General features: G+C 42.9%; 6 protein-coding genes across 9 annotated transcripts in view; 4 read left to right on the top strand and 2 right to left on the bottom strand.

Annotated features, from left to right (window-relative positions):
• Positions 1–262: 262 nt before the first annotated feature.
• galt (galactose-1-phosphate uridylyltransferase) lies at positions 263–16,467 on the bottom strand. The gene is made up of 11 exons (XM_064309133.1): positions 16,264–16,467; positions 13,869–14,038; positions 12,623–12,698; positions 11,678–11,726; positions 10,943–11,072; positions 9,176–9,232; positions 8,598–8,720; positions 7,219–7,351; positions 6,405–6,488; positions 3,354–3,508; positions 263–950 (listed from the first exon to the last, which is right to left on the bottom strand). Exons 1-11 carry the CDS (start codon positions 16,310–16,312, stop codon positions 837–839), a joined length of 1,140 nt encoding a protein of 379 aa, XP_064165203.1. The 5' UTR covers positions 16,313–16,467; the 3' UTR covers positions 263–836.
• An 80-nt stretch (positions 16,468–16,547) lies between these two features.
• sigmar1 (sigma non-opioid intracellular receptor 1) lies at positions 16,548–19,968 on the top strand. Its single transcript, XM_064309134.1, has 4 exons — positions 16,548–16,937; positions 18,496–18,696; positions 19,137–19,229; positions 19,590–19,968. The coding sequence occupies exons 1-4, from the start codon at positions 16,793–16,795 to the stop codon at positions 19,817–19,819; spliced, it is 669 nt and encodes a 222-aa protein (XP_064165204.1). The 5' UTR covers positions 16,548–16,792; the 3' UTR covers positions 19,820–19,968.
• Positions 19,969–20,433: 465 nt separating this feature from the next.
• Positions 20,434–29,300, top strand: snx24 (sorting nexin 24). Its single transcript, XM_064309136.1, has 7 exons — positions 20,434–22,615; positions 23,526–23,609; positions 23,807–23,911; positions 24,315–24,409; positions 24,558–24,587; positions 25,504–25,568; positions 26,129–29,300. The coding sequence occupies exons 1-7, from the start codon at positions 22,547–22,549 to the stop codon at positions 26,197–26,199; spliced, it is 519 nt and encodes a 172-aa protein (XP_064165206.1). The 5' UTR covers positions 20,434–22,546; the 3' UTR covers positions 26,200–29,300.
• A 4,392-nt stretch (positions 29,301–33,692) lies between these two features.
• Positions 33,693–42,315, top strand: nadk2 (NAD kinase 2, mitochondrial). 2 transcript variants are annotated; one of them, XM_064307112.1, is made up of 13 exons: positions 33,693–33,803; positions 34,682–34,880; positions 36,207–36,295; positions 36,411–36,499; positions 36,856–36,937; positions 37,450–37,533; positions 38,057–38,193; positions 38,837–38,930; positions 39,025–39,120; positions 39,241–39,296; positions 39,419–39,472; positions 40,131–40,254; positions 40,989–42,315. In XM_064307112.1, the coding sequence occupies exons 1-13, from the start codon at positions 33,799–33,801 to the stop codon at positions 41,125–41,127; spliced, it is 1,248 nt and encodes a 415-aa protein (XP_064163182.1). In that variant the 5' UTR covers positions 33,693–33,798; the 3' UTR covers positions 41,128–42,315. The 2 variants fall into 2 exon arrangements, with proteins under 2 accessions (XP_064163182.1, XP_064163183.1); XM_064307113.1 differs by lacking the exon at positions 33,693–33,803.
• A 976-nt stretch (positions 42,316–43,291) lies between these two features.
• skp2 (S-phase kinase-associated protein 2, E3 ubiquitin protein ligase) lies at positions 43,292–49,886 on the bottom strand. 3 transcript variants are annotated; one of them, XM_064307116.1, is made up of 10 exons: positions 49,677–49,886; positions 48,370–48,577; positions 47,547–47,658; positions 46,889–47,032; positions 46,666–46,800; positions 46,406–46,504; positions 45,904–46,031; positions 45,757–45,808; positions 45,234–45,341; positions 43,292–44,783 (listed from the first exon to the last, which is right to left on the bottom strand). In XM_064307116.1, the coding sequence occupies exons 2-10, from the start codon at positions 48,566–48,568 to the stop codon at positions 44,582–44,584; spliced, it is 1,179 nt and encodes a 392-aa protein (XP_064163186.1). In that variant the 5' UTR covers positions 48,569–48,577; positions 49,677–49,886; the 3' UTR covers positions 43,292–44,581. The 3 variants fall into 3 exon arrangements, with proteins under 3 accessions (XP_064163186.1, XP_064163184.1, XP_064163185.1); XM_064307114.1 differs by having other exon boundaries at positions 48,370–48,614; positions 49,677–49,885; XM_064307115.1 differs by having other exon boundaries at positions 48,370–48,604; positions 49,677–49,885.
• Positions 49,887–51,728: 1,842 nt separating this feature from the next.
• Positions 51,729–60,948, top strand: part of kcmf1 (potassium channel modulatory factor 1) — a 12,479-nt gene continuing 3,259 nt past the window's right edge. The window contains exons 1-5 of the mRNA XM_064307821.1: positions 51,729–51,942; positions 56,816–56,983; positions 58,111–58,250; positions 59,742–59,843; positions 60,702–60,879. Of these exons, the coding sequence (XP_064163891.1) occupies positions 51,927–51,942; positions 56,816–56,983; positions 58,111–58,250; positions 59,742–59,843; positions 60,702–60,879 (604 nt within the window). The 5' untranslated portion in view covers positions 51,729–51,926. The remainder of the gene's footprint in view (positions 51,943–56,815; positions 56,984–58,110; positions 58,251–59,741; positions 59,844–60,701; positions 60,880–60,948) is intronic.

The raw sequence follows: 60,948 nt of genomic DNA, 5'->3' as shown, positions 1-60,948 counted from the left end.
CACATGACAGATAAACAACTGAATGAAAGTACTAGGCCGATCTGTTAGCGTTAAACAGCGTCCCTATGGTGAGGAGCAGAAATGTGATTATTCAAGTGTCGAGACAGTGTAGCTTGACAGCCAAGTATAAATGACAAATTTTAAATTTCCAACACATAGTGTCGGTAAGCAAAGACTGGTTCCAATGGAAAGCGTAAGGAGAGGGACGCCAAGCATGTAACTGCCCAGGCAGTCATTAGGCTACAGAGAGAGAAACAGTTCCTTTGTTTAGCATTGTCGATTTTATTGTACTAATATTTAAATGGGGTGCAACAGCATTGTCATTTTGATTTTGCCTGTGCGAAAATACCGCATAAATTCGAAGGTTCGGCCATTTTGTTTCTTTTGCTGATGATCGAGGCATGCCAGCTCACAGCATTTTGTCCTTCCAAAATGAGTCTCGCGCAGTGACCCGTGACACATTTCAGAAATTTATTTTCCCTCTCGACCCCACTTGCAACATCTTCTCCCCCCAGCGGCAGTGAAAATGCCCTGGATATGTCTCCCCGGGGGGAAACTTAGTAATTACACACTTCATTTACATGGATGTCAAATGGGCCTCACCCAGGAAGGTACCCCGGTACCACAGAAGAACTTTGCCTTTCAGATGTATGTCCGTGTAAAGCCCATCGCTCACAACAAATCGACAGGCGAATGGGAGAACGCACGACGTTCTTCGTTAAGTCTTTATCTTTACCGTCCGTGGGATAATCGTGTTGGTCGGCTGTTATCTTGCCGGAGCGACCCCCTGAGGGAAGCTCGCGTCTTATCTCCGCCGTCCATCGGGTAATCCCGGCTCACTCCCCCTTTCCTCCGGCCGTCCCTCCTCCTCCTCCTCCTCCTCCTCCTCCTCCTCTTCTCTCCCCGGCCTTGTAGTGGTCCTCCGGCAGGCTCCTTAATCTCCCCGCCGCCTGTGAAGCAGCAGAGCGAGGTCTTTGTGTAAACGCGACGGAACGCGGCTCCCAGCCGCCATTACGCGGACGAGAGGGCGGCCGCCCCCGCCGTGAAATCGCTCGAAACGCGTCACGCGCAGCGGGGCGGATTAATCAAACGCTAAAAAAAAAAATTGGGGATTCGGAGCGGGGCTTACGCGTCGAGAACCTCCGGGTGCGGGTCGAAGGAGCGCGCGTGTGCAATCTACGCGGCCCGGCGGAACCGACAGGCAGTCAAACAGCCGAGTTTCCTGGCCGCACAAACGGAGGGAAAGTTCACTTCAGGTAATGCGAATATCCCGAGAAAAAAAAAAAAATGAGGCCACCGGTTCATTATTGTCGTGTTCAAGCGTAGTGTGAACCACATTGCCTACAGCGCTTGGTGTAAATTGCAAAACTCTCTCGCACAAGTTATTTTTGCATTAGCTTAAATTAATGAAACTTTGGAGTCGCTGTACTTTGAGCATGTACCTATTTCCTTCCTAACTTCTGTCCTATCTTCGGGAAGATGGCTGTAAAATCCTGTAAAATAATTTATTGAAAACTGATTAAATCTGGCACTCTGTGGGGGATTTGATGGGATCTGGATCGCGGGTGCTTTGACCCCTGAATGCTTTGATAGAGATTTTCCAAACTCAAGTCCATTTAGGGTAACCCTCAGTTTTGAGTCCTCTGGTGGAAAAAAAGTTTTCAGATTTTACACTTTAAAAAGCAGGCAGGTAATGGCAAATGAACTGTGGCTCGGATTCCCCTCAACCTTACTTTAATAGGAGGGGAAACAAGCACAAGTTAAATTACACCTGAAAGACAACGCAGTGACACAGAAATGCTACACGAAATGGCTACCCTGCGCTCACGCAGCGAGAATGAAAATGAGCTGGAATCAAAAGGGTCAAGAGGGTGAAATGCCTGCTGGAAAAACAACATCGAAAGCAAAACAAAACGGGGGAAAAAAAACGCAGAATGTGAAATTAGCATGCTGTTAAGCAGCAGCAAGAACTTAAGGGCTTAACTACAGAGGACAGCCGCGCTTAAGTTGATGAAATCTATCAAAGGACGTTTCCCTATTTAATTAAATAATGACAATCGCTTAATAAGTGCGAGCTATATGAAATATGTAAGTGCTCTCGTACGACTGGCCTGGCTCTCTTAACTTTGGTTTTTATTAGACTGCCGCAGCCACCCGTATCTAGTGGTGATTTTAATAGCGCGGCGCTGAACATCATATCACGCCGCCCCTCTGACGACCTAACAGATGCCCGTGAAATTCCGACCCGCGAGCGTGCGACAGAGCGCGTGCAGCGTAAATCCGCCTCCCCGAAAACCATCTGGCGCGAACCGTTCGTCCGCAACGTGCCCCGTCCGGAAGCAGAGCGTTAACAGGGGCAGAGTCACTCGAGTTCTTCAGTCTCTTCAAACTCCGTTCGGCAGGGGATCCAAATCAAACGCAGCAGTAAGGAAATCTCTTACAACATCCCGGGGATTCCCCGCGTTCGTCTCGACCGCTTGCCTCGACCGTAAATGTAACTCGTAAACGCGACCGCATAGCGGGGGTCACCTGCTCGTTCACTGGTTTGGGGGATCAGAAGAGGGGGTCTCTCGTCGCATGGAAATGTTAAGGAACCCTGGCACGCGTTAAAATCGTCAGCGTGAAAGAAACCGCACCAAGAACAAAAAAAATGTACCTGGTTCTTAATGCATGCCATAATTACAGGCTTTCAGATCTGTCCAGCATTTTTACACATGACCCTGGGACCGTGATGCTGGGATAATATTTGCATATTTAAAGGATGAGACGCCGATATGCGCTCAATATTTTTATGCTTTTTCGCTCACTTTCCGCATCAGAAAAACTGAATTTCGCCAGCATGTCGCCTATCATTTCACACGAGAGTTGGCACTGCAATATAAGCTTTAAAAGCACAGAATATATTCCTTAGCTGCTTCCTGAACGAAGAATGTTTTATTCTGTCTCACAGTATACTTTTCTGACACTGACCATAACAGTTTGTATATAGTGCTGGGGAAACTGAAGGATGCATATACTCCAAGGTCAGAGTAGGCAGTTTTATGCACTGTATTTTTAAGACGCACCATAGAAACCGTTCTGGCATAGAAAACCACCCATTTAATCAACCGCTATCGAACTGAACAATTGTGTTCACTGCATCGAGGGCATTCCTTTGTTTGTATGATGGTATGTTTTGTCGCGAGTAGCCAATTTTCATCTGAAATTGAACTTCTCGATGACGGTCATGCGCAGAAGACGCTCACTCGACGTTCGCTTCTTTTGAATTTCGACACAGAGAGGTAAAACAGGAAGACAGCAGTGTTTAAAATCTCTGAATACGCGTCTCGCTTCCTGTCAGAGTCCGAATTTACCTGCTCTGGCGTGAGGTCCCTCTGCTCCAGCGCCAGCATCTCGTACCCCACCATGAACTTGCGCACGGTGGCCGAGCGCAGCAGCGGGGGGTAGTAGTGCGCGTGGAGCTGCCAGTGCCCCATGTCCTCCTTCAGGAAGGCTCCAGTGGGCGCCCCTGTAGAAAGAACAGCACAGACTGCTGAGCATGCCCACATCCATGCCATATTCATCCTTGCTGTATCCTTTTTCTCCTAGCATGCTAGCGCTAGTTTACTTTAAAGCACACTGCCACAAGCCACTCCCTCTTTTCAGTCTACTGAGACCTTCCAATATACACCCTGCTGATTGGCCCACACCGGTCAGCAGTATGACTCAGCTTACCCATTAGCCTCAGGATGCCCAGTCACAGTCTGCAGGTTACTGGTTCAGAGAGGATTTGAATGTATCTGAATGCTTTCCTCAGTGCCAGGAAAGGTGCACACCGACCAAAGTTACTGCTCATGAACATGAGAAATTCTGAACTTCTGTCACTGGGAAGGCTACATTACCTACCTTACAGGCATTTAGCAGATGCTGTAATCCAAAGTGACCTACACTTGTTTTTAAAATTTTTTTTACAAAGTATGCATTTATACAGCTTGACTGAAGAAATGCAGATTAGCTCCCATACCCAAAGGCACAACAGCAGTGTCCTAGGCAGGGAACCTAACCTGTGACCATTAGATTACAAGCCCAATTCCCTAAGCATGGTATTACCCTACCGACCTACACGGGGACGCTACGATCTGTCGCGGTTCACCTCACTGGACACCTGGCCACTGATACCAGTCACGGTAATCACCGGTCAGTCACATACCGAATCCAAATGGACCCGGTTTCCCTGCAAGGCTACATCAGAAACCACAGCGGAGAAGGGAACATCGCACATTCGCTATTGTCACCATAGCCTTGTCTGGATTTGAATCGTATCTATGACGTGTAAGTGAACTAAAGTGCAGCGCAAGCCTAAACGTAGTTTGCAAGGATAAAGTTCATGGATCTGTTTCACAGACTGTGGGCTGCAGTAACGTTCACGTTTCGGTAGGCCTCACGGTTGCGGTCGAGCCGCGGTTGTTTGCTGCGTCTGGCAGTGCAGGTCCATATTCCGCCAATGGTTCGGTTAATTTGCATTTCCTCTGAAGACTGCAGGGAAATATAATTTGTATTATTCCCAATTTGTTTATAGCTCCAGATAAATCTCCATTTACCAGTTTTTTCTTTATCTCATTGCCAATGCTACTGACTGTCTCCTGTGTTTCAACATAAAAATGCAGCAGCAACACATTAAAAAAAAAATCGAGCAAGAGACGCGTATGCTCCCGAACATCGAAATCAATTTTCTCTGGAAATGAGTTTTGATGGATTTGCAGAGCGTGTTTCCGAAGGCCCATTACCAGCATCGCATATAATTGAAAAGCTACACGTGTCCGCGTATTTGCCAAAGACGGAGAACGAAAGCATCAACTAAAAGGACACTCGAAGCAGCCGGACGCAAACATCGATGCTACAAATCAACATTCCTCACATGAGAAATGAAGCAGAAACGGGGGGCTCAATCAGCAGGAGTGCCATACAGGAAGTACCAGCAGAGAAAAAAAATCCATCAGGTTCGACAAAAAAACCCTTTGTAATTGTTCCACAGCAGCCAGGTCCTGTCCACTTAGGGAGACTGCACAAACACAGAGAGGCCCTGCTAACCCAGACCCTCAGAAATGCGTCCGTGCAAATGTTTGACCTCAGCAACATTCACGCTCAAACTAACGAGCCTGTTCATCTCCATTGAAGTGGGCACACGGGGCAATTCTGTACAAACTTTGAAAATGCATTTGACGCGTAAGCTTGTGTAAGAGCATGAGCTGGCCGCGCTGTTTGGAACTGTGTTCCTGTTTGCCGCTTCCTACAAAACCACCCGGCACATTTTGCAAACGCTGCCAATGGTGATTTTCTTATCACATGAGCTCAGCCATTCAAATGACTATACTGTCATATAATATATCAGTTAGGGATGGACTAATAATTACATTAATGAAATCTCCATTTCTAGCACTCCCGGGAATCCCAAGGTGAATTTCTTTGCAAATATGTTGTCTTAATCCTTTCAATTTTCAGGCCAAGGATGTCCACAGATCATGAAATGTTAGAGATGAAACAAAATGTTAATTCAAATGAATTGAGAATATTAATGACCAAATATGCTGAGATTAAGCGTTTCAAATATCTAGACAGCAAGTTATGTGCAAAAATACAATATGCTAAAACTGTTTTTCATGGCAACAGACAGGTGCCAACACAAACCGCATGGTAAGCCAGGGAAATAAGACAAAATGTGGAAATATCTCATAACAGCCTAGTGTAACACTGCATATGAACATTTATTCCTAAGAGGGAGACTGTAAATGACACCTATTATAAAGAGGGCATTGCCTCTCTATCCGCCTCAGACTTCTCAAACTTCAAAGAAGCCTGTGCCACTAGTAAGATGAAGGATACTGCATCTTGATGAAGCAGAACAGATTCATCATTTAAATATCCACACTCAATATGCTAGCTATGCTAATGCACTCAAATTCAGTTAAAGTGTGAGGGAAAATTGGAATGCACAGTAGATACTAAATAGAAAAAACCAAGTGCCTACAACCATGTTGAAAATTTGGTTATGTTCTGTCGACATTACGAGTGTCCATGTGGCCAAAACCTGTATTCCTGAATCAGATGGCTCTCTATGGCCAAACTGTGGAAACTGGGACATTTTAAATAGCGTTTTGACAAATTGGCAACATGCAGAAACTCTTACTGCCTTTAAAAGCTTTTAAAAACTTCTGCATGCTTCAATGTCACAAAGCCATTGACCAAAATGTGATTTTTGAACAGCGTCCATGAAGACTTTATTCACCCAAGTATCACTTTGGCATTGCCTTACATGCAATTCTGTCCATTCAGGCTGGTAACATAACTCTTTTTTTTACACAGTGTGGCCCGAGCAAACAGTCCCCCCAGCAAACCCCTCAGCCCAAAACCCGCGCTTCTCTTACCATGCCAGCCCATGGAGTAGGAAAAGGATATCTCAAAGAGGTTGTCATATTTGGTCAGGAGCCTTTTCATTATGGATGCCAGTCCTACAAAAGACAGAAAAAGCATCCAAACCATGCACAACTGAATTGAATGTTGAACTACTGCATGCAGCCTGTCTGTCTTTCAAAGATACATTATCATTCAAGAAACTCCACTGCCTGTTTTACCCCAATAAAAGAGAATAAATATTTTATCTTGCTATATAGTACTGAACCTAGAGAACTGACAAATTGAATGAATTCATCATTTAATCATTAAACAGACAGACACGTGCTGTTCTGTTTGTGATTTCCTCACCAACAGTACAGCAATCCAAATTCACAGAGATTTCTGTGGGTCACGTTGGATGAAGGGAAAGACTGGCACAGATACAAAAGCAGTCTGGAATTGCAAAGATTACATTTCGGGGGAGCAGACAATCATAGGTGCCGAGGTTGGTCTTTTCATCCGTGTTTTTTTTTTTTTTTGGAGGGGGCAATTTCTGTGAGAGTGTGGGACGGGGGCCTGGGGATTGATGGGGTGACTCAATGACAGGAATCGACGCAGGACACCCGACATTAAAAGGTCAGAGAGGGGGAAATAACTTCAAACAGCCCTGCAAAAACAATGTTATAACAGCTGGTTCCAGGCTGCATTCCGTTATCAGGACGCTCTATAATCAACGTGCATAAGCATCAGCAGGGCAAGTGTTTTGAGGGTTTAGCTGTTCGTAGAGAGGGACTCTGGCGGACGGTGGATCTTCGCCGGCCTGCCCGGCTTCAAACGCGGCCTTACCCTCTCTTTCGCTCGCGGTGAGGTCCGACAGGCGAAGCACGTGCCTTCGGGGAAGCAGCAGGGTCTGGAAAGGCCAGGTGGCCCAGTACGGGACCACGACTATCCAGTCGTCGTTCTCCACCACCACGCGCTCCTGGGGGAAGACAACCGAAACGTCCCGAGGCTTCACACGGAAGAACGACTCGTTCCTGAGCTAAGACCCAGCTGTTTCGCTGCGACGGACGTCAGTCAAATAAAAAATAAAAACCCGCCTCCTGTCTGCAACAACGCCCCCCAGAATAAGTTTCTAAATTCAGCCGTAGAAAAGAAAGATAGCGAAGATTTGGGTGTAACGTCTTAAATGTCACTCCAGTATTAAGCCCAGTATTAGGACTTGCTTGTTTAAAATGGTTTAGCCATGCATTCAGAATGCAGCAGTTTCAAGTGCTCTGCAGTGGTTTTCCAATGTAAAGAAGAAATTTGTGTTTAAGAAGGTCAGGGGATTTTGAGCATTTAACCCCACCGTGCATTAACTGCCAACCAGACGTACTCAAACGAGACAAGACCGGAGCCCTAATAGAATTCCAAGGACGACACTGCGCAGAGGAGCTGGGTAATGGCCGCTAACCTGGCGAATGACGGATGAAGAAACGCATTTAGCTGACAGGCGCTAGTCACCCCGGGCTCAGAAGAGACGGAGGGGGATCATGTGACGCGGCCCAGACCCCCCCGCCCCCCGTTGTGCCACGAGATCGGGTACGGTAGAGCACACACCGTTCTATGACACCAGCTCCTACGGTCTTCACTGGACAGTGCCAGTCCATTCGGTAATCTGATCAAGGTGCTAATAAAAAGATAAATCTGATAGTGCGGAGTGCAATTTATGCCCCCATAAACACCTGCTTCCATCAGCACTTCCTCTCAGCTTTCTGTAAATGGGTTAGACGTCTGGTCTGTCGCAAGTCCCGTGTCAATGCGTTTCCTTGGTTTTGCGGTAACTCTGTATTAAAGACTAGTCTTTTAAGTTCAACGCAAGTGTCTGTCCATGGGTGAGTGAGACACTTGTGCTGTACTTTATAAACTATATTAAACTCAATAAATCAAAAATCATGGTCATTTTCTGAGGAAATGGTCTGCCGGACTACTTAAATCAGGCCGCATAGATTCCATTTTGAAAAAAGCCCGTGCAGGTACGAATGAGATGAGCACCACCTACACAGTGCATATATGATCTGCTACATTAGTAATGAGGACAAACCTAGGAAACTCAGACACCTAACTCAAAAGAAGGCCATGAGCTCGAATGAATCAATACGGAATATAAATTCACTCACATTCAGCAGGTTGAATCACACGGATAAATTTGAAGTCACACAGAGGAGCGCAGTCTGTCACCGTACCCGTCTCTCGGCCTCCATCTTGGCGTACTGCACCAGCATGACCTCCCCGTGCTCCCTGAGGTGCTCCCTCTGGAAGCGGTCCGCGAGGCTCGGCTCGTTTGGGAGGAAGCTGCTGGCCCAAACCTGCGAGAGCAGCAGAACAGGATCCGAGAAGCGCATTACTGCGTTTGCACTGTAGCCAGTAGATTCAGATATTTCTCTGGGTTTTTAGGCCAGGAAAGGACCACCGTACAATGGAAGCAAAATATTATGGCTTGTCACAAATGTGAGTAAAATAAATCTACTGTATCAGTGTTGATTTAACACTGATTTTACAAAGCATCATTATCGACTAAATAGGAAAAAACAATTTCTTGTGGATTATTACTTATGAAAGTATAGAATTTTGTTGATCTCAGACAGAGGTGCAGTCCAGGTAGTCCCAGGCTGGTTCAAAACTGCATTAATTCTACAGCCCACCTCCAACAAGCTGCACGGCATTCGTTTTACAAACCGATTACGATGTAAAATGCAGCCAGAGCTTTCCAGAAAGAGCAGGGCCGGGGGTGTGTGTGGGGAGGGGGGGGCTAGTGCCGTACCTGACAGTGCGGGTGAGGGTTCGAACATCCCATCATGGCTCCTTTATTCTCAAATATCTAAAAGGCAGATGAGAACCCAGCGTCATTTCTAAAGCAGGACAGGGCATATTAACTGTGCCTACGGGGCTGCCCGTGCGCGAGCACGTCTTCCTTTGGAAAGCAACTGTGTGGCTCCCATATCCGAGTGTGTGCAGATTTCAGTGCCAAAATGAACAGAAATACACATTTCTTTTCTTACATAAAAAGTAATTTCAAGATAAACAGGACTGTTTGTTTGTTTGTAGCTAGCTTTCAGCTCTTACACCCAACTTTAATAGGACTGCAGTGTAGCACAATGTTCAGAGAACTTGGCTTGTTTCTCAAAGGCCATAGGTTCATTTCTGCAGTGGGGTGCCGCCACTGTACCCTTGACTAAGCTACTCAACCTGAATCGCTTCTGAAAAATATACAGCTGTATAAACTTATTACACGTTTTAAAAATAATAATCTGTGTAAATCCATCGAGACAAGAGCATCTGCTGAATGCCTAAATATAATATAGGGCAACGTAAAGCACTGTGTTACAGAACGTTAAAAATACAGTATTTTTCTGAAATTATGGTCTCCTAATATCCTAGTAAAAATCCTATGCAAGAGTAAATATTGTGTACTCAAATAAAATTCTGGTAATAATCAAGTTTAAGGATATCATTAGGATTCTGGAAAGCCCAGATGGTATTTTTTTGTCGAACGAGAAGACTGAGGTTTTTCAGTGTCTTCTTACATAAAAACACTTTTTGATTAAACACAATCCATTCTGAAAGAGGAAGAAAACTGAAGACCTGACTTGACAGACTAATGCAAGAGGCTGGTCACCAGAATGATGAAGAACATAATCCAGACTGATAGATCAATCAAAGGAGTCCCTCTAAGAGATCCATACATGCATTCAGAATGGAAGTGAACTCATTTAATTTCATGCACCTGACAAGTGAACCTCAAGAAAATGCTGAGATTCTCTAATACTCCCGATACCGACTTTGACTTCTGTTCTCACTTTTTCCATCCTTTTTTAAGATACATGGCAATGGATACCAATGCAAGATTTATATGGTACTTAAATATCAATCTGTGGAGGTAGATTTAAAGTATTAAAACACTTGAAGAAATGTGCTATTTAATTTATGTGTTCAAATCAAATGTTTAATTTAAACTGCACATCAAGTTGGGTTCAGTTACTAGGACGTGTTTCACAACGAGATGAGTTGAAATACTAAAGTTGAGTGCCACTGGTGGTGAACAAAACTGTGTCTAATAAATTATGCAATAATGCTGCGGTGTAGGAATGAGGTATTCTCTGCCAACCCATGGCAGATGATATACCCGCCATCCAAATTTGTTCTTCCAGTTTCAGCTTTGTGTGATAAAGGCCAATATCATGAAAAATTTCTTCCAAAATCTCGCTGTCCAGCCAAACTATTCATTATCTGTCATTATCTTGAGGGCGTGCTCAACAATTAAATCACAGGTATAAATAAACTCATCTTAAAAAGTGTTTCTTTGGCGGGGAAAGCTTCATTTGTTGTACCTATTCATCCAAATGCAATGGAAAGAGAGAGACATCTACTGGACAATCAACAGAATGCATCTTTGGATCACTGTTAAAAACCCGTACCACCTGTTACAAGATACCTGTTACTTCTGAAGAAGCTGTGCACTCAGAAGTGAAGTATCTTCTCATTTGTTCATGAGAAAAATGTGCCTTTCTGTGGCTTTCTCTGTGATTACCTGCACCCACGGGTAGTCAGCACCCAGCTCCTCGATGAGCTCCGCCCACTTGTCAATCACTTTTCTGATATCGCAGAGCTCCATCAAGGGGAGGGTGATGTCAGACCAGGGATGGAAACACATCACCTTGCTGAAACACAATCGGGGGAACGTGACACACGTCAGAACCGTAAGTGAACCAGGTGAAGGTTTGATTGTAAAACCCGAATAAGAACAGAGAGGAGAAACACATCGGAACTCCCTTGTAAAGAATCCAAAACTTACTACGTTTTGGATTTGCTGTATCCTTCTTATTGAGGATAAAGTATGGGCCCAACTTCCAAGAGTTCACTGCTGCAAAACACAGCCTCTAAAAGGGGCAATCTATTTTCATAATATATTCTTCAGAACTTCCAAGGTATCTGATGCCTTCTACAGTGTGACGCCAGGTTGACCACAGATGAACCCCTGAAAATATCTAGGTTTACCAATGCCTATAGCACTTATAATTTTAGTCCTGTTCAGCCGGACGACTAAAATAAGCGATTGTGGTGACGAACGGGGATTAAATGTATAACCCACATGTCCACTTTCTTCCTTATTTGTAAAGCATGAAAAAAGCACAGTCTAATGCAACCAGAATATTGCCTCTTTAGAATCATTCCCAAATCACTTCCCAGCTCTGCTGAGAAATCTAATCGCCGTCTGCATTCTGGGCGACAAGCCTGGCGTAAAATTTAAACGGTTTGCACTTACCAAACGCCTCTGGCAGCTTTTGTCTGAAAAAGAGGGTGATCCTGGACACCTTAAAAACAGAGAATGTCGTTGGATAACTGAAGCGACACAGCTTGGAGCAAACATGTCGAGACTTGGCCTTCAAATCCATCATTAGGGAAATCAGAGGAGATTCGTTTATCACGCTGACGACAGGGGCCCTAGGGGAGCTTGGCACATCATTCTCATTTCTTGTATGCCCAATTACATTCATAGGCAACAAGCATGAACACGCTAATCTTCACTCGTGTGCCTTATTCCATTACGTTACATTATATTACGGTACAATCCCTTGGCAGACGCTCCCTTAATGCAGAGAGATGTACAGTACAGCAGTAGAGAACATCACGGCTAGCCGCAGGAACACAGAAATGTGGTATCACCCAGGGGCCCATTCATAATCATTAAGCGTCACGTTAGCCAAACAAGCAAGAATTTACCTTGCAACAAAATAAAGCACCACAAGACAGACAACCTAACTTTACACAGCTTTACCTTTAACATTATCCAAAAGAAAATACAAAGAAAGAAAGAAAGAAAGAAAGAAAGAAAGAACATGTTTAGTACGCAGTATGCAGTAGACAGCGCATACTTTGAGGACACAGTTGTTAGGAGGCTGATTTAGACACAGCCTATGTCCCAACGATATTTTGAAGATATAATGGAGCTGCCATTTAGCTGCCTGATACGCTAGCACCAAAGTTTTGCACTAATCTAAAAGTTTGGCAAAAGTTTGAGCAGAAACTTTCAGTGTTTTTTTTTTCTGTGAGGGAGGCAAATGCTGCATCAAACAATAGCAGCGTGTCAAACAGAGGTCCTGACTCATTCATATTTACATAAAATAAGAAGAATTTCTGTAACACTCCCATTCTTTTAACATTTTCAGCTTTTTCCCTCAGGGAAGATGGCTTCTGACCCAAGACTCACCAGGATCTGGGGCATCTGGCTGGAGAGCGGGGAAGTCATTATCAAACAGGAAGGTGCTGTCATAGTCAGGGTTCACCTGTGACAAAACAGATATGAACGTGAAAAACAGGAGATGAACGTGATACCCAAGAGATGAACATGCAGATGGAGGGGTTGAGAGGGTGTGACATGAAAACAGAAAGGCCCAATGTCAGAAACAATTAAACATGCCAAACGTACTTGACTTAACAGAGCTATATCAAGTTATAGGATTAGTGAGTCATTTTATTTGGCAATGCTTCATTTTTTTACTAGTGCCAGCAGGATATACCATTTAAGAAAGAGTCTTGTTTTCAGAAAATTATTTGTGCGCATCATTTCTGTTGAAATTTTCAGGTACAATTTTTTTAGGTGAGGACAAACTCTACAGTGGCAAACAACATGAAGAATTAGTCTAAGTTAAGCACAAAAATATATTTTTTAGATATTATATTCCTACTTAATGTCCGTTCTTAGTATTGCAGTCCATAAAGAAATAACTGAGTTTGTCTGTTTATAGTCATACTATTGCAATTCTTCAGAATACCAATTTTATTTAAAAATTCACATCACTGAACATAGGGCAGAATTCATTAAGCACATCTAATCACTGTTCAACTCTAGATTCTGCCACAAAATTAGCAACTCACATAATTTTATTCACTACGGAAAAAATGTGTAAAATTGGGCAAGTGCAGCCATAATTCAGTCTGAGAAGGAAAGTTTTTTTTTACTTTGTCAGCTGAGTAAATGTTTGAAACCCAGTGTCAACCTCAGAGTACTACTCAAGCTGAGGGTCTAGAGAGACATATCTGGGTAATTTAACAAGAAGTAGGCGACAGCTGAACTGCATCTTTAATGAATCGCTGATTTCAATATTCTGCATTATTCATTCCCACCTGCATTCTGACCCTACAACCGAGCCATCCGATTAAGACGATTTTTCACGGTCGGCTAGATTTCTCAGTTGCTTTGATATCCGTCAGTAAAATTCACTTGATTTTAATGTGCCTGAATCACATTGCTAATTGGCAGCAATCACAGTTCTCTCGAGGAGAATACTAATCTTCTCTGCCCTCATACATCACATGAGGCATATAAAAATAACTGGGTACTTTTTCCCCCATTAAGCGTGTTTTCTTGAGTTCCCGATGATTAACTAGGACTCGTCTTATTTCTCGTACAAAATTAAAGAATGAAACGACGCATGCAAAAGCGGAAGCCTCACCTCCCCGTTGGCCCTCCGGTTACCGGGGCAGAGCGGATTGGTGGGGTCGTGTCGCGGCACATCGTCCTCGGATTGTTTCTCCACTTGCCCTTTCCAGGGCCTCTTCATGCGATGGGCGGACACGAGGACCCAGGAGCCGCGCAGCGGGTTGTAGCGCAAATGCTGGTGCTCTGAATGAAGGACACAAACTCATTAGCGGTGAGCGATAAGGCCATAAAAAATAATTATTACATCATCATTTTTCCTGAAGTTTTGGGATATACAACGCATATCGCAATATTGTGAGCTAGTGTGAGTATGAAACAAAATAATCCTGATAACATGATTAATAAACAAATGTTTTTTTTTTGCAAGTTTTGAAATCAATGGATTTGATTTCCATTTTTCAATTGGTCTAAATGTATTGATGAGTCCTCAGTTTGAAAAAGTAACATTATCGCATTTATTCATAATCAGGAAACGTTGAGGCACATCTCAACAGCGAAGGTATTGGCAACAATATTGATTATTTCTATTAAATTATTAATTGTATATTATATTCCTTTTTTAGTCATTGTAATTTAAACCGTAGCAATCCATGTGTAACTCTTCACATAAAAAAATCTTACAACTCCAGTCCTAAAGCAAACTGTTTATCTAATACTGAGTTAAACAAATATGAAAACACAATTCATATGCTACAAGTTTGAAAAATTTAACAGTTCCCAGGTTCGAAGGACAAATCATTCATTGCACATGATCACCATTAATACAATATACAAAAAATCCAGGTCCAATCTGTCCCAAATAACACTAGTATGTGTAGAAAAATAGGAGCAGTGACTGGGATAAAAGTTTCAGCCACGTTTGGTGTAAAAAGAGGACAAATTATTGCATACAAAATGTGTTTATGTATTCAGCAACCTTCAACTGGGTTACTCTTATAACTGTAACTGAAATGTGTATTTTCCTTTTGTAATATGTAGTGATAATAATACTAATGCCTTTATTACTCAATGAGGCTATTTTGTCTGCTGTTTCTAATAGCCTTACTATGTGCAAATACAGCACTGATCCTATATGAACATAGATAGTAACTTTAGTAATATTTAGATGGTAACTTTTTATACTGACTCTTTTTAAAACCCTTAACATAATGTTTATGTAATGAAATGATCACACGTGTCATTTGTAATTAAACTACATATAATTTAAGTGTAAGCCTACCTGTCAACCCCCAAGACATATGCCCATATTTTATACCATCCCAACCAGTATACATTAAAATCAGTATGAGTTCATCACAGAAAAATTGAGTTACAGCACATGTAGCCTTTAAAGATAGAGTGTGCTTCATAATGTTTGGGACAACAACATCAGTGGCGGCCATACACGCCCAAGCCATAACACCCCCACCACCACGTTTCACGGATGAGGGGTGCTTTGGATCTTGATAATTTCCTTTTGGCCTACACACTTTGCTCTTGCCATCACTCTAATACAAGTGAACCTCGGCCTCATCTTTCCAAAAGACCTTTTTTCCAGAACTTCCAGAACTAAGGAAGTAACTGAACACCTGACTAATCAGAATCTCCAGTGAAGCCATTTGTCCCAAACATTATGGTTCCCTGAAAGGGGGATGTGGAAGAAGCTGTAATTTCTATTTCTAAAATGTACATTAAAAAACATTTACTAAAAGGTGAGAATCTTCTATTTAACAACACATATATGTTTTGATTCCAAATCTAAAAGTGTGGAGTACGGAGCCAAATCAAGAAAAATATGTTGTACTCCCAAAACGTCATGGAGGGCAGTGGACTTTTACTCCAGTGAATTAGGATTCTCGTTTCCTCATCTAATCTCCTCCCCTTCCTTGTGGTGTGTTTAGTCACGAGAATTACACGAACTCAGGGAGGTTGTTTGAATGATATTTGTGATCTCTACGAACCAGACATCACTAGTATTATCAACACTGACAGAGTAGTCAATTTCCCTTTTAGAAAAGCAGCAAATTCACGTTTCAAAACGATACTACTACTGAATTCACTACTTTCATTGAATAGCTGTAATCATGTGAATGAACATAATTCGTCAGAGCAAACATTTCCAATTTATACAAGCCTGCAAACTGACAACCCATGCCAAAGGTTGTATGTGGTGCAACAGTTACTTAACTGCAAACACGACCTAAACACGATTACATGGCTAACAGATTGAGAATTGCATTTAGTAGTTGGTCTGATCGCTATACTTGATCTCGAGTTAATGTATCTACTATTTTTATTGCATGCTCTACTGGACCAACGTTACGTTAACGTTAGAAAATCTTAAGAGCAGAAGCAAGCTATAAACACGGTTCTCTAGTTTGCTGGCTTAACTAAACAGAGATAGAACACATGACAGTGACCAAACAAACCTCCTGGATCAAAAATGTTTTGGTTTTGAATATCCGATGCAGTTGCCATCTACACGCTAAGCAATTCCTGACTACTGTGTCACGTTCACGTCACTTGCGTTGAGGGTTAATGGAGATCCGAATCTGTGTACAACCAATCACCGGTCCAGCTTGGAGAATATTGGAGAATCTGCACAGACCTCGCGTATACTTCCTGAAATCTGCTTGACCTGAATGCAGCCTCGATGTCGAGCAAACCTTTGCCACTGCGCAGTGCTACGCGTCGGGCAATCTTTTCCTTAGCGCTGCGCAGGCGTTGCACAGCTCTGCTTGCCTTGAGCCCAAAACGCATTCATTCTCAAGGGTCCTATTTACGTTATTGAACTTGGGCAGGCTGGGGAGTCATTCAGTCATAGGTCAAATTCAATGAAATGCGCTTCTGTGTTTAACGAAAGCCCAGAAGATTTGACTCATATTCAATACGTAAGAAGGGGTGTTTTTGCCCCATGTGGATTTTTCAGGTTTGGCTGCCGTATGTGATTTAGCAGTAATGTCTTTTACGAAGACAATTTTGAAACTCGTGGTTGCCGCGGGAGTCGTCGTATTACTAGTGCAGTACTTGCAGTACTGGATGTCAAATAAGCAGTATGTTTTTAGCAAGGAAGGTGTCGCCAAGATCGCTAAACAATATGCAGGCAAGTAGCCTACTGCTTTGTTTCCACGGTGTCGTTATTTATGGAAACGTGCTAAGGGAAACAATGTTCACAATGTGGCTAACCGATTAGTAAAGCTAACCAGGCTCAATATCCAGATAAATGGCCAACAAACTACTTTCATTTTGCCGTTGTTGCCAAATATGTATCGATACTTCCTAGCCTATATAACGTTAACAATTATGCCGATCTAACAAGTTTATGCAGTTGGCTATCCATACAATGACGCGAGTTGAGATTAGACTGTGGTAGACAAGCCATATACTGCATTTGAACTTGCTGTCTAATTGGGGGAAAGTCCACCTAAGTTATTTCACAACGTTTCTGTTGCGAGTTACGTTCGTTGTAACCATTTTTGGACTTCATATTGCAGATTTGGCATAGACCGCATAATGCCGAATATCTAGAAAAGGCAGGACAAAATTCCATTCTAGAATGTAGGAAACATGTGGTGATATAGCTCTGTGATTGTTAGAAGTTTCGGTCGTATTGTTGGCTGTAACGACTAAATGTGAGTTTTAATTTAGTTAAAAGGGTAATTGGTAGGTAATATATAACAGTGATTTAAAAAACGATAAAATACGTTAAGATCTACAATGCATAGTAACTGTATACAGCCGTGGTAACCAACCCTGTTCCTGGATATCAGGGTTGGTTATATATCTACAGTCCTGTAGGTTTTCATTACAACCCTAACAAAGCTCACCTCATTGAACAGCTAGAGATCTCGTTGAGCTGGTAATTCTTAGGGTCTGGTGTGCCAAATCAGGGTTGAAATGAAAACCTACATGATGGTAAATCTCCAGGAACAGGGTTTGTTTCCACAGGTGTAGAGCATATCCAGGGCCAGTTCAAATGGGACAAGCAGATGTGTCCTGTTACAGTTATACATTGTAATTTGTGCAGTAAGTTCTTATTTGTTCCAACATTAGAGGCTTGAAATGAAAAGAATACCACATCAGTCCACTTAAATCACTGCTTGTTTTTCTATTGATTTATTTAGTTTCCTAAGCTTAATGGGTGGTATTTTGGACATTTTAATCAACAGAGGGAGGATATTAGCTTTGTGAATGTAACAAGGATGTTTTTTTCTGTTACTTTTACTTTTGGATATAATGTGTCTTTTTTTTGTGGATGTTGCAGGTTAAATAGAATGTTGGGTGTGTTTGTTGCAGCTTTGCAACAATCTAGTCATTTTAAATGTATGTCATCAGTCAAGAATATCATGACACTTTCATCTGAATCAAGTTTATATATTTATCTTTAATATTGCTGTTGCAAAAACTATATTTTACATTTAACACAAACATTTTCACGGATTGACAAATACTGGGCTAGATTGGTGATTTATTTTGGGCACTTGACGTTTGTCTTCAAAACTTGGCTTAATAGAGACAACAGTGTGTTGCAGCCTAATAGAGGCCTTACTGTCTTCCCGGCTCCTCTTACTGGCATTCCAGGTTGCATTGCAAGGCCACGGGGAGTGCATTCCTGCCGTAACAGTTGTTCTGTGCTCTGTGTCCTGTTTTCGCCACGCAAGGCCAGGATCACGATTTGGCCTTTGCCAAGGTGGTAGTGGAGCTGCGTAAGACGTACCCCGGGCACATCCTGCCCGACGAGGACCTGCAGTGGGTGTTCGTCAACGCCGGGGGGTGGATGGGCTCCATGTGCCTGCTGCACGCCTCACTGACGGAGTACGTCCTGCTCTTCGGCACGGCCGTGGACACCGGCGGGCACTCCGGTGGGACCTCTCTTCGATTGCAAACTGATTTTTTTTACAGAAATTTAAAAATGTAGAAGAGCATGAATTTTAAAGTAATTTCAGGTTCAAAGTGATGCACATTCTTTTCAAGATGGTGACAAAACAAGAAAGTTAAATTGTTTTTTTTTTTTTTTTTTTAAAGAAAACTATCCTTCTTCTGTTAGCCAGCACTGTGAAAAAACAAAATGGCATTTATGGTGTCAGCATTTGCCAAGATTAATATGATCGTATATAATCCATACAGCCATGCATCTCTTCATCATTTAGAGAAAAGGTGAAAACAAAACATAATAAGACATGTGGCATTAGTGAATTGGCAACTTTAGATACATTTCCTCTGGTGACACTAGCCAGTGAGAATATGCTTTATTGTAGCTGTATGTTTGCGTTTTGAATGACCATTCATTCTTCTTCACCAGGTCGGTATTGGGCTGAAATATCAGACACCATAATCTCTGGGACGTTTCGGCAGTGGAAAGAGGGCACAACGAAAAGTGAAATATTTTACCCAGGTTGGATTCTACACCTCTCGAGTCCCGTGATAAAAGCGCAGAGGCATTTCTGTATCAGCGCTCCCTATGGGGTTTTCCCATTGGTCCAGAAAATCTCCAGGCTTCTGTGGTTCCGCCTCTTAACTTCCTTACAGTTTGGTCAGGTTTTCAAACTGACCTCCATCGAATGACTGTGATGCCCAATTAATGCCTTCCCTAAAATATACCATTCTGCTAGTCAACCGTTTTTCTCCAAAGAATCAAATTTTCTGTATTTTAAGTGCTTCTACAAGCAGTGTGTGTTTCGGTGAGAACGAAGCGTGGTGTGTCGAAGTTACCCATGTGGGTAAGGTGTCCTGTCCCGCATTTTCGTCCACACAGGCGACACGATAGTGCACGGCGCGGGCGAGGCCACGTCGGTGCAGTGGAGCGCGGGGACGTGGATGGTGGAGTACGGGCGGGGCTTCATCCCGTCGACGCTGGGCTTCGCCCTCGCGGACACCGTCTTCAGCACGCAGGACTTCCTCACGCTCTTCTACACGGTGCGCGTCTACCTGAAGGGCATGGCGCTCGAGGCCTACTCCCTCCTCGCCGAAGCCGGGGTCCTTTGAGTCCGGCCCGGATTCGTCTGCAGCCCGTCCCCGTTTTCTTTTTTTTTTCTTTCTTCTCTGTGTTTGTGAAATGATCGTGTGGTTGGTTGACCGACAAGCTAATAAAAAAAAAAACTTGTTTCCGGTTTGTTTACAGAGGAACTAAAACTAACCAGATTTATGAAGTGTCTTTTGCTGTATTGATCTCCTTTTTCCATTACTCAAAGTAGTTTTTTATTTTTAACACCTATGCAAATTTTTCCAAAACTTAAATGAACTAAATGCATTATTAACTGCAACTTCCTGTGAAACTTTGTGGTGAAACTTATCTCCCGTAGTGCATTTCTTCTGCCCACAACAATGCAAAAGCCACATATAGCAGTCGGAGAACGTGAGGCAGTGAGAAAAGAAAATATTCGATTGCCTTTCATCTTGTGTGAAATATAATATACACCCAGGTTACTGAATAAAGTGGCCACTGTCTAGTACCGGGTGGGACCCACTTTTTTCCTCCGGAACAGCCTGAATTCTTTGCAGCATGGATTCAACAAGATGCTGGAAACATTCCTTAGGGATTTTGCCTGTACGGACTAGATTTTTCAGCCAGACAGTCATGTTGCTAACCCCCTGGTCCATCCCATCCCAAAAGTGCTCTATTGGATTGAGATCTCGGGATTGTGCAGGCCATTGGAGCTCACTGACCTGTTCATGGAACCAGCTTAAGATGATGCGTACTTTGTAACATGGTGCATTACCCTGCTGGAAGTATCCATTTGAAAAAGGATAGGCTGGCTATAAAGGGATGCACATGGTCAGCAACAATGCTTAGTTATGCTGTGACATTCAAATAATGCACGGTTGGGTTTTAAGAGCCCTAATTTGTGCCAAGAAAACATTTCCCACATCATTACAACACCACCACCGGCCTGCACTGTTGACGCAAGGCAGGACCAATCCGTGGATGCTTGCCGTTTACGCCAAATTATGACCACCATCTGAATGTCACAGCAGCTACCTAGATTCATTAGACCAGGCATAATTTTTCAAATCTTCATTCGTCCCGTTTCGGTGAGGACATGCCCACTGTAGCCTTAACTTCCTGTTTTTAGCTGACAGGAGTGGAGCCTGTCATGGTCTGCTGCTGTGGCCCATCCACTTCAAGGTTTGACAGGTTATGTGTTCAGAAATGCCCATCTGCATAGGAGTGTTGTAAACAGCTGTTGTTTGAGCATTTGTGGTCTTTCTGTTGGCTTTAACATAGAGCCACAAGCTCTGCTGGTCTTTGTTTTCACCTTAAAATCAGCACCCAATTCAGACCACAATAACCAAGTTAGCTAACTGTGTCACCAACTGCTGTAATTGATGAATTAATTGCAGTGTAACAGTGAAAACCAGCAGGGCCTGTATCTCTCCATGAGCAGGGTTGCAGACCCCTGCACAAGATGGGATTTTAATGTCTGACTTGACTGCAATAGAAGGTCTTACAGTGTCAAACTCAGGTCCTGGAAGGCTATAGTATCTGCAGGCTTTTGTGATTGTAAAAGCTTGCAAAATCATTCAATGGATAATATGTTTTGGTTGTGCTTTTACATATCCCTAAACGCATATAATGCAGGATATTTGAGGTTTGCTGTGATCCTGTGTTTGCAATCAAAGAAGTATCCTCCTCTGGCTTCAACCCCATCCACTCACCCCAAGTACCCCACCTATGGTAGCTAGCCAGATTGCTAGAGGTAATGTTAGTACTGTGAAATGAGCAACCGTGAGCTACAATAAGAAGGCTGTTTTGATTATTTCTTCATTAATTCTATTATGTTGTATAGTTAAATTAATTCTATTGTGTTGAACATAATACTGTTTTTATCATTGAGACTTTTATTTAGAAAATTTCAGTCCCAAAAGTCCTTATTGTCACTAGCTTCACACTGCAGTCAACATTACTTGCAGGTCCAACAGAAAACAAGGTAATTCCACTTTGCCTTTCATCCCCTTTGGCGAACTTGGCTGATGCCAGGAAAAGCAATTCAGTGGTTAAATCTAGTTCTGGAATCAAGCCTGGTGGCTAGTTTTTGTTGCTTCGCTGTATCTGATCCCAGACCACTGGCTCTAACCCTAACTCTAGCCACACCCACCCCTCTCCACACAGAAAATGTCCCCAACAATTTTAGAATAACAAATACAGGTAAAGGTGCACAAATTCGGCAGACGTGATTAACGACGGAGACTGCCAGTGCATAATACATATGCCTTAGCATGGTTATTTTATAATATTTTCAATGTAAAAATCCTGCGTAGTATGCATTTTGATTGGAATGAAATGCATGCAGGCTCTTACTTTGACATTTTCAGCCCAGGCGGTTCCCAGAAGTGGTTTTTTTTTTTTTGTGGGACGTTCTTGAATTCCCCCTCAAGCCTCCAGTTATGTGCATAGCCTATGTAATATGTACGTCATGTGAATTCGAATATTTATTCACACAGACTATACATCGTGGGGACGTTCTGAAAAAAATGAGTGACTCTGCGCAGCGCCTGCTCTAGACGTCAGACCTTTCTGCGTTGCCAGGGTTGACGAGAATGTACATGTTCTGAGAAGCTGTCACGTGACGAATGTGGCCAAACAACTCGTTCTGTTAGCTGATTTTCGTCTCTCGAGCATGAGATGTGAAAAATATGCAACTGCTTTATAGTTAGTCACAACTGAAATTAGCACGTTTTGATATTCTCTTGTTCCGAGTTAGTGTTCACAAAATGCATCCTGTCATGGTGTGTATTCCCTCTTTCCGATCTGAGGACAGTGCGATGGAGAAGGGATACACGGTAAGAGGAAATGCTGAAATCTGGGTATAACATGCTTTCACAGTTTATTCACGACTAACTAGATGAAAGTTCTTCTGTCCTATTTTGGACCATGTTGCAAAGCGTCTTTGTACATAGAACATGTAGCCTACAATAAATATTTCTAGGGCAGTATGAATTCAAGTTTGTGTTTATCACAACATTTTCCTTGATGCGATCGATTTCTATATACGAGAGTTCTCGATTATTAAAACTGCATCGGTACAGCAGCAGTACATTCGAAAGTGTGTTTTGCGCGCCTAATTATTTCAGGTGAGACTTCAGTGCACAAGATCAGATGCGATCTTCTCCGATCACCTTAGGCCAATGACAAGAAATCAAAGACTTTCATATAGGCTGATTGTTCGCAAAAATGTAACTACAACAGTGATCTTAACAGCAGTTAGGCTATAAGCAATCAGATTAATATGGATATAGCATGTTAATTAAAACTGACTGGTTTCATTATAACAAAACAGCAATATATGCAATATATTTTGGAACAGTCAGGCTTTCCGTGTAATGAAAGATATGTAATCAAGGAACGTAGATGGAGGCTGCTCTTGAGTGAAAAGTTACTAAATATGCTACTTGTATAATACTCACCTGTTTTTTAGGCCTTAGCATGCTTTGAATGTAGATATTCACACTTTAGTGAGCATTTGTAATGAGCTTTTGTTGATAAATTACTTAGCTTTTACACTATGAACAAATTACTGTTTCATTTTTTTTTATTTATCTTTTATTCCCAGTTCTGTTATCAGATAGAGAAGAGTGACTCCCATGCCTCTTTCTATAATAATTTCAGACTTTCAGTTTCAGAATTTCAGAAGTTTGGTGTCAGTTATGTTATTATTATTATTTTATTTTTTTCATTTCTTGTCTTCACCAGGTGTTTAAGATTGATGTTTTGATGAGTGGCCGACAGCACACGGTGGAGAAGCGCTACAGCCAATTTCACACACTGCACAAGATGGTATTTTTTAGATTTATTTATTTATTTGTTTCTTTTGCATTTATTTTGCATGTATTATTTGCAAAGAAACAAGTATTGGGATAAACGTCTAATGTCTTTGCACTTTTTCCTCTTTGCTGATATGCTCATAAATATTATATTTTGGTTAACGTAATTTAAATAGTCATTTTCTAGGTCATTTTTATTTTGTCTTTCAGCTGAAGAAGATCATCAAGCCACCTGAAATTCCGTCCAAACATGTCCGCAACTGGGTTCCCAGGGTCCTGGAGCAGAGGAGGCAGGGGCTGGAACTGTATCTGCAGGTACATTTACTTTGAACTTGAACAGGCCAGGCAAGAATTCATATTGTTTTATTCAGACATAGGAGAGAATGTGGTATGAAGGAGTGATCATGAACAATGTTGGTCGCCAAATCAGCTGCCAAAGTCAATTACAGACTTGGATGAACTTGCAGATGGTTGTCTAGGAATGCTCACGTAATGCGTTGGCCAGGGTTCCTGGTTTATCATTATTGGAATATTCGAAAGTTACATTGACGTTGTACACATTGTAAAATGCAATATGTCTAAAGCATTACATTTAGTTTGTGTTAATTTTCTAGAAAATTAAACAGCTAGATATGCAAATTAACTACGTTCTTCCTCCTAAACTCACTGATATGCAGCTTGCCCTTTCAAAATCAATGCCTTCTGTTTCATTTTACAGACCATAATCATGGAGAATGAAGTTCTGCCGAAGGTGTTTTTGGATTTTCTTAACATTCGCCACTTTCCGTCCTTGCCAAAAACTGAAAGTTGTGGGTAAGTCAACACAATAGTCTCATACTCAAAAGTATATTGTTCCAAAGGATAATATCAGTTTCTGGCATAATTTCAGTTAGTGGCAAAGTGCATTACATATTTTACACTTTGTAGTTTGATTGTATGTCACTCTTCTTCCTCTTTAAAGATCATTTGAAACAGAATCCGAGGAATCAAGGTATGTCATTTCTTTTTATTATTCATGATTTGAACAGTTTTATCTGTGCCTAATAATAAATATGCCATGGTAGTACCTTACAACCAGGACAGGCTGAAACATACTCTAACAAAATTTGTTATGATTCTGTCTGTGCATGTCACAGCTCAATAAAATACGGGTGCTTCTATGCAAGCACAACTGAAAATTAGTGTAACACTATGTGGTGTTGCACTACGTTTAATCATTTGGTTGATTTAGTTAAGTAATTAGATTATATAATTATATATAAGTATTAGGTTATATAAGTATATCTGTAAACTAGGGAAATCAGAGCCAGAAGGGTACAGCACTTGATATTCAGCATTTTGAGAGCATGGGCAGGTGGATTTGGAGGTGAACTGTTGAAGGGGCTGAGGCAGAATATCTGAAAAACTTGCATGTATCATCACTTGAAACCAAAACGGAAATTCTCACATCTGTAATTTGTGCATGAGGTAATGCTGACACTTGTAGTGAGACTTGTGGTGTCTGGTAAACGTACAGTGTGCAGTACATTTGGTGCACTTATATTGTCTTTATGTGGTACATACTGTAGTGTTTCACAAGCACGTAGGAGACCACAAATGCATTACCGCAAACACTGATAAGGCAATGAATGTGTAGATAAACAAGCTCAGGAGGTAAGAGCGGTTGTCTGGCAGTCAGAGGGTTGCCGGTTCGATCCCCGCCCTGGGCATGTCGAAGTGTCTCTGAGCGAGACACCTAACCCCTAACTGCTCTGGTGAATGAGAGGCATCAGTTGTAAAGCGCTTTGGATAAAAGCGCTATATAAATGCAGTCCATTTACCATTTACCATAAAGATAACTGGGATTCTGTAATAATTAACAAATTAAGTTGTTATTTGTCTAATTTACCTGCTTTTGACATTTCCAGTAAACTGTCCCATCAGCCTGTGCTGCTGTATCTGAGGGACCCATACGTGCTCCCGGCCACTGACGGTAATCAAGTCTTGTCTCCTGATGACCCTCTATAAAAGGTCATACCCTGCTTACGGGTCTACAGAGTTTCACATTCAAGACCGGAGTTTCTTCTATGGTCACCTCATGGTGCTCGTTCATAGTTCACTTTTATCTGAAACATTTCTTGAATATTTAATATTATTTGTGGGCATGCCGGAGCCATTTGTCTTTTGCTGACTATTAAACTTATTAAATTACTGAACTGAGAGATGCTCGACTACTCTCTGTATGAACTGATCTTCACTTAATATGATGGGGCAGGCAGACACAAGGCACGTATTCACAGATGTCGAGGGTTGAACCTGAGAAAGATAACTGGGGATGTCCAGATGGAGAATGGAAAAGGTCCACTAAATACATTCAGAGACTTGCCTCCAGCTTCATACACTGTTTGTGTGGAAGGAGCTTGAGGCACTTTGACAGCTGTGTGGACAGCTATGTTTTTCCTACCTATTTGCTTGGAAAATAGATGAATGGTAGGTCACAAACTCATATCTTTCTAAATAATCTTGAATTAATAGCATTGTTTTTCTCTCTAGATGCATGTCCAAACGTGGTCATAGAAGGTGTGATTCATGGAATATTCTGCCCAGACCTTCAACCAAGATAGACCTCAACCAAGATGTCAGCTGTGGAGACCACCTCAGACTTCTGAATGCAAGAACACTCTTCTCTGCAAAAAATGTATGTGTAAATCTTTTTCCTATTCATACATACTGTATGTATGTATATAGGAATAGGGAAAAAAAAGTGCATTTTTGTATGAATAATGTGAAAATAGAGGTTTAATCTGAGACCAAACTTCATAACGAACTACAAAGACCAGCTGACTCTATGTGTGCTGACCTCTACACTGGGCTGCACGTACAAAGGACATTTTGGTTGTTAACAGTAGGAAAAGAAAGGGACCGCTGACAGGGCACATGTTGAAATGACACTAAGCAGATCCATTTTAGTCAAAGGGACGTTTGTGGTAAGTTTGTTTCTCTAAAACTGTAATGCCGTTTGACACACCCTTCCTATTATACCTACTCTGATTGGCCCAGAATCGCAAGAGCTTCTCATTGGAGGGGGAGAATATAACTACAGCACCTGTCTTATTTCCAACCTTTAGCGGCTAGCCAAGATGTCAGATTAGCTATGTCAGTTTAATTTAACCAGAACTGTAGGATTATGTAGGCATTCAGTTATTGTTGTTGTTATTGAATTCTGCTGGCTAACATTTTAAGCGCTTTCTTTTTTCATTTTTCATTTTTTTAAGCTACGCTAAATGCAAATGCTGACGCTGCAAAGTCCTTCTAGTGGCTCGCAATTTATATGCAAGTGAACAAAATTGAAATATAGACTACGCTAACTAGTTTGCTATGTAGCTGATAAGTAGCTGATAAGAGTCCAATAATCTGTCCGTTAACTAGGAGTATTCTACAGTAAGCGGCTTCTGAAATCCAAAAACACTGACCTAACAAAAAAACTGAATAACCACCCCTAAGTATGTTCGTGTTTCATGTATACATACACTATACTATTCAAATTACATACTTTCTCAATATAAGTTCACTGATAGAATTCCAGTTGGTGGAGAACATTGAAGTGATGGAACTGGACTGAGGTGTGGTTTGACACTCAAGAGTGAGCTGACAATGAGTGCAATCTTTAAAAACCTTATCTGTTTCTGTGCGCTGATTGACCTGATTAGCTCTCAGAAGAGTTTGTTGAATTTGGCTGAGTTTTCCTACCAGTTTTACCCTTAAATGCACTTGTTTTACTGTCCCCTCCCCCCACATTTCTTCTTTTTTTTTTTTGTAAAAAATTGTAATTAATTGTGAATCGATGTGTTACATCATAGTGAACCAGAGTCCCTGCTGTGCCTGTCAATCAGAACCTTGTGAAGTTGGTATTTTAGCTTTTGAAATATTACTTACTGGGCTTTTGATATGATTATGAAGGCATACTATTTAAAACTTTGCCTTTTCACTGTTATCTTGATCCGTTAATGCCATGAAAAGTTTTCTTTTGCAGTTGCTTGTGAACTGGAGCAATGTCGCATATTTTTTAAAGTTGATGCCGCCGTTATATACCAGTCTTCATTTACTGTGTAAATAGATAAGAAGCTCAATGCATGTTTATTGATATTGACAAAATAATGGCTCGTCTCCGGATCGCGGTCCGTTTTTCTCGGGACACAACTTCTGTTTCATTAATGACAAAACGAATCCCTCGTTTTGTGTCCGTACCGATCAGGGTGGGCCGTGAGAACGCTGTCAGACTGAACGTGTTTAATGTGGTGTACGCGTCTCACTCTTCTGTTTCAGTTCTCGTTTGTCTTTCCTGCTTGTTCCCTGTGGCTGTGCTCTGCATCACAAAAGAGGTTCCCTAACAAGAAAATAAAAATATTCAATTAATCAGCCAGGAGAATGAAAACTTAAGGCTAGTTTATAAACTGTTTGAACTTTTTATTTTTTTTGTGTGTTTTGTCCATGACTTCAGATGGGAAAAGCCCTGCTAATAGCAACTTACAATTTTGAATTTATGAACTGTGCTTCTGCATCTGAATTTTTGTGAACTAGATGGAAAGGTCTAGACAACGGACGCGCACGTTTCAGGAAGCGTGCCTGTGGTTTTGTGCCGATTCTGCAGCAGGGCCGTCTGCGCTCAGCAGGAACAGACAGCAGCAGGTCAAACGGGAAAATCTGCACTGACAAGCAGCCATGATACAAACGTGATGCTGCACAGGAGTAGCCACAGCTGGAGGGAAAAAGCTAACTACACTATATTACTAATGGGAGCAGGCAATCTAATAAACCTTCCATTGACACCTTGGTAGGGAGCTTTGGATTGGCTTTGAAGGAACCATTTAAAGAAATAATGTTGTGTAAATTTGAATTACTCAAATAGATCTCTGTGTAAAAGCTGTTAATGGTAAACTGGCCACATTTATTTTTGACTGGGCTGTGTTTCACACCTCCAAATAGAGTAGCCTTGTGTAGGCTGGTTTTCAAATTGGAAATCATGTAATTCCGTTTTCATTGTAAATTTGTGAATTTTGTTTCATTTGTGATTGGTTGCGTTGCTAAAATTTGCTGTCATGTTTTTTTTTTCCCCCTGCACATAATGGTCATTTCTCAACACAGTTGTTCAAGTTCCTTCTGCCAAGCCCATTATTTACAGCACAAATTCAAATAATATGGGAAGAAGTATATGAAGGTAGGATACGAGAGAGACAGTTTGGGCTATGTTGAGAATTTACCCCTCCAGCCATCAGTCCCTTGGCGAGAGCTTTCATTTTGATCATGTGCCATGACATCATCAGGCTGTTGATCCTGGACTTGGGCATTGAGGGACTGAGGAGTGGTTAAAACTACAATATGTGTATTGGCCTCTTGGGGTTGGATGACGGACCTTAATCACAGCAATTTGGTAGCCTAATAAAGACGCAATGTTTTTGCAGTCATTGAAGTATGAATAATGCACTAAAAATACGTTAGAATTGGCCACTTGTGCAGCTAATTATATTTTATTATCTGTAATACGTGTGTTCCTAAAACCATTGAACAATATTGAATTGTAAACTGTTTAAGTTAATAACAGACATTTTACTTCACGCTGCTGATATATATTTTTTTTTTGAATTATTTGAAAATAAATGTGGATGCATGTTTTCATAAGCACTGTAACTCGATCTAATTAAAGTATGACTACAATACTGTGGAAGCTGGTTGACAATGTTTTCTTTATTCAATACATATAGAAATGCATTCTGTAGACCTGATTGTGATTCCTGTTATAGCCACACCCTCCTTCTCCTCCTCCTCCTTAGGATTGGTCAGTCTCCACTGTCCATTAAGTTCCCCATGATCTACTATAACATGCAGTGTGTATCTTTTTTGTTCCTCCACCATCTTTGACACGGACGGGGCCTATAACTTTGGCAACCAGTGGCGGCATCAAACTATGGGCAGATGTATGCAGCGCCTGCAGCACTGAAACCTGTGCAAACAGGACAACAGCGTCCAATCAGCACACTCGAGAGAACGAGCTGACGAGTTGAGGAGGACAGTGGGCTTTGACATATCAGAGACACCCTTTCTGGACAAATAAAAGACATTCTTTCATTTAGCGAATGGAGATGATTTTTTGTGCTTCCTAGACAGCCAGTCTGTTTTTTTGCACTTTGAGGGTAACATACTACCTGCTAAGGCGACCTTGGGATATATGAGTTACAATGTGAGGACTTGCATACGAAAGCCATTAAGGTGTTGTAACTGTTAGGGGTTTGGACATGATGGCTGCAGCTTGCAGGACGAGAATGAGATGTCCCAGGTGTGGAAGGTGGCATGGGTATGAGGAATGCAGTAAGAAAGTTCAACCAAAGTGCTGTACTACAGCTGTGGAGGTGCTCACAGTGTAGCCTATGGTGGGCTAAAGACAATTTTAAAACGAGTAGAAGTAAAAAATTCCGGTAGAGAGAGATATCGTGCTGAGGTAGTAAAGGTGGTTCAGACTCAGGGAAACACAGGTGTCAGGGAGAGAAGGGAAGAAGCACCTTAGCAGAAGGCTGCAGGACAGGTAGGAGGTGACATGATACTTGTAGACAAGAGGAAACTGTTGCCATTTATAGCAGAGGGGGATCAATGGTTGTTATGGCAAGTAGTCCAAAACAGGAAAAAGCAAGCTAATGTTGCTTGTGGCAGAAAGGTGCCTGGACATGAAAGGGCTTTCATAGGAAGAGGAAAATGAACACTTCAAGTCCAGGCAGGAGCAGTGTATTACTGGTGCTTAGTTAATGGCTGTAATACTGCAATGGAATGCACAAAGCCTGTTGGCTAATGGGCAGGAGTTCAAGCGATTAATTGTGAATGTGCCAGACAAATCCGGAGACTTGGTTGAAACCGACTATGTATTATATCATACAGAGAAATGTAATGGTTAGAAAGTCCAGGGATGAAGTGAGGGGGAGGGTGTGCTACCTTCATAAAACAAGGATTTGCAGAATGCTAGGCAAAGGTACAGAACAGGAATATGTGGCGGTGGAAGTGTGGGTTGAGAGGAGGGGTGCTAGTGGTAATCTGGAGATTTTAATTCCTATGACTCCCTTGGATGGGGGGGGGGGGGGGGCAGTCAGATGGAAGTGGCCAAGTGATGTAAAATGTAATGGAGGTTAAAGAGCGAGTTAGCCTGAATGATGGAAGAAAGACAACGATATATTTAGCCACAGGGAATGATTCTACATTGGCCCTCTCTGGTATCTACAGTAATTTTATTTGTTTCCAAATGGGTAGTATGTGAAGTCGACAGTGGGAAGGGCCCATTACCCTAGTGCGTACAACAGGTTGGAAGAAGGAGTAGGTGTCGGTGGAAGCAGTAGGGAGGGATTAAGTTCCAGGAGTTGAGTGAGCGGATGATGAACAGAAAGAGCAATGGAGAGGATGTGATTAGTGTGAATAACTGGATAAGTACAGCATTAGTGGGGGCAGCCACTGAGCTAAAACCTCGGGGAGGAGGTGGAAAGCAGTCCCTTGGTGGACGGAGGACTGCGGAGGTGCTGTGAGGAACAGGAGCAGAGGATTCACAGTGCTGAAAAGGACCGGTTACTTTCAACACTTGATTCAGACTCTATCCATCAGGCAAAAGGACCATGTTGGCGGTGTTTCTGTAATACTGTTGGATCTGATAAGCATGGGGTATGATTGAGAGGATGAGGGAGTGAAGGGAGTGGAATTAGCCAGTGTTGAATGGGGTGGATGTGGTGGTTAAGCGTCTTTGAGACTGTGAAAAGCGCTATATAAAATAATAATAATAATAATAATTATTATTATTATTATTGGATGAGGTAGAGATGATAGCCAAAGTATTTACCCTAGTACAAAGTTCCAATAATTTATCAGAGGATGGCGGAGAAGGAGAGAGGTCATGAAAGAAGAGCGTCCTGGGGTGTTTTACTGGAGAGAAGCTAATAATGCTTTGAATGTGCAGTTTACCATGGCAGAGTTTAAGAAGGCAATAAGCAAGGGTGGGTTTACGTCACCTGGAAAAGATGCTAGGCTAAGTTAGCCAATATTAGTGGTGAGGCACTGAAGAAGGTCCTGGGACTGTACGACAGAGTGCAGGAGGAGGGAAGGCACCTGGGCAGCTGGAAAATGACAGGTGGTATCCATCCAAACGCCAGGAAAGGATCACCATGGAGACCAACAAGTTATAGGCTAATAGCATCAACTTCTGTTTTATGTAAGATTATGGACACAATGATTACAGAGAGATTTACTTCCAGGAAAGTAGGGGGTTATTAGAGTGTGATTAGGAAAGTATCAGTATTATGCTTGGAAGCAGATGTTTAGAAGGCCCAGGTGGAGAAGGAGACTGTTGTGGCTGTAGTGGAGAAGGAATAGGACATGATGTGGAAGGAGGGGTTTCTGATTGAGCTTAACCTAATGAGGGTAAGGTAGAACCTATAACTGGGTAAATAATTTCCTTTTAGGAAGATGAGTGTGGGGGAATCATTCATGGTGGGTAATGGTACACCTCAAGGGAGCAGTCCTTTCTTATTTTCCATAATGAATAATGATATCTACTATTGGGTTCAGCCAGAAGGTCCCTGTTTGCAGGCACTGTGGAAGAGAGGAAGAAATATAACCTCCACAGTCAGGAAGGTGCAGGAAGCAATCAATGAGGTGGAGCAGTGGTCAATAAAGTGGGGTTTCAGGTTCTCTATAGAGAAGACTCAAAAATCATGACTTTTACAAGGAGGAAGGTGGGAGATGAGGTAGAACTGCAGTATGGGATAAACCCATACTTAAAGCAAGTGGGGGCCTTCAAACACCTTGGGCTATGCTTTGATACTAGGCTGTCATTGGCTAAGCACATTGACAAAGTGGTGGGGAAGTGTAAGAAGGAACTGAATGTGATGCGATGTCTGATAGGGATGGAGTAGGGAGCTAGTTGTACCTCACTGAGGACCATGTATAAAGCACTGATTCATTCAGTACTGAATTATGGTAGTGTGCTGTATAGATCAACAGCCGGGACAACACTGGAAAGGCTGGATGTCATTCAGGCCCAAGGTCTACAAATATGCAGTGGGGCTTTTTGAACTTCACCTGTGTCAGTGCTGCAAGTAGAGATGGGAGAGATGCCTTTGCCGATCAGAATAATTCAGTTGGCTATGAATTTTTGGGCTAATCTTCACGGACATGGGGCATCTCACCTACTAAAGGAGCATTACGGCCAATCTGGGAACATGGGTGAGAGAACAGAAGAACTTTTTCGGACGTGTTAACCAGTCAAAACAACTGAGACTGTATGGAAATGCACACATGGTTGAGAAGACCCAAGAAGTCAGTCTGTGTTAGCATTTGTGATACCAGAGAATGGGGTCAGAGTGAAAATGTATGCTACAGTTTACCTAGCTGTGTTACAACAGGGCTAATAGCTGTCATTTTAGCATTGCAGCGGGCGGAGGAAGTTCAGTCAACCTATGTAGTGATATGTTCTGACTCTAGTGCAGTGCTAATGAGTTTAGAATCTTTAAGTTCATTTTGCAGACAAGTTTGACTGTATAAGGTTCTGCTCATCAACAGATGGGTTAGAAAGATAGGGAGTCAAGTAAGATTTACTTGTGTTCCACCTCATATGGGGGTGGAGGGAAACAATGCAGTGGACGAAGCAGACACTTAGTAATGAGAAGGTGGATATGGACGTTCCCATTAGCATGGCAGAGGCGAAAAGCCATATATGGTTAAATGTGTAGGAAGGATGTTAGGAGCAGTGAGAAAGAGAAACCCAGGGCTGACATCTATTCCAAATAAGTAGGAGAGGGGATTACAGCTGGTTGAGGAAGAAAAGAAGAAGCCATCTTTACCAGACTAAGATTAGGACAGTCGATTGAATAAATTACTTATTTGATAGGGAAACATCCAACATGAATTAGTGATTATTGGCCGAAAATTGAAACAGTTGATAGAGTTTGGGCAATATGAGAAGAAAAGAAAAGATGAAAAACTGAGAAAATGGGAAAGGGGAAATAAACAGATGAAGTTTCTGATTTTTGTTTTCTTAATGAACAGGATTTAGTTCTTACCTGTCTCTGAACTACACTCCAGTACTGTAGGTGGCGGCAACGGACCATTAATATGTTTATCCCAATCGCCATAAAACACCAAAGAAGATGAAGAGGCTACGTGATTTAAAGATGGCGGATGCGTGTGCGTGATCTATGATGTGTGTGTACTGGAACTTGTGTTTTCCAACTAATTTAGCTTCGTAAAGAGAATCACGTTCTTAAAAGTGAAGCAAGCTCGCTGATTAAAGAACCGCAAAATATATCTCCATCACATTGCATGGGGAAACAAGTCGATAAATGTTGAGCTTATCTAGCTAGTTAACGTTAGCCAGCTAACGTTAGCTAGCTAGTTGTTTATTTAGACAATGCACTTTGGTGCTGGCTAACTACAGTTTTGACAAGTAAACTAACCTTAGCTGACACATGCGGAGGACGTGGGTCTGTCTGACTTTGAAGTCTGAGAAGCTAGCGAACTAGGAAAAATTCAGTTGTACGTTCGGCTCATCTAGCTAACGACAGGTCATCCAAGTTCAGTCATTGTGAATTTCTCCTTGGAACAAACCAATATAGTTCTCGCTGAACAAGTCGGTTCCCTGCCAGGCTAGTTAGCTGCTTTGACTGCATTTGACTTGTAGCTGTTTGCTAGCAGCTTGTTCATTTATTAGCGTAGTGTTATGTAGTTGGCTAGTTAACGAGATCGTTAGTGAACTCGGAACTACTATTTTGAAAACACGACTATTTATAAATCAGTACAGCTAGCTAGTTAAATAACTGGTGAGGAGTTGGTTATTTATTTTCCACCATGCGCGTTTCATATTAGCTGCTAGCTAATAGTACCCCCAGACTTTGACAGGTCAATTTTGTAAAGGCGCATTACCTAATTTGACGTATCCTACATAAACCACCAGATTATTAGCTGATTTACTTTTAGGTCAACTCAACAGTTAGCCCTACTTGTTGGGGTCACTGTTGTTCAAATAGCAATGGTTGCTTTTTCAGTCATGGGAAGGTTACTGAATTGCGTGTGCTTTGGCAGTACAACTGTCACATTTATTACAGGACGACCTGTTAGCTGTCGTTCTAAAATTCAGATGGGAATCCGTAACATCGTGTCGCATTCTGGAGCTGGGTTTATGCCCGCTAAAGTTGCCGTGGTCACCAAAACTACGAGGTATGAATTTGAACAGCAAAGATATCGCTTCGCGGAGCTCTCCGAAGAAGATCTGAAGCACCTGGTAAGCGTGGTAATCCGTTGTAAAATCGATTATTATGAATATCACAGGATGCAAAAAAAAATTATAAGGATGTCATTAGTTCAATTGTATTCTGTCATTGAACACTGCGGTCAAGCTATCCGCTCAGATTCGTGTACGCGTCTACACTGTGGATATTGGTAGTCCGATAGGCACATGGTCTTATCCACAGAACTGTTTGTGGTCTTATGGCACTTGGTTGGGGATGAGCGATTTCTCGCCCAGACGCCTGATAAAATTTACGGTTCCATCCTTTTGACGTAGCAAGAATGAAACCATTTGACATAGTTTATATATATATATATATATATATATATATATATATATATATAAACTAACTAACTACCAGGCTCGAACACTCAAAATGAACATGTTTTAACGCAGCGATTGAAGAAATGACCAATTAATTAAATTGTGTGACGTTAAGATTTACCCATAATTAGTCCACGCTTTCTCTAGATTTGCAGTGACGAAGGTCCAGACTATGGATACTGTATAAAATGTTTTGCTGTCCCATTTTGGTGGTAGGAATATTGAACGTCATTATAACTGTAAATAGGCAGGCTTGCAGTGCCCTCCAAGTATGGTACCAGGAGTGATTTATTTTAGCGATATGCTTAAAGCCTTTTGATTTGAAATCAAAATATTAATGAGACAAATATACAATCAGCTATTTTTTCAATGGAGGGACTCATCACGAAAACAGCTGTTTCTATGAAATTGGTACAGCAAATGGGCTTCATATTTGGTATGTATGTATTTTGGGCCTTGCTCATCACAAATTATATGAAAGCGAGGACTAGTCATGGAAATTTCATGTGTAATGGAATCTCAAAGATAGGGATGTTATATATGCTCATATAGCTATACTGAAATGAAAGGCATGTCTACAAAATGTTACAGTAAAACATTGTCACATTTGTTATGCATATATTATGGGTCTTGTTTGTTGGAAATTCAGTGAAAGTGTAGACTAAGTTTGAATAAATTTTATGCAATATGCTTTCTAACTTTGTTTTGTCATATGTGCCTAGAGGCATTAAGTGGCAATCTCTGCATTGGCCAGAAGAACATGAAACTTCTCATTTTAACAGGCTTCTTGGCCGGAAATTGTTCTGTCATTTGTCAAATCATCCAGAAATGTGTGGAAACTGATTTGGCATTGAGTTTATTTGAAGCGTGCGATAATCTGAAATTCCACAGTCAGTAACAACGGAAATAAACAATTCCATCTCTCATTTTTATTTTACCGCCTCCCGTTTCCCTCTTTGCATCTCTCCATTTACCTTCCCGTGTCTGCTGCCATAGCTTGCCATGAAAGGCTCCAGTTACAGCGGACTGCTCGAGCGACACAACATCCACACGCGCAGCGTGGAACACATCGTGGACAGCCTGAAGTAAGTTAGCCGTTCGTAACGGACGCGCTCATTTTAAATATGCGAAGCGATGCTTACCGTGCGGGCGAGGTACTTGGTAAGCATGTGAACGTCTTCGTCCATCTGCTGTCCTCAGGAAAGAAGGTGTGGAAGTGCGCGTGATGCGGAGAGGGGAGTACAACGAGGAGACGGTTCGGTGGGCGGACGCCATCATCTCTGCAGGAGGTAACGGCTCCACTTCCTTTCCTTTCCAGACACTAGAGAGGAAGCATCTAGTGCAGGGGTTCTACTAGGGTTCTCTGGTTTTTGTTGTTAGACTACGTTTGATTTATCGGTTAAAGTGTTTTATTACAGCTAACTCGCCTCATCTGCTTTCAGTTCAATTCAGTTCAGTTTTATTTGTATAGCTCTTTTTATAGAGACACTGTCGCAAAGATGATGGGGATGGACATGCTTAGCACCAATGTGCCTCTTCCTGTGATCTGAAAGGGGTTTTACAGGCATATTCATCTGTGAAACGGGGACAGATTTGGGAGTGGGAAGTGAATATTTAATATTAACACACCGTCTTTGTTTGGCAGGTGACGGCACTATGCTGCTTGTGGCCAGTAAAGTGTTTGATAAAGACAAACCTGTTGTGGGGGTCAACACGGATCCTGAGAGGTAAGAAGCTCTTTCACAGTTCAGATCTAGATTTGTGGGGACTTCTGCACCTCGTTAACTTTATCAACACATTTGTCGAGTGAGAAACATATGAGACTATATGGGTCATTAGTTTCATGTAAATATTGTACATGTTTTTGCGTATCTTGGGTGTCTACTCAGCATGTAAATAAAAAATTTCAATGTTCACATTTAATTTTTTATGTTAATTTTGGGAGCACGTAGAACGCTTTTGAGAATAAGAAAGAAATCTGTCCCACCTGGATTTTATGGATTTCTGTGCAATCTGTCAGGTAGAAATATGGTTTTGTGGATCAGTTTTATGCTATTTCTAATTCTGTGACTCCTGGAATTGGGTGGCTTGGCTTATATTGCATAAGATCACATATTGACGTAAAATCAAAAGTTTGGCTTTCGTTGCTTGTTTTTTTAATTTTTATATCTTTTTACTTGGGCTCTGTTGTAGTGTTTTAGTGTGATGATGTTTCCTCTGCCCTCCATTATGTGTGAAGGTCAGAAGGACACCTGTGCCTACCTGTCCGCTACACACATTCCTTCCCCGAAGCACTGCAGAAATTCAGGATGGGAGATTTCAGGTGGGTCACGCTCTTACACTGATTGATGGGATCCCGATTTTAACCATTGGTCCATGGTGGAGTGAGAACACAGCCAAAACAGGGAGACGATTGGTAAGAGCTGGAAAGCATAACGGCATCATGAGTCTCAGGTTGCAAACGGCAATAGTTTACCCTAGATAATTACTGGTTAATTTTTTTGTGACAAAATGCCATTATTTTACTGCTAATTTACTACTTCATTTCAAGCATAAAGGGATTTTTACACTGTAGCTTTTCATGTCTTTTTCCCAAGTCTCTTAAAGATTTCTTGCTGCATCAGTGGGCATTACATTACAGGCATTTTGCAGACGCTCTTTTCCAGAGCGACTTACACAACTTTTTACATAGCATTTACATTGCATCCATTTACACAGCTGGATATATAGACTTCTGAAGCAATGCAGGTTAAGTACCTTGCTCAGGGGTACAACCGCAGTGTCCTACCTACCCGGGAATAGAACCTGAGCCCAGCTCCTTACCCGTTATGCTACCCTGCCTCCAGGTGGCAGTGGCGGCAGCGCATCCGCGTGCACTTGGAGGGGACGGGGATCAACCCCTCCCCGGCAGACCTGCACGAGCAGCAGCTGAGCCTGGAGCAGCACAACACGTTCCACCGCATCATCGCCGGCGACCAGCGAAGTACTAATCCCGCCCCTTCCCCACCCCCGCGCCACCCCACAGGCCCGTGCCGCGAAACCCCGCCGTCTTTCCGTCCGTCTTGTAACAGGCCGCCGAACACTTTAATAACCCCTCCGCTGCGGGGTCATTAAAATGTTCAGCGGCCTGTTGGATGAGGCCGTTTATTAAATATTCTGACCCGAATGTTATCCTTTGGTCTTTGGTAAGCGGGTTTTAAGACCCTTGTCTCATAATTGTTTTCTTTCCCCTGACTGCAAACCACTTCCTGAAGACCTGCTAGAACTGGGCGGCTTTAGTAAAGACGGGCCAAGCTTGGTTAGCTTGGTGCTGTGCGGTTAGCCAGGCTTGGTACTCGGATGGTAGGCCTCACAGGAAAACTGATTTACTTTTGAAGTGCTGCCGAAGGGTCTGAAAGAGTCTAATTATTTTGTAATTCAAGCGGTTTATTAGTGACCAGTTACTGACGCTGCTCAGCAAAGTTGATGAAGTATTGATGTAGACAATTCCCAATTGGCTCTACACTTAATGAATTGGAGCCATGTAGTTATATTGCTGTAAAGATGTGATTGGGATTCACAATTTGCATACTAGTCTACTAAATATTTTTTTGACGAGTGTGTTGTTTACTATGCTTGTTTCCAAGGTCCAGGTGCTGAAAACTACAGCGTCGCCGGCCCCCTCCTGCTCCCGGTTCGAGGGCTGAATGAGATCTTCATTGGGGAGTCTCTGTCCTCCAGGTGCGTTTATGGGCGCCTGACGTCCCTGCGAATCGTTTCTTCGTTTCCGCGTTTTAGCGGCGGGCTCACCCGTCTCGCCCTGCTCGCTTCGCAGGGCGTCGTACTACGAGATCTCCGTGGACGACGGACCGTGGGAGAAGCAGAAGAGCTCCGGGCTGAACGTCTGCACCGGAACCGGATCCAAAGCCTGGTACTTTGAGGCGCCGCGGGCGGCGGCCATTAAGGTGGCGAATCGAGGAGCCGCGGGGAGTGTGTGAGACGTCCGCCCATTCGCTCACCACTCGTGTTTTGTTTTTGTTGTTTTGCGCAGGTCTTACAATATTAACAAGCTGGTCGACCAGGCTGTGGAGGACATCCTGAAGATAGGTACGCTTGGAGTAACTTGTCTGTATTACCCCAGACTGAGGAGGATGAAGGATATTATGACTCATCTGTACATCTCTCTGATACATTAGTACATTATATAAACATTTATATCTTCTCCGTAGGTAAAGCACAAAATGGCCTATCTGTTCCACTGGATAAGGATCTTGTTGAAAAGTGTGAGTATTCTATTGCTCTCCTTTCTTTACATTAGTATTTAGTATCTAACGGTAGCATTTTATTGGTGGAATTTTGCTATCCAAACATACGATTGGTGGATACATGCAATTCATATTCATTGTTTGTGCTAAGCTTCCCGGAATGCATCACGCACATATACATGAGAAGCAGAGGACTCAAGTGACCAATCTTGTCACGCATTTGGACAACGCGTGAATATTAACACGTCTTCTCAAAGCGATAGTCATCCGAGCACTGTCACACTTCTCCTTCGCTTTGCAGTGTAGCCTGTGATCGAGAGCGTGATGCTACGACCAAAATCAAGATACTTAGAAACAGCCACCTTTCTGAAGCACCATTCTATATTATGATAAAGGTGTACCTGCTGGTCATGATCAAAGATCATCTTGCATGAACAAAATACCATGACATCAAATGGATGGCAAAGTAATCCTGATTTTTTCTGATTGATTCCAGTCAGTCTGGTATGAATTTGACTGAATGTTTTGTCAGATGCAAATCTAGGAAACGGATTAAAAACTGATATTTCATACTGTACAGTGCCTGTGTAATCCCTACGATTGCTTTCATTCATGATTGTAAATTTTAATATTTAAGTGTGGTGACATTTGTTCAGGAAATTTTAAATTTTTTTAGTGACCAAGGAGTACAACCAGTCGCTGATCTTTGACCCGGAGGACTGCAGAATGTTCTTCAGCATCCGAGAGCCCATCACCAACAGAGTTTACTCCTGTAGCCTCCAGCGAGGCTTCGCCAGCAAGTGAGTGGGGTCGGCCATTTTGGCTCGCGGCGGAGCCGTGCGCCTCGCGGCCCAGAATTAAATCAGCGGCCCTGCCGCCGTAGGACGGGTTTGACGAGTCCCGCGGCGCGGCGTAATTAGCTTCAGAGCCGCTCTGGGAGGGCGAACAGAGACGGCGGCTCTCCACAGAGGGGCCTCTGGGAGCAGCCGGGGGAGGGAGGATTTGAGATGATGGGTAATTAGTGAAACCTTCACAAAACACAAAACATCAAGACATAAGTAATGATTCAGCTAAATAAATAACACAAAACAAGCGATTTGTAGTATATAAAATAATAGCCTTTTTACTTTCTGTAGATGTCTCACTCTCATATGTTTGCTATGAATGGGTAAAAGGAAATAGGATTTTTGGTTTGTGAATATTTGAGGATTACTACAAAGGCTAATAAACAATAGTCCCTTTTATGGGGTTAAATGGAATAAGCTAACCGCATTGGATGTGTACAGCTGGAGTTGTGATGATGGCAGGAAGACAGATTATCATGTCTCCTGTGGGTGGGGCGGGAGAGGGAATACTTCCATGGACAACGGGGGCCTTTGGGGCAAAAGGTTGTGGACCTAGGGGCAAAAAAATACCGAGGGCAAACAGGTTGAGAACCTATGCAGAAGTACTGGGAGACAACGTATCTAAGCATGGACATGCGTGTTAACGAATGTGTCCTTTGTGTGTGGTGTTTTGTGCGCGTTCTCGTCAGAGTGTGCATACGCTCGAGGTGCTGGGACGCCTGCATGGTGGTGGACGGGGGGACGTCCTTCGAATTCAACGACGGCGCCATAGCGACCATCACCATGAGCGAGGAGGACCAGCTCCGCACCGTGATCCTCACAGACTGACCCCTGACCCCTGACCCCTCAAACAGTTCCAGCCAACCCTGCCACCGGACCATGTCTGGCCAGTACTATGGGATGGGAGAGGAGAGCGCTGGGAGACGCCAGCTAGGACAAGAGAAACAGGACCTGGAGGTCAATTTGGGAAGATAAAGAAAGACCGTGACCAGGGTCTCCTGCTCCACCTCCTCCTCCTCCTCGTTTGGCCAGAGAAGTGATGACCTTATGTTTCTGTGCTGCGATTCATTTTTATTAGCTGTAAACAAAAGGGATTGATCTTTAGACTGTAGGCGATTTAGATTTTCTTGCTTTCGGTGGGCTCAATCAATTGCACTTCCATTTGAAGCAAACGCGTATAGCTTTATGCACCATGCTTGAGTTTGTTTTTATAGCGGCCATTTTGGCACAGCCGATTATGCAGATGGAGTGGAGATGAGTCTGTCGGTACATTTGTTACAGATGCCGCCACGCTGCTTGCATTAGCGCTGGTGGTTGTCATATACTGGATTGTACCAAAACTCCTGTACTTCCGCATCCTCAGGGAGATGGATTAATCTGGTCATTCACCCCCTGAAACCTGAGAAAAAATCCAGCCAGCACTGAACCTAATCAGCATATTGTGGGGACTGGGAAATATCTTTATGGCATGTAATTTGCAGAACTGTAAGTTACATGCATAGATTACATTCATTTGGCAGACACTTTTTGTACAGAGCAACTTGCAATATAAAGTGCTTGTCATCAGTATTTCTATTATAAATACTGAGGCCTGGTTTCAGGTATTAATCTGACTTGCAGCTAAAGGCAGAAGCTTTGGAATCAGCAAGAATCAGACGTGTGACCTGGGAAAGTCTAATTGAGGTACCTCAGGTTATGGATATACAGACTGATTCTGGGGGAGGGCGGGGACAGGGTGGCAGGGGTTTGGAAGAAACGAGAGTTGATTTCTTCGTGACTTGGGCAAGCCCCGCCAAAGCTTTTGGGTGATGCTTATTGACGCAGAGTGCATAAGGCAAGCCTATTCAAACGTAATTCACTGTTACCTTCTTTTATTTGCTTTGTAGCAAGGGGAAAAAATGCAGCCAAACTGCGCCTTTCATGTTACGGCAGATCATGTAGCAGTGTTTTAATGCTGAAAGCCTTTGTATACAGTGTTTGGATATTGAATTAAAAAGCTACCACAGATACCACACATTTCTGGCCTCTGTCCTGTACCTGGCAAGCTATTGTGTAGTAATTATGACCAAGGTCATGTTGTTTTCCTCATGTTGTTTTCTGTAGCCACTAAATTTGGATATGCAGGTCAAATTAAACTCCACAAAGTAATCATCGTCCGATAAAGATCTGAATATTGACACTTAAATTGTGAATGGGGAAACTTAAGAATGGACACGTCCTTTGTTGAGCTGAATAGTAACTGACAATTTTGCCGTTGACCACACTCACAATGTCATGGCAGACGTCACAAGATATTTGTAGGCCCTTATGATAAGATGTACTTTGTTACACACGTGATCATTTTATATTTCAAGAGTAAATACTGCACCAACGTTAAGGAAACTGATCAGATGTTTTCTAAACTCACTTCCAAGCTGTACAGTAGGGACATATCTTGAGACACTCACCTGGGAGGAGCACTTACTCTAACAGCAATAGGCAAGCAAGGGATGCTGGTCCAATTCTCAGGGCAGAAGTGAGGCATTGACATGCTTCTCATAATTCAACCACTTCCTCACTGTCTCTCATACTTCAAGCTCCGCCTCCACCTTTGTCCCACCTTCTCTGAGTTGATGCGATTGGTTAGAAAATATCAGATACTCCCTGAAAAGCAGGTGGGTGCGTTGGTCTTAGACTGCTTTCCCCAGGCATATACTGGGGAGGATTAAGTTGGGTAGGTGAGACTAGTGCACATTAGTACATTTGGTACATTAAAGCCAATAAGGTGTAAGATCACGTGATTAGAATGTTCTTAACTGAACATTCTAATGCTGATGTAAAAGTCAATACTGGCTACTCTTCAAAGGGCTAGCTGTAACAAAACAAGGAAATAAAGTTTGCATACTAGTGTGCTCACCTTAAGGATCTGACAATTCTTTTCTCATTTGTTCAAATTCACTCAACATCTCTGATCAATAACCAGACCCCAGTTATTCCAATGCAACACAAGAAATGCTTTAAAAAAGAACATTTATTGCTGTCACATAGCAATTTCAACATTTTTACACTTTCAAACCTACTATTCACAGCATTATTTCCAAGATGGATTTACAAAATGATACAAACTTGTTTTCATGTTAAAAATTGCAACTTATTCAGACTTCATTAGGTTTGGAAAGTAAACTTAACTAGCTGAATAAAAAAGTTTTTTAATGCCTTTATTAGCCTATTATGTATATACATTACTTGATTTGTGAGAACAATTCCCTTTTAGCTAATTTTATCATTTTAAAATGCCACTTAAACCTGCCAAAAAAACGGTTAAAATACTAGTAAAACAGCCCAATTTAATAGTTTTTTAAAAAAGGAACTTGTGATGCCTTTTATAATTCAAGGCAATCATAAGGCTAAACTTTGATCAGAAATCAGACCACAGTATCATCCAGTCTTTTTAACTGTTGGCTAAAACCACAGCCATTGGTGTGCCAGTGATTCACGGACTTGAATACCAATTTCCGATTGGACGTACTGGGCGGCGAGTCAACATACAAAACAACACACTGCACCCACGCCAATTAAGGGCTCCAGAAGGAAGGAAAACTTTCATTATCGCGTACTTTAGCAGATGCTCTTATCAAGTATGACTTGGAGTGCAAACTAGCTAGTTAGCTAGCTCAGTGAGCCAACTTTACTCATCCTGTTACCTGATTATGATAGGGAAGATGTTTTATTGTTAAGTGACCTCAGGATCCATGCTGGGCTATGTCCAATTCACCTGATTGTCCGGGCCTGAATTTTTGGCTGAGAAAAACCTGAAAATTTTGTCACAATCACATCTGAAGGAACAAAAACAGGATGTTTATGTCGTTGGGTAACATGCCAATATAAAAAAGTTGCAGTACAACTTCAAGTATACCCTGTATATAAAATTTGCATGAAAACAAATCTGTCTTTGGAATGTTGTATTAGCAAGATGCTAATGAACCCAAAAGGAATGCTAATGAACCCAAAAGTAATGCTAATGAACCCAAAAGTAATGCTAATGAACCCAAACTAATGCTAATGAACCTAAAAGTGGTCGTCAGAGCCTCGATAAACAGGCCAAACAGCATTCTGTTCTAGGGAAGAAATGGCACAACAATGTTAAAACTTTGTGGCTCGTGGCCAATGCTAACATTTAAAACACATCAGACTGACACGAACGAAAACAAAGTGAACGGAACTGAAAAAATATAACACTTTGAAACGAATCTCCGCCGTCGTTTCCGCTGACCTGGCCGTTTGACGGACTGTTCCTCGAAGGCTAGGGCCTGTAGACCAGCCGGCAGGGCGTCCCCCACATGGTGCGGTCCCTCTGGCCGGCGGGGGTGGGCCGGGCCACGCTGGAGAAGCAGCGGGTGTTGATCTGCACGTGCGGCAGGCCCTCGCTCAGGACGGGCATGTAGCTGCCTGGCACCAGGCCGAACACCTCCAGGGTCTTCAGCTCCGGAAGCTTCTCCAGACACCTTGGCCAGAGGAAGAGAAAACCACATTCAGCTCTCGAACAGAACACAAAATGCATACATTAAAATAATGAATACAGACAGAAAAAAACTGCCAGACTCAGAGCATAAATGATATTACAGATTTTTCCAAAGCTTACTGTAATAAATAAAACTACATATATATATATATATAACAAATAAAAAATCTAACTCATTATAACTCAAACAGACAAATAGTCAAGATAGCGACTTTAATATCCATATAAACCTGCATCTCATTTGGCACATGAAAGCCCCCTTCAACCATTTGACGTGAGGTCTAGGAAATAACATGTCCTTGCATAGAAGAAATATAGCTATGTGCTAATTCAGCAAACACGTAGCGTCGTTCGATATTAACATTCAGGCTTTACGTACGGACGCGCCCGCGAGTGGGGGAGGAGCACGAGGAGAAAGGGCGGTTTAACTCACGTCAGCGCGGCCGGCTGGATCTGGTAGCAGCGGCTCAGGGCCAGGTCCTTCAGGGAGGAGAGCTGCCGCAGGACGGGGAAGCTGTCTGCCGTCACCTGAACGCTGTCGCTGCGGGGACAGGAGTATCAAAACCAGGCGCGTTCACTCTAGAGTATCTATTCGGCCAATAAAATTACCTGCGTTTGGGCAGAAACCAGGAAGTGGGTGGAGCATACGCAGGAAGTTGTATAAACATGAGAAAATGCCGGTTGTTTAAAATTACCTGCGTTTGGGCAGGAACCAGGAAGTGGGTGGAGCATACGCAGGAAGTTGTATGAACGTGAGAAAATACCGGTTGTTTACTAGTGCGGTGTACATTTAGGCCAGAAAACTGGCATTTTTCTGTTGTTTATAGAACATCCAGCAACTGGAGTTTGCGTCTTTCTATCCAAATGCAGGTAGTTTTGTTGCATGAACTGAAGCGGGTACTGCACATCCCTGCCCACAGAGGCCTCCTCGAGATTTGTATTGCGCGATTCCTCACCTTAAATCTAGATGTGTGAGGTCCGGACATCGTGCCACCAGTGCTTTCAGGTCTGATGGAAGAGGAGAGAACAGCCATTTTACACTTCAGTGCGACGACAAATGACAAACTGTGAGACCTCTGAAAGACAGTCGCGTTCACACTCGCCTTCCATTGTGAAATTCTGTCTGTAGCCGCTGATGTTCAGCTGGGTAACACTGGAGGGAATATTTTCAACAACGGCCTTCACGTGACTGCTGTCGAAGTCACACCAAGACACGTTGAGCTCCTCCAGCCTACACAAAGGAGAAAAAAATCGACAATGTTCCACAAAAAAAACAAATCTATATCATATTTATTGAGCCTAATACATCGCCATAATATCCATAATATTACCCATAGCCATTTGCAGATTACAGAAGTTCAACGTCCACCTTCAAACCAGTTTTAAAACCAATAGTTTCTATTGGTTTCAAAACCGATATCTTTACAACATATGTGAATGGAGTTAAATCAATGTCAAGTTATCATCATTAATCCCAAAATCATAATGCTCTCCTATCAGCATGATCCGTATTCTTGGTTTTGAAAAACCTAAATGACTACATCAAATCCAAATTAATTCCAAAATCCCAAAAACTTCTTTAAAAAAACCAGGCCCCGAGCTCACCTCCTGCAGCACTGGAGCATGTCCCGGACGGACTGGGGCGATACTCCTGAGCAGCCGCACAGATTGAGCCTCGCCAGCTCGGCATTCTGGGACAGCGATCTGCAAGAGCGACCCCGCGATGAGAAAGATGCGCCGGGGGGTGACGGACAGGTTAGACCGCTGATATTCAGTTCTCCGCACGACAATTGCATGAGCTAGGCAGGACATATCTCATTTAGTTTTTTTTATTTTTTATTTAAAAAGCTTAAATAGTCACTTACTGCATGATACTGTCTGACAGCACCAGCCCCTCCAGGCTGAGGTCCCGTAGCTGCTGGCAACGGGACAGGATGTCTTCTAAAACCGGGGTGCTGACGATGCAGCTCGACAGGTCCATGTGCTGGACGCGCAGGCGCCTGCGCAGAGCGAGGAGGCGCTCCCGTTACAAACCAGCACACAGACAAACGCGCGGACGCGCTACGACCGCACGGCGACACCACTCACCGCGCGTTCGCCAAGGCGGGCTCCCCGATGCAGGCCCGGGGGCAGCGGAGCCCCACCGCGCCGGCCGGGAGCACCTGCCGCAGCGCCGCGTCCACCTGGGCCTTCCCCGCCAGGTCCACGCTGTGCCACAGCGACTCGTCGAACCTGGGAGACAAGCCGGCACAGCCGTTACCGCGCCACGTATGGCGAACCCGCACAGACCCAGCGGGGTGCTTCACAAAGCTGGACCAGCAAAGGCAGGCTTAGTTCCAGCCCTAAATGATAATACCCCTGGGTCTTATTCCGTTTCATAATACCTCTTTAAGATTAATACGGTTGCGCTTGTGCCAACTGAAACCATGTGCCTGTATCAGGAAGCAGGATTACTTAGTTAGCTGGATAACTGCGCCGAGCGAAACCCGGAATCCTCCCAAAATCTGGAACACGGACTGAGGCAAAAAAAGAGGGGTTCCGGGTTTTACTTGCTGAGCTATCCTGCTAACTCAGTAATCCTGCTTCCTGATACAGGCCCCAGCTTGTTCATGACTAATGTGTGTGCAGGTATGTGATTTTTAATAATGGTAAGAATAGGAGATTGGGAGATCCAAATGAACTCCGGGAATGGCCATCCTGTCGCGGGACGCCTGGGGATTAAATACGTTCATTAAGGCAAGCTCACGCCAAACGGTGCCACCGCTTGCAGACTCGAGACGTCGCCAAGAGGTCCTGGAGCGGGAGGCACGCCAGGATCCCCAGCAGAAGCTCATCAGGGAGACTGTCCCAGGACAGTCCTGTGAGGAGGACAGAGGACATGGTCAGTTACACTAAACAATGCTCACACACTTTGAATTTAGCACAAGTATCTTAGTAGAACGCTACTTACCAACCCACCAAGTTACAGTTAAAAGTTAGATAGCTAATTACAGCTATTGGGGCAATAGCACCTTTCTGGTACTCTACACCATTATGAACACAGGGTGCACTGCCCTGTACAAGAACTTATCATTAGAATATGAAGTCCCCCCACCACTACTTTTACCAAGAAACTGTAAATTGTACCATTATCATAAAGTAAAAGAAAAATTATTGCTTATTAAAACAACACAAAAGGACTACTGATGCATTTAATATTCCTATCCAATAACATGTTTAAAATATCCATGTGCCATAACCTAAAGTTAGGCTGATATGTTTAGATGGAACAGAAGGTTAAAATTACACCCAACATGGGACCCACTTTACCTCCCACAACCCCAATTTCACACACACAAAATTACACACACGCACAACTAAACACACGTGCACACAACACATGACTACACACATACGCACAGCTATACACATGTACAACTACACACGTACGCAGACACACACAGACTACACGTACAGATACTCACACAAAACTACACACACACACACACACACACACACACGCACACCTGCACAACTACACGCACACACAGTTACACACACACACGCACGCACACACAGCCCCCACTCACCTGTGGACTCCCTCCGTCTCCGTGGCCTCTTGGCCAGGACAAACTGCACCTCATTCTCCTTGCCCTTGGCGGTGACGCAGGGGTGTTTGTGAAGGGGGGAGCAGTGCTGGATCAGACCCTGAGGGGTGTTCTCATTGTCGACGCTCTCCTGAAAGGAGGCCCTCTTCTTCAAGTTTCTTTTTTGCGACAGGGTCAACATGGAGTCTTCCTGATTTTCAGACAGATGGGTCAGCTTCTGAAGGGGCCTATTTCAAACAATAAACACATAAAGTCAAGAGCCTAATTCTCACTCTCTCTCACGCAATTCAAAATTTCATTTAATATGAAAACAATATACAAATATGTCTGTCTGAAAACTTCTCAAATTGTACTGAACAGGAAAAGAGGGTATTCGTGTATTTGTCAGGGACCATATAGAATGCTTAACCTAAATGTTACTGCGTGATAAATATTATACCAGCATGAACCAAGGCTAATTTTCATCAGCAGTCCCTGGGCACGTTACAATCGACACGACACGACAGTACAAATGCAGATGGACATACAAAACAACAATATCAACAACACGCAATACGTTTTTCAAACTTATATTACAAATTGGCGTAAAATTCAGTTTAGGAGCAAAATTAAACATTAAACATTTAGAGTACCAACTGTTACAGCTCTTGATTTCTGTAGGAAGAGAATTCCAGCTGCTTTTCCTTTACAGAGAAAGCTGACTGACCAAATTTTGTGAGACGTAAGGGCACGGTATAATCACCCCTTGTTGTGGCTCCGATTAATCTGGTGGCGCAATCTAACCAGCATTTCAGTACCTGAAACTTTCTAATCCGGTACTAACTTGCAGAATGCACACAAGACAGTTTCTGATGTTCTGATGTGTAAAGCTAGCTAGACACTGGGTTTGACCATTGTTGGTAATTGATGGTGATGATAAACTAGCGAGGGAACTAATTTACCGCCTTGAATAAGTTGCCTTAAATCACTAAGTTAGCAAACGTTAGCTATCGTTACTGTCCTGTTGTTAACATGCTCATGAGCAAGCCTGTTGGCTATCATTACATATAATAAAGTAAACTAATTATCTAACTTGAGTATTTTTGAGATAAATAATTCAGTTGAATGTTTTTCCAAAACCAGTTGACGATTGCGCTTTGCCATTAAATAACAAGCCACCAAACTCAGATTGTTTTCAGTTATTTCTGAACTACAGTTAGCTAACGTTAGATAGCGAATTTTAGCAACATTTAGTTCTACCAGTGTTCATGCCAAGCAATATGTGTTACCAACGCAAACTAGATACCTACCTCTCACCGGGCAATCCCAGATATTTTCTAAATTTAAAACGCTTAAACAAGTTTGTATTTAGCTAATGCACAAAATCCAAATCCTGGTCGCCCGCCTTTCCTCTTGAAGCCGGTTTTATTGGATTTTTTCTATAGGCTAGCTGGAGTAGAGGGCGCGTTTTTGTTTAAGCGACGAACAGCATGACCAGAAAACTCATGAGCACGAGTAATAAATGGAAACTTCCGGTTTGAGCTTTTCCAAATTAAAAGTTCATGTAAGCGCAGCTCGTGCAATTTTCTGTGCATGTTTTTGGCAATTCTCCATCCTTCAAAGAAACATGATTTTTGTAATACATTTTAAATAAAAAAAAATTTTATTTGTACGATTTCTGCATTTTTTCCACATTGAACAATTGAAAAGGTTAAATAAATGTCGGAAATTGACTTTACTCATTATTTTACAATGTAGAACATTATAAATACAACTAACGTACATGTTACACTAAAAAGTACAATTTATGCATGTAGTTAATCAATGAGGCAGTGCAGCAGTGTTACAAATCACAAATGATTATATAGGAGTTTGTTTCATAAATTAATTTTCCTAACCTTCGTTAAACTGAGAAATTAATAAGTATCAGAATAATATATATCAGAATGTAATAGAGCGAGGCTGCTAGTTTCAAAGAACTTTTAGACTCTTTCTCGCGCTTATTATTTTGATAGAATTTTACCGGAAGTTTGTACCGAAAACTATCTACCAGGACGCAAGCTGTTGCAAACTTCATCAAAGATGGTGGTGGAAATCACAAGATTAATGTGTTATAATGCAAGTTGACGAAAATGAAGTTGCGGTCTTATTGTTGTCCGTTTGCGAATTCAGGGGATAATTTGAAGTCTTTATATGAATATTTACATAAATATTCAAGAACCGTGCTGGTTGAGATTAGGTTTTAGATTATATAATGGCGTTTCAAGTGGCAGAAATAGAGACGTGACATTATTGTTAATCATTATTAACTAGTATTATTCAGAATTTGTGTTATTTCATGAATAACTCACATCAGGAAATTATGTAATTTAAATAAAATTCTGTTCTTATCACCATGAATTCTGCAGTAAAATAAAAGTGCATCTGACTCTTATGTAATGTATGAATGTTTCACTATAACGAATAGAAGAAACAATTAGCCTATTTAAACTGAGGCAGGATTTTATTCTTAAAATTTTGGGGGAAAATTAATAACTCGCTCATTTCACTTACAATTTAATCAGAAAAACAGTCGATAAGATGAGTCCTCTTTAGTCACAGATGTAGGCCTACATCATCCAGCAGGTTGCCAAATCAAGAGCCACTCAAACAGATGGTAAGAAATAATGAAAATAGAATTTGAGCTACCAGCAAGAATTAGAACAGTGAGATCTGCTAGGGCAGGCAAGAGATGTTTCTGACCCCTGAACGTTATGATTGGCGTGTCAACTGCAATGCAATGGGTTTTGAAGGGCACATGAAACCTATTGCATGAGACTGTATCCCAGAGGACAGCAATCAGTAGGCTACAGGCATGTGCAATGTTGTTCTAATGCACCTGCAGATAGTTGCCTTAAAGACAGCTGGTGAATTGAAGTGTCAGAGATAAATATGTGTAGTATATAAGTATTTGATCAGATAACGTTGTTTGGGTCTGAAATATACCTCACATTATTTATCCAGTTTTATATATTTGTTATTTAAAGAGTAATTGTACAGTTTGTGTTACTGTAGATGTAAACACACGCAGTGTATACGTCTGAGAAATCAATAATATTCATAGCCACTTAGCCAGGGTTTTACGTTTTAGTATTTCATAGTCACCACAGAGATATGAAAGAAATGTATATAATTGGAACAAAATGTGTATGCATTGAAATCACATTTTTAACCATGGCATGTGGCAGAAAATGAAATAGATCTAAAAAAATAAATAAATAAATAAATAAATGTAAAAAAAACTTTGTATTTATAACTTCGTCTGAACGAAACGTAACGAAACAATGAATCTGTGGCCTTCACTCACAGACGAACGACGTTTTGAGTTACCCCCTCTAGTGTTTTCCACCAGCACTTCGCCAGTCAAAGACGGCGAGGGGAAGCAGAGAAGTGCAAGCTCCGGGTTCATCTTCATGAGAAAGTAGACGGGAGAGTGAGCCCCGGGTTTACCTAAAAGCGGCATCGTTTTGTGTGTTCCGTGATCGGGAGCCCGAGGAGTGGGCTGTATCAGCGCTTGTAGGATGTCCCGACATGAAGGTAAGGTTACGCGAAGATTAACTGATATCTGTGACCAGAAAGGGTGCTAAGTCGGTAGCTGGCCAGCTCTGTACCCGAGCGTTGCCATGTTTTATATCGAAATACATTGGATGAGGCTCATGATGGCGGCGGCCATGAAATTTGCCACCTTTTCCCAGCCCTTCTTTGCTGGCTGAAAGGAGGTATATACCTAATGTTGCGTATGAACTACTAGGCTAACTAACCCCCTATTTCGCTGAACCCCGGCTGTCAAATTGGTGCAAGCCCTAATTCAATTACGTTAACCTTCGGGAATGGCCTCGGACGGCATAGCTCTATTCGGCTACCATAGATAGCTAGCTAACTAGCAAGCCAGTTGGCTAGCTGGTAGGACAGGGACATTGGACAGGCGCCCCAGAACTTCTGTCTTTCGGAAGAAGAAAGCTCCCGCTTTCGAGTTGTTGTTTGTATTTATTTGTCGATGTTCCGAGCTCCCTCAAGATACGGCCATTGGGGTGAATGCACTGTCATCAAAGTGGCCGTGACAAGGATGAGGCCTTAGAGGCCTACTTTCAAAACAGCCATTGGCAACCTAGCTAACATGCCCCAATACTGGCTGTACCAGTAGGTAACTAGCTAGCTAACTAAAAAGGAAGTATGTTGCTAACGTTAGTTAGCTAGCTAGCTATCTCAGCGACTAGTAAGCCTTGAATGTTTAACTTGGCTTTATGTGTTATTCTCAAAATGGATATCTAATTTACAAGAAACCAACCATAACTTCCCTGCGAAGATTCCTAGATAGCTGGCTAGGTTGTTTTTTCGTAGCCTAACGTTAGACGCTTGAAAATTTACCTAACTTGGCAAACATTAGCTGGTATAATATAGATAGCCATTGCTAGTTGTTGCTATCTTGTTGTTTCATGATCAAACAGATGTTCTTCTCCGGGAATATGCCTTCATGTCGCGTTTGAAAGTAGTCTAACAGTTTATGCGTTATTTAGGTAAGTTAGCTAGTATTTGTGTATTGCGTAGCCAGTTGGTTCGTTACCTATTTTGCTCGCTCGTTTAGTCATTCATAGGAGTAACGTTGGCTAGCTGCATTTGGTGGTAGTACATATACGGCCAGCTGACAGACGGGGAGTGATCAAGCAAGTGTGTACTAATGTTATCGACACATTATTGTTCGTCTATTGAATGGTTGTACAGTTCTGCAACCTGAAGCTAAACTTGTTCCATTTAAACAAGAAAAAATGCTTTTTTAACCGATTTTGTGAAATCCTACTCTTTTAAATTCAGCGTGCAAGATTTTTGTACAAAGAAATACAACGTATTCTATAACACACATTTTATTTTACCAACCACAAGAATTCGTGTTTAGAGCATGCCTTTCAGTCTATCTAGCCTTGTCAACTCAACGGCATTTGTCAGAGAGAAGGGGTTTCCCACAGTACACAGGCGTGTTGCCTAGGAGAAAATAAACACATTCATTCCACACATTGATAGACACTCGTGACAGGAGTGCTCAGGTCGATAACAGTACTGTATTATACTTTTTGTAGATTATACAAGTTTCAGAAATGAACATATACACATAATTTGGGAGTAATTTGGGACTGTGTGGATGTGGTCAGAAGTACTGGACTCTGGACCCAAGGGTTATGGATTAGTGTGTGGAGTAGTGGTCAGAGTGCTGGATTCTGGATCTGAGGGTTACCCCATTGGGTCAAAAGGGCTTGAGGAATATGTAGGGGAAAATGGCTTTCGTTGTGCTCATTGGATAAAAGCGCCTGCCAAATAAATGTAATGTAATGTAAAGGAATGCTCATTCTGTTTTTCTGCACGTCAGTCAAATTGAACACTTCACTAGTTGCAGTTGCACTGGACAACTTGTGGTGGTAGTTGGGTTAGTGTGTGTAGTAGTGAGCAGTGTTTTGGACCTGTGGATTAGAATGACAATTACAATATCCTATTGCATTGTATAATTATTATTACAAGTCAGTCACCTTATCAACTTTGCATCCTGGAGTCTGTGGAAAGAAAGGATGGATTTGCTTAGGTTATGGGGTGTTTCACTACGCTGACGAGACGAGGCTTCATTTAACTATTTTATCCCCCATGGAAAAGTGATGCGCAAAATCATAGTTCATTAACGCAATTAATTGGTGGACAGTTGTTGTTGGAAATATCCTGTGTTTGGTTTCCCACACTGAGATAACACTGTGTCTTTAAGGCTCATCTGTTCTGGCAGTGCCTCAGCTGCAGTTAGGTAATGTACACACTGTATGCCCATAAGTGAAGCCAAGCCGGAACGTGCACTGAAATGGCAGTTGGTGAGGCGGTACGCACCTGAAGTGAGCGTGCTCCGGACCCGGTAAAGCACAAACATTGCTGTACTGACACCTGCTGTTTGATCTCTCAAATGTCTTCATTCTCCGGGCTCGAAATAAGGGCTTGTTGTGGGCATTGTAAGATAATGTGCGCAACACTGAGACAGCATATTGTGACTGCTAATGAAAAAGCACCCGTTAAGCTTAATGTGAATTGAGTTTTCCCAAAGCCATTATTGCCCTTGTCGTTCAAAGTTTTGGTTGTTAATGGGATGGCTTAACCCTTCAAGGGAAAGCAGCCGTCTTGTTTCTGATGGTTTAACTACTTTTACTAAATTGGAGGGATCATTGGATGTGAATAAAGAGACGCTAGCCAGTGAGACAAAATTGAATTTCCAGTGGATCTGATTTGCATATAGATTATTATTACTACTACTGCTACTACTGCTACTACTACCACTGCTACTACTACTACCACCGCTGCTGCTGCTACTACTACTACTAAATGGTAAATGGACTGCATTTATATAGCGCTTTTATCCAAAGTGCTTTACAATTGATGCCTCTCATTCGCCAGAGCAGTTGGGGGTTAGGTGCCTTGCTCAAGGACACTTCGACACACCCAGGGCGGGGTTTGAACCGGCAACCCTCCGACTGCCAGACAATCGGTCTTACCTCCTGAGCTATGTCGCCCCATACTACTACTACTACCACTGGTACTACTACTACTACTACTACTACTACTGCTACTACTACTGCTACTACTATTACTGTGACGACTACTACTACTACCGCTGCTACTGCTGCTACTACTACTGCTACTACTGAAATTACAAACTAAAATCCAACATTATCAGACTTCTCAGTCCAGGATCTGTTCATCTTGTATTCCTCTGTTTTGTGTAACATCCTTTGTTTATAGGTGGAACTTATTCAAATGTTTTGCATTAGGAACAAAGAGGGCTGTGTTTACCGGATCAAATTTCACAACGGCAGAAAACCTGTGGTCATTAGGTGCCCAGAGCTGGATGTTCACAGGGCATTGGCAGACAGCATCAAAAGAGTTTTTTTTTGTGTGAAAGTTTCTGTACAGTTGAGATGGAAGTGCAAAATAACCACCTTGGTAACACCAATCCAGCGCGTCACATCGGTGTGAAAAGGGGAGTGGCTCAAACGTACAGTTCTCTCCCTCCAGAACTGTGATATTCTCGTTCAGCCTCTGGCAGTGTTGATTGGCTATCCTGTAGATTGAAATGTAATTGGCCACTGTGTTTCCCAGGCTTGGGTGACTGTCGTTCTGCAAGATCCTCCCTCTGTCCCTTATCCCATGACAGTCAGCCTCCTGGCCAATGGGTTTCCAGTCTGAAGTCTGCTATCTCCATGCTCCAGTTGCACAGTTGTCCTGCAGGATCCTGACAAGAATCAACAGCTGGCTGGACGCGTTTGTGACAGTGTGCCCGCTTAGCGTGTGACTTCCAGAATTGATGGAGGACATCGCAAGGATGAGACTGGCTTGCATTTCCGATCGGCCATTCTAAATTTTGGAAGAAAAGGAAAATGGAGAATTAAAGGTTGTTTAAATGTGTAATTACGGTTAAAAAAACAAACATTTTTAACTCAAATGGTCTTACAGTGCTATGAAGTTACCCAACCAGTTCGCACTCTAAAAAGGCATATTCTGACAGGGTTTCCATCCTGCTCGAAAATCATGTAAAATTTTTGCACAGTCAAATATTCCACTACCCTCGAAGTCTGGGAAATTCCCCAAACAGGAACAAAAAACCTGTTCTGGTGGAATCTATTCTCCAGCTTTTGTTCTCATTCTATTAAGTAACTTTGAGGAAAAATAGTCTTTATTAGCTTTCTTTTAGCTTTTTAGCTGAATGTTTAAGCCCATGTGGCACTTCCGATGTCCTGTAGTTCTCTACAGTATAAACTTGGACTAACTTTCAATAAAAAAATCTCTTTTGATGCCGTCTGCCGATGTCCTGTGAACATGTATGCCTCAGTTATGAACTGTCCGGTGAGCCGAATCGGTGTAAAACCGTGAATATCAAATATTCTCCTCGTTTTTATCGCTCATGCAAAAGGGGTAGCATTAAATGGACATGAGTCACGCCTTCCTCTGATTAAACACCGGGAACGCTATCAAAACGGGCAAAACGGAGAACCTCTCGGCCCTACTGCTAAAGAATACAGTGTAGGAAAATCGACAGCGTTTGGTGTAAGGAAGGGCCAGAGCAAGCTCCGTTTGCAGAAGCCAAGGCGGGTCACCGCAAAAGGGGGCGTGTCCTTCGGAAAGCCTTCCCGCTTGCTCGATCAGTTGTCATTAGCAAAGAGGTACGCGTGCAGTTTAATTTGGACGTCATTTTCAAACGTACGAACATTGTGGAGCCCAAATCCCTAACCTTCCTCATGTCCGAGGTGCTGCTGCATGCAGGCTGTTTCCTGTAAAGCTACGCTAACGCGAAGCGAGGTCTGTTTAAAAGCTCCCGCGCACCCGGGATTGCGGCCAGGGCGTGGCCGTGCTCTGCGCTAACGGGTCTTCCCCTCTGCTTCCCCGCTAGGTGTCAGCTGTGACGCGTGTTTGAAAGGAAACTTCAGAGGGCGCCGATACAAGTGTTTAATCTGCTACGACTACGACCTGTGCGCTTCGTGCTACGAGAGCGGAGCCACCACCACCAGACACACGACAGAGCACCCCATGCAGTGTATATTAACCAGGGTAGATTTCGGTAAGTACCCCCATGCAGTGTATATTAACCAGGGTAGATTTCGGTAAGTACCCCCCCATGCAGTGTATATTAACCAGGGTAGATTTCGGTAAGTACCCCCCATGCAGTGTATATTAACCAGGGTAGATTTCGGTAAGTACCCCCCCATGCAGTGTATATTAATCAGGGTAGATTTCGGTAAGTTTCCCCCCATGCATTGTGGTTGATGTCGCTCCCACCTGCATACTTTAAGTGCTTCTACTGGATTTCCCATTCAAGGTTAGCATTATTTTAAGGTTGTTTATCAGGGCTGATTGACTGTGGTTAAGGTTAAGAATCATTTGTAGTATTGGCGTAAATGCATTAGAATGTTTAAGTCCCATTTGTGATCCTAATATTCAGATCGCCAGCACTGGGTTAACTCAGGAGCTGGGCTGTTTTGTGCACCTGCCGGTGTACGGTAGGGTGGAAATTGGAGGAGAAAGCAGATGGGAGGGGCTGCACCATGGTGCGTTGCTAGGAGACTAGAAAGGCTAAAGGGTTGAGTTGCTGGTGCCTCAGCGCGGTTTAACTGTTTTTCTTTTTTTTGTTTCTTTGTTCCTTTGTTTTTCAGTCAAAATAAAAGCGGATGTGATAACACTAGTTAATGGTCTCCTAACTACTAGGCATTTACCATGTAAATGTTTGGTAACAGTGAGAAAATACCGGGTATGTGTTACGAAAAAGTAACTACAGGTTAATTGCACTGTAACCTCTTATCTGTTATTTACAAAAATGAATTTGTTGCAGTGATATAGACTCCACAAACCATGCAAGTAGTGGAACTACCATTTCGGTTCAAAGTAATAGGCCTAATTGTAATCGTCTAGCAACTAGGTTCATTTTACTAGGGATTGATCATGTAAATATTGTGTCGTAACAATAGGAAATTACCAGGTTGATTGCATGGGATTGTTATTGTTTCACCAATATCTAATAGACGGTGACTTTACGACGTCTTGCCAAAGATTTAGGCAAGTGAAACACTGAAATGGCTGAGAAAGTACCTGGTTTTTCTGTTGTGGGCGGAAGTGTCTGTATTTCAGTGTGTGTTTAAAACCCTTGCCCGGGGAGTGAAGTGGTGCTCTGCTCCCCCCCCCCCCCCGCAGACCTGTACTACGGCGGCGAGGCATTCTCAGTCGAGCAGCCGCAGTCCTTCACGTGTCCGTACTGCGGGAAGATGGGCTACACGGAAACGTCTCTACAGGAACACGTCACCTCGGAGCACGCCGAGACCTCCACGGAGGTGGTGAGTACCTCCCGGGCCAATCAGGGGCCAGTTTGTTAAGCCGTCTGAGGCCTCTGGCCTACCAAGCATCTGAATATAGCAGCCTTGTTCATTGTGTGGTAGTCCAGATGTAAGTGATGTATATTGGTTATAGGTTATATGTAGGCTGATATATTTAGGTTGCAAACTTAATTTCTTTTCTGTGAATTTAGACAGCTGTACATGTGAAAATTCAGGTTCCGCTGTCCCATCAAAATACTGATCAGTGGGTTTAGCCGTCAGGACCCCCCACTTACTAATTCTCCCTACAGAACTGACTAATAATCTGACGATCAGATTTCAAGCTAATCCTGGACAATCAACTCTGCTTTGAAGCATCGCGGCTAAGAGTTCAGGGGAAAGTAATATTAGCTCCAGGCATCCAGATGACCAATCGTCCAGTCTCGAGTGTCCCGCGAGTCATCTAGGGGCCCGTTTTTTTTTGTTGTTGTTGTTTTTGGGGCCAGCAATGGGCCCCGTGTTCCCTCTTCTTCCAAACCGGCTACGGCCCGATGCGCGAGATACGGTCTTAGCCCCGGTTCAGCCGCGCTCGCTACCCAGAAGGCTTTGGGCTGCGCGTTTGGCCTGCTCTCTCTGAGATCACGCCGCGGCTGGAAACGTAAACTCTTCAAGCGCGCCGTGCCTCAAACACACCGATAACGGCTCAAGGCAAACGCCTTGCAAGTTTGCTTTGTGGGTATTAAACGTATTGAGTTCTCCCAAGCCTCCACCCCCATTTCAAATGGTAGAATTTCGCTACAGCTTTCCAGTTGAAAACGATGTTCCAGCGACCCGCGCCACTGAACGTTTTACAAAGCGAGCTCATTCGCTGCGGCCGATCGCGTAATGGAGGCAGCCGATGCCGTGGTTACTTAAAAACTCCGGCTCTCCGTTAACGATGCTTAATTTCATTCATTAGCCTGACGTTGCGCAATCGGGCTAGGCTGATTGATCATAATGTAAGGAGGAATTATCAGGATATGGATAATCTAATGTTCCTTTAATATTCCTTTCGCATCTCCCTTCCACTCGTTCAGCGGTTGACAGGAAAACAAGTAGCCGCGATTAAGCCATCGCATCCATTCCGAATAAGAAGCCTGGAGGATTCAGTTTCTTTGGTCCTGCTCTAGGGAAGCGTCATTTATCCACGTTTTTACTGATGTACGTAGCATACTGCTACGCCTGTTTGTAACCTTGCGCAGTCAGTGCAGCGGGTCAGTTTGTCTGGCTCCGACATCGTTGCTGCGTCCTGGGGCGGAGACGTGCTTTGAGATCCCCCGTCTGAAGTTTCCTGGGGTGGTGGCGTGTGATATCTCAGTCTGATTTTAATCTCAGCGCTGGGTTTAAAGTACAGTACAGAGTGTGGAGCTGAGTGTCGTACGGGTGCGTTTTGTTGCCCGTAGCGCAATGGTTTGAGTTTTTCTCGCTCGCTGGTCGGGGGGGAGATGAGAGTGTGCTCCTGTGTTTCTCCAGATCTGCCCTATATGCGCGGCGCTGCCCGGCGGCGACCCCAATCACGTGACCGATGACTTCGCAGCGCATCTCACGCTCGAGCACCGAGCGCCTCGAGATTTAATATCCTTTTTACCCTTCCTCCTGCTGGCCTCTGACCCTCTCTCCCGGCAGGTCAGAGGTCGCATTTGGTAAAAATGTTCAAATTAAAAGCACAGAAGCGCAAGGTAGGTTATGATTTCTCTTGAACAGAGGCTTTGGGCACACCAGCTGAAGTGCTGTTATCTGAAATGATCCACCTTGCTCGTGGGGGGGCAGGGAGGGGGAGGGGGGGGATTTCACGAAGCAGGAGAGTTAGCTGGACAACTGGGCTGAGTAAAACCAGCACTTTTTACTTCTGTCCATGTTCCAGATTTGAGAGGATTCAAAGTTTTACTCTGCGCAGTTATCCAGCTAATTTGGTAATCCTGCTTCGTGATACAGGGTCCAGGTCTTCATGGAGCATTTGGCAGTTTTCTGGCCTTATATTGATCCTCAGGATTGCTAGTATTACACAGTGACTGTGTGCTGTGTGTATGTGCTATACTCTGTGCTGTGTATACGTGCTATACTCTATGTTGTGTATATGTGCTATACTGTATGCTGTGTATATGTGCTATACTCTATGCTGTGTATATGTGCTATACTCTATGTTGTGTATATGTGCTATACTCTGTGCTGTGTATATGTGCTATACTCTATGCTGTGTATATGTGCTATACTCTATGCTGTGTATACGTGCTATACTCTATGCTGTGTATATGTGCTCTACTGTATGCTGTGTAAATGTGCTATACTGTGTGCTGTGTGTATATGTGCTATACTGTATGCTGTGTAAATGTGCTATATTGTGTGCTGTGTATATGTGCTGTACTCTATGCTGTGTATATGTGCTGTACTCTATGCTGTGTATACGTGCTCTTCCTTAACCTGGCTTCTCAGGATGAGTCGAGTGGTGTTCGGCACGTGCGCAGGATGTTTCACCCCGGCCGCGGCCTGGGGGGCCCCCGCGCGCGCCGGTCCAACATGCACTTTACTAGCAGCTCCACCGGGGGGCTCTCCTCCTCCCAGAGCTCCTCATATTCACCAAGCAATAGGGAAGCCATGGATCCCATCGCAGGTTAGTCTCCATGGGGAGGCCTACTGTGGGGGACTGTTTTCACACTAGAACCCTAACTTAACCCAACAT

This window comes from Anguilla rostrata, chromosome 14 (genome assembly GCF_018555375.3).
Source record: "Anguilla rostrata isolate EN2019 chromosome 14, ASM1855537v3, whole genome shotgun sequence".
Lineage (NCBI taxonomy): Eukaryota > Metazoa > Chordata > Actinopteri > Anguilliformes > Anguillidae > Anguilla > Anguilla rostrata.
Note: the sequence above shows the minus strand (reverse complement) of the source record. Positions and strands in the feature narration are given on the sequence as shown.

What these genes read in the sequence shown, in the direction of transcription:
- snx24 (XM_064309136.1), top strand. Translation starts at nt 22,547, where the DNA reads ATGCATCCTGTCATGGTGTGTATTCCCTCTTTCCGATCTGAGGACAGT. An exon ending in GGCTGGAACTGTATCTGCAG is followed by an intron (nt 23,912 to 24,314) that starts GTACATTTACTT and finishes TTCATTTTACAG; the next exon opens with ACCATAATCATGGAGAATGA. An exon ending in CCAAAAACTGAAAGTTGTGG is followed by an intron (nt 24,410 to 24,557) that starts GTAAGTCAACAC and finishes TCCTCTTTAAAG; the next exon opens with ATCATTTGAAACAGAATCCG.
- skp2 (XM_064307116.1), bottom strand. Translation starts at nt 48,568, where the DNA reads ATGTTGACCCTGTCGCAAAAAAGAAACTTGAAGAAGAGGGCCTCCTTT. An exon ending in ACAGAATTTCACAATGGAAG is followed by an intron (nt 45,809 to 45,903) that starts GCGAGTGTGAAC and finishes CTCTTCCATCAG; the next exon opens with ACCTGAAAGCACTGGTGGCA. An exon ending in ATCCAGCCGGCCGCGCTGAC is followed by an intron (nt 44,784 to 45,233) that starts GTGAGTTAAACC and finishes CCTCTGGCCAAG; the next exon opens with GTGTCTGGAGAAGCTTCCGG.
- nadk2 (XM_064307112.1), top strand. An exon ending in CACATCGTGGACAGCCTGAA is followed by an intron (nt 36,296 to 36,410) that starts GTAAGTTAGCCG and finishes TGCTGTCCTCAG; the next exon opens with GAAAGAAGGTGTGGAAGTGC. An exon ending in GGAGGACATCCTGAAGATAG is followed by an intron (nt 39,297 to 39,418) that starts GTACGCTTGGAG and finishes TCTTCTCCGTAG; the next exon opens with GTAAAGCACAAAATGGCCTA.
- sigmar1 (XM_064309134.1), top strand. Translation starts at nt 16,793, where the DNA reads ATGTCTTTTACGAAGACAATTTTGAAACTCGTGGTTGCCGCGGGAGTC. An exon ending in GATCGCTAAACAATATGCAG is followed by an intron (nt 16,938 to 18,495) that starts GCAAGTAGCCTA and finishes TCGCCACGCAAG; the next exon opens with GCCAGGATCACGATTTGGCC. An exon ending in AAGTGAAATATTTTACCCAG is followed by an intron (nt 19,230 to 19,589) that starts GTTGGATTCTAC and finishes TCGTCCACACAG; the next exon opens with GCGACACGATAGTGCACGGC.
- galt (XM_064309133.1), bottom strand. Translation starts at nt 16,312, where the DNA reads ATGGCAACTGCATCGGATATTCAAAACCAAAACATTTTTGATCCAGGA. An exon ending in ACCGGAGGGCCAACGGGGAG is followed by an intron (nt 12,699 to 13,868) that starts GTGAGGCTTCCG and finishes GTTTTGTCACAG; the next exon opens with GTGAACCCTGACTATGACAG. An exon ending in GGGACCTCACGCCAGAGCAG is followed by an intron (nt 951 to 3,353) that starts GTAAATTCGGAC and finishes GCTGCTTCACAG; the next exon opens with GCGGCGGGGAGATTAAGGAG.